Genomic DNA, 72,089 nt, shown 5'->3' on the forward strand with positions numbered 1-72,089 from the left:
GTGACCCATCCCCCGATTCCTCCGGCCCTCCCCTCCTTGTAAATACCAAAGGCTCCCTAAGTATGCCAAACGGGCAGAACGGTTTCCAATGTTATTACAAATTGGTTATCAAGTTACTATTGTCACTTTTGTGATTTATTAAACATACGAAGAATATGATTAAATATATGTTCTAAGTATTTTATCACTTGCATTGATAGAGTGGTTTCTGAAAAGCTACCTTCGTCTATTTATATTTGAGCCATTCTCTAGGATAAAAAAGAATAAGGAATACATACTTTCGGCAAATGGAGTGAAAAGGTTGATATATTAATCGATTTCTGAGTAGGTGAAGGGTTATTATCCTCGGTGTGAAATTTAAACCATCAGGTTTCCGGCCAATTAATACATTTTCACTTCGGTCGAAAACTCCTTGTAAAGGAATTAAATTCTGAAACTGCTTAGATAATCCTTTCTATTGACATATCGTCATGTTAATTTTGATCCTACAAAATGTATTCGAGATTGTTTTGCTAGATAAAGAACTGCTTGACTGAAGTCAAAAACAACATGTATCGTCCCGTGTTTCTGAATACTAGCAATTGCCAACCAATCGAAAACATGATACTTCTTATTAAAAAATATCCAGATCTTCTGGGGAATCGATGAGGTTGCTCTCTAGGCGAAGGTCATTACATGCCATTACGGTGCTTACATGGAATGCTGTTCACTCAGGGATAGGATGATGTCACGAGCATGACCAATTTATCAAAGTGAAAACTTGCGAGCACTGTGTTCAAAGGCAAAATGGCGAGATCAATGAACGTGTGATATGGGAAATCAAATAGTTTTTACAGTTATACCAAAGACAATGGAGTTCAAAAATTGTAACATTGTCACACATTTATGTTATCACATGAAATTGAAATGTTATTTGATTGGACATTTCCTTTATCACATCAGTGGTCGTGAAGACACTTTCCTATTCGTTTATTAAGCTTTGAGGCACTGATTGCCTTCTTTTGAATATTCACAGTGACGCGTCAATTGCATCAACCCCAAGTCATCAAATTGGGGTAATGGTCTATAATATATATTTAGCGAAATGACGCAACCTGTATCAGGAAACCGTAATAGTCAATGATGATTGTTGATACCTCTCAATACTGATTGGTGGATCCTTCTGAGTGCTGGTTCTAATGTATCAGCGCCGAGATGAAAAATGGTCAACACTTGTAGATATGGGCAACACATTACTAATACCAAGAGACCATTGCTGGTTATTCTAGTGAAAGGTGTCCCCAGTAAATGTAATTCCTCTAAGGGACAGTTCATGGCCAGCTCACGTAAGCCTTCATCACTTATCGTATCTTCTCCTGACTTCTCATCATGACCGTAAGGCCCATCTATCTGTAATTTCTTAAAATGGGGACAATTTAAAGGTGATTCAAAATGCTCAGATTCACTATCGCTAATTTGCTAGACGACATGTTTGTGAAATGCATTCTGGTTTTAAAACTTTTCAAAAGCGTCTGCAAACACCTTAGAATGACCTTTTTTCAGTCACTTCCCTTCGGATTTACTTCGAGAGTTTTCGGGTATTTCCGGTCCCACCTAGACCACGGGATTTTATGACGTCATAAGGGGTATACGTTAGCACTAAGACTATGACGAGCGTAGTCACTAGGTGAACAAAACTCAACAGCACTGTGAAAAAATACATTGCTAGTGGTTGTAACAGACATCAGTAAACAAAAACTACACTCTACATGTCTTATTAACCAACATTTACCGATATTTACTCACACTTTCTGACTAATTGGCAGTGTCTGTGGGTATAAATGCTAAAATATTATCTCCCCATATTATGGCAAAATAAATCAAAACTATTGTATTGTAATTCTTGATAATTCTTCTTAAACTGTAGCATAATAGAAGAGCTATGATTGAAATAGAAGGCAAAGGATCCTCACTCAATATGCTGTCATACTTAAGTATTAATGAAATCAAATTTGGGCAATACCGTGCTTTGTATTCTAAAGTGTCTTGGTGGAGTCCTGTCTGACCATCGACAACGAGCATCTTTAGATTTGCACCGATGTATTTAGCTATAAACTTGGCATCTCTCAATTCAAAATACTCCATAATGGCTTCATTCCACTTTACAGTTTGAGGTCGTTCAGGAAAAAGGACGGACTTGCCATCTTTCAAGTCTAAGTGCTAAATTGTTATTATTTTGTACTACCCTTTTCATGCCCTTTGTAAAGCTATCTAACAGCATTGTCGTATTGACACGAATCATGAATTCCACGAGATTACGACTTTTGATCTCCGAGAGGAAATTGCATGACTTCATATCAATAAACTGAATCTCAAGAACTTCCAGATCACTCTGCTTTTTTTTCAGTAATCTTTTCAATAACCTCTCACGTTTAGCTTTCCTGCATTTCGGTTTTGACTTCATATGGGGAAAAACGATTACCATTACCAATTCGAAGACTTCGTAATGTGCATGAAGTCAACAATTGTAATATTTGTATATTACAAACAAATGTGTAATAACGAGGAAAAAACAAATGTTTATTGTAAACTAGGTATCAGTAATACTCTATCGTTTCTCTCAAACGTGCTATTTTCAGAATGACATTCATACCTTACCTTACTCTTAGAATAATATTCTTATCTTGCATATACATGGTATTGTCCTTAGCTGACGAACCGGTGCATAAAAATAAAACGGGATAATAAGGCTGACCAATCATATTTCCCATATGAAATACCATCTAGTTTCTCATAAGCTTAAAGTACAGACAATTAGATGTTATTCCGCAATAATTTTCTTCGTTCAACCATGGAAAGTACGAGTGACCTAAGGGGCAATTATCACTACGAGTCACTAGACGAGTAGTTCACGAGTATTTACCGGATGAATAAAGACAAATATTGGTGAATAATATAATTATACCAGCTCCAGTAATATCAAAGAAAAATCGATGGCAATTTGATCGTTTTTACTCCAAATCTAGAAAACAGCAGAACCAGTGACGTAGACACGCGCTGTCGTGACGTGGAACGATCAGATATTCCTTTTTCTGTTCAACTTGGCTCGTGCATGGTATACAGTTAAGGGAGGTCAAAATCTCTATATTGTCTATATATTGTCTTGTATGTATTCTAGCTATTCCACATACCTCAAATCATGAACATATTTTAAATATTTTCAATTTAATATAACTATTTTCTTTGTTATTTGCCGATGATGTAGCTTTTTTTCCGATTATTATAGCGTTATATGCCTACACAGGTTGTAAGTAAGTAATTATTGTGATAAGTGACAGGTTAATTTAAATAAGATGAGATTGTAGAGCGTTTTAAAAGTTATTTATCAAATAATTGGTTGGAAGAGGTTTCAACACTTGATATCTATAGAAACGTTACACCATTACCTCAACCTGAATTGTATTTGTCAGCTGTCACTCTTGTTAGTTATAATAAAATGTCGGCACGTTTTTGATGTTCTTCATACTGTTTAAAAATTGAAACAGGAAGACGACAAGGCTTTGACGGAACCGATCGAATCTGTGTTCTTTGCCACTCCAATGAACTTGATAATGAGTATCACTTCCTATTGGAATGCAATTTTTTGCCAATGCTAGGACCAAGCATATTCCACAGTATTTGTATCCTCCGCCTACTTATGAAAAATGTAATGAGCTGTTATTATCTGACCAAATAGTTCCAAAATTTGATAGTTTCAAACAACAATCTAGAAATATTTGTAGTTATTCTTAAAATATTTGTGTCGACGGTTTGAGCAAAACGAAATGTATTCATGTATCTCTAAAACTACCAAAAAGCTCCCGCAGTCATATATATACAGATAGACAGATAGACAGACAGACAGACAGACAGACAGCCAGCCAGTCAGTCAGTCAGTCAGTCAGTCACAGACAAACAGAAGGAAAAATAGACAGATTAGACAGATATACAAACACTGACTTATACATACATTCATACTTATGCATACAGTCGCATGCATGCATACATACATACATAAATACATACATACATACATACATACATACATACATACACACACACATACATACATACATACATACATACATACATACATACATACATACATACATACATACATACATACACACATACATACATACATACATACATACATACACACATAGATACATACATACATACATACATCAATGAGGTTTTAACTTTCGGAAAACCACTGATGTATGCGCAATGATGTGGTTGGACAGTGGAATCGACATATGAATTAGTTACTCAATATACACGACGATCTGCTGTATCCCTCAACATTACCTGAAGCTTACCTAGTGAAGCGTAGTAGAGACCAAATGACGACGGATTTATATAAAAACTGAAAAGCCTGTTGTGACTTAAGTTTACAATATCTCATTGGAACACAAATTAATTGCAACTTCAATGGGAATCAGAAACATTAGAGCAAGTTGTGAGTACTATAATGTGATATTATGCGCCGTATAAGTTTAAATATTATTAGCTCATCAGATAATTCACAAATGCCAGGATGTCCTTCACTCAGTTAGATCAACTGGTACATATGTCACAAGAAGAAAACATTGTACAATGTAGTCATCCACAATTGATCATATAAATCCTACCAGGCCAATGACATTTTGGAGTCTCATCTCAAACAGTTTTATTTTGCCGCTTTATTCATTAATTTTAGTGTTTCTGTTATATATCATAGCTCCATTTTTCACAATAGCTTGTTTCATGGTGCAAATACAAAACATTTAAATCGGTTAAGATTTGTTTATTTTGCAATATTTTATAAAATATAGAAAACTGTATAATATATTCACCGCATTTATTCTGCCATGGTGAGGATTTTATAATATGGCCTGCGATCTACATGATTAATTTTTATATCATGACAGGTGTCGTAACACATTGTCATCATAAAAGTGAAAACATAATAGCAAGTTTAGTTGTATTGTTTGTTCTTTTCACATATTCCCTGAACGTTATAGTTTGATCATTTTGTGCAGTGATAGTTCAATGTGTAAGTCTAAATGGAAGAAACAGTATCTACCATTCACCTAACACGAACGAAATGTTACAGCGCATGCATAGGGTCAGTAAGCATATTGATAGTTTGTTTTACATATAAATAACCCTATGACATAAACAAATACATTAATACAGCTTATTTATGATTTGTCGTGCATATTTTACTGATACGCTTCGTGGAGAATGGGAAGTAGCGTTTCCTACTGATTTCATTCTGAAGCTGTCACTTCTATGTCAATACAAAAGTAGACAAGCAACAATTTGTTTGACATTTTATTGACAAGGGTCAAAGACCAATGATTATAATGAGACAAAGACCGAACTGATGGTTATTCATGAAATTAAATGAGAGTGTAGAAACTCAAGCATATACAGAAAAAGTGCTTGTTAGGTACACCAGATGAAAAGGACAAGTTGAATGAGCAAACTTTCATTGTCAAGATAAACATTAGAGATGTTATCTTAAGCAGTGAAATGTAATGAGGTGTTCTTTGTATATCACACGAGGGGGTTGTTGGAATGTTGTATGAAAGTACAGCTACAGGTTTTTTTAATCAAAATAAAATAAAATAAAGACAATATTGCGAGCACAGCAGACCATTAGAGAACATACGTCGTTTAGAATTACATCCTGGAAGTGTTACTCAGTGGTTTATACGTTCCAAGACACACCATTCGCTGTTGTCGGCGCATGTTGTGAGGCTGTTTTCTACGAAGCTACTAAAAAGATCTTGTAATCACAACGAGCACACCTACATGCGCGTATGTTAAGATAATAACAATCTCACTTCGAAGGTATGGGTCAAATTCAATGCATTCGTAGTCTTTGCTAAGGATGAACCATACTGGAGCCAATATAGCCTGGCATGAAGGTTCAAGTACTACACAAACTTGGCAAATTCACCACAATACAATATAATTTAATAGTCACTTGATAACACAATATCGAAAACCATTAAATGTTATTGTAATATGAAGCCATTATACTAGATTTATTTTCATTGATTCTCAGTCATATGTTAAGATAAAAAAATAAACGAAGACATGACATTTTCAAATAAATTATTTTATCACTAAAATTTGGAATTGTGCAATAACTAAATAAACAACATAAGTAACACAGATTGTGAAATTTTTGCTGAGAAAAATGTAATATTAGATTATTTTGTTATTGAACCAGCTTGTTTGATTTGTTCTTTGGTAATCGTCATTGAACTAGCTCTAATAGCTAGTTTGTTAATTATATAACTTACAATAAAACACAACTCTTCTGAAAGCAGTAAAATGTTCAGAAATCCAGAAATACAATGATGTAGTATATTTGGATTATGTAATATATGAAATATAATAACATATATTACAATAACCAAATAAGTAGATGGTTAATACCTTTGAGTAAAATAGTATTTGAAAATACTATATCCGCGATCCCTTCCTACGTCTGTCTGTCTGTCTGTCTGTCTGTCTGTCTGTCTGTCTGTCTGTCTGTCTGTCTGTCTGTCTGTCTGTCTGTCTGTCCGTCCGTCCATCCCTCCGTCCGACCGACCGACTGTGCTTGTTTGTCAATTTCTCTAGCTATCTCTCTGTATCTGTATATATGTCTCTTTCCCCGTCTACTTCGCTCTCTCTATCAATGTGTGTCTATGTGTCTGTCTGTCTGTCTGTCTGTATGTCTGTCTGTGTCTGTCTGTGTGTGTGTCTTTCTGTTTGTTTGTCTGTCTGTCTGTCTGTCTATACGTACGTACGTACGTACGTATGTATGTGTGTGTGTGTGTGTGTGCGTGCGTGCGTGCGTGTCTGTCTGTCTGTCTGTCTGTCTGTCTGTCTGTCTGTCTGTCTGTCTGACTCTGTTTGTCTGTCGTGTTTTTTTTAAATGACATTCCTAAAAACTTTGTTATATACTCTGGTTATATTTCTCGATATTTTTCTATTTCCTCTCTCTCTTATTCCACCAAGCATTATTCTGGCGATGACAGATTATGCAAAAGAAACCCTTAAAATTCGACGTAGAGAGACATGGAATATTAGTGCATGTAATGGGAGGAGTACCTATGTCTTTATGGTACTAACACATTCAATGGTGTTCATCATAAGAATGCCAAGCGGGGACAAGTATTTCCAATTTGATTTAAAATTGTTTATCAACATACTGTTGTCTCTTTTGTGAATTATCAAATAATACTCGAATAAATAGACGAATGATTTCTTAGTATTTTGTCACTTGAAAAGAGTGGTTTCTGAAAAGCTACCTTCAGGTTTTCGGACTGTTGATATATTTTCACTTTGGTCGAAAGTACTTTGTAAAGGAACGAGATTCTGAAAATGCTTACATTTATCCTTTCATTGGTAAAAATTGTCATGTCTACTTGGTTCTACAGAATGTATTCGAGAGTGTCTTGCCCGAGTACCGCTTGACTGATGTCATACTTAACATGCGTTGCCCCGTATTTCTAAGTACTAGTAACTGCGAACCGGTCGCAAATGAAATACTTGGAATAGAAACTCTCGCTTCAGGTTCTTCTAATGATCAAATAACCAATAGCTGTATCCGAGGACCAGGTAGCGATCTACTCCAAGATCAATACTGTCATTACGGTGCTAACCTGGATGCTTTTCATTCAGGGATAGGGTAACGTCACGAGTATGGCCTATTTCTCAAAGTGAAAACTGGCGATCGCTGTGTTCATGGGCAAAATGGCGAGATTTATGAACGTGTGATATGGGAAGCTCAAACCGATTCTACAGTTATACCAAAGACAAGGGAGTTCGAAAGAGTTCGAAAATGGTATAAATCAATTGTCCCATATTTATTTTACGACGACAAACTGTAATGTTATCTGATTGGACCTTGCCTTTAATCCATAAGGGGCCGTGAAGAGACACGTTCCTATTCGTTTCTTAAGATTTGAGTCACGGATTGTCTTGATTTGTATATTCACAGTGAAGCGTCGACCTAGAATAGCATCGACCTCGACGATTCAAAATGGGGTAATGGTCTATAATATGTAAATGCCGAGCAACTGTGACCATGAAGCTGTAGTCGATGACTGATTTCGATACCTCTCAATACTGATTGGCGGATCCTTTTGAGGGTTGGTTCTAATGTATCAGCGTCCCAAAGAAAAATGGTCAACACTTGTAGATATGGGCATCTCATTCCTAATACCAAGAGACCATTGCTGGTTATTCTGGTGAAGGGTGCCCCCAGTAAATGTAATTCTTCTAGGGGACAGTTTACGGCCAGTTCAAGTATGCCTTCATCACTTATCGTATCTTCACCTGACGTCTCAACTTCACCATCACACCTATCTATCTGTAATTTCTTGAACTGGGGACAATTTAAAGCGATGCTTCTGAGCAATCTATTATCAATGTAACTGTTATTTGTCGCGAATTCACGAAGCATGATACATGACGCAACTATGCCATTCAACCAGGTTTTAACCTTCTTGAAATCTTTGATATGTGGGTCGTGATTTGACTCGATATAGTGAGCGATATCTATATTACTCATTAAATTCAATCGATGAATCATGTTTGATCTCTTCTTATCCTTAAACATTTCTTGAAGCTTATGTAGCGAAGCTTCATGGAAACAACATAGGTATAAGGACGACAAATTTATACAATGATCCACGATACATGACATGACAGTTTGCTCAAGGTCAAGGCCAGGTTCTCCGCCATGACTAAGACAAGGAAAATCAAGATTCTTCAATCGTGGTCCAAGCCGAGTAAAAACAGCCTGTGCTGACTTTACCTCAAAAAAGTATATCGGAATACAAAGTTCCTGCAAACCAACTGGAATATGAGAAATGCTAAACGAGCGTTGAGTTGCAATTTCGGGAGCCCTTGCAAATAATGGCATGAGTTTAAGTGTTCTCATGTTCCTTGGCCAATGAAATATATCCGGATCATCTTCAGTCACGTGGAGGAATGTTGCTGAGAACACTAAATTCTGTAATTGTTGACAATTCTCCTTAAACGGTAGCATGGTGGACGAGTTATGAAATGCATGAGATTGGTAAGGACTCGTACTCCATATGAAGCCACACTGAACTATTATTGAAATTAGATTTGGGCAACATCGTGCTATATATCCGAAAGTGTCCTCGTGCAGTCCTGCCTTACTATCGATAACGAACACCTTTAAATTTGCACCGATGTACTTAACAATATTGATAACGGTCTCATTCCACTTTTCAAGTGTGCCTAGTTTAATGTCACGTTTCGAGCTTAAACTCTTGATGGTCAAATATTTCAAACCACCAGTATTTTGTGCTACGCTTTCCATGCCCTTCGTAAAGCTGCCATTCAGCATTGGCATATTAAAAAGAATCATGAATTCCACGAGATTACGACTTTTTATCTCTAAGAGGAAATTACATGACTCCATATCAATAAACTTTATCTCAAGAACTTCTAACTCACTCTGCTTTTCAAGTAATCTTTTCAATAAACTCTCACGTTCAGCTTTCGCCCACATCAGTGTTGCTTTATTATAGGGTAAACGATTAACATGACCGATACGAAGGCTTCGTAACTGGCATGCAGTATCAGCAAGACCTTCTATGACCTCATCAGTTACTTCTGGACGTAGTATTAAGTTGACATGTTTTAACTCTGGAACAAACAGACACTTGTCGATGACTGGAATATTTTCTTTAGTGATCAGGTCGCGATCAGACAACCTCTGCAGTACGACCTCTTTCAGCCTGGTTGGTAATTTTTCTCTGACCATATCACATAATATTGGTAGATGGTCGGTGAGAGATTTCAAAGCCAGGTCTTGAAGACTTCCTATCATTATTTCTGTAAAGGAAGTAGCATATTAAGAATTTGAAGAAAATTCTACAAATCAACATTTTTGTGCATTAATTCTACCATGTCCACCACTTCGAAGTTTTGATCTTTGATAATGCAAATATATCTTTTGGGTTCCATTCCATTTGTTTAGTTCACATTGCGTAAGGAAATATTAATAATATTAAAAACGTATTAGCTGCATTTTATTCATACCGTGCTAGGGGGTCAATTCTGCATGTGGCTTGTCATCAACTTGAATGATTATATATATATATGGGTATACCCCAACATTCTGTTTTCATGCCAGACATGACCTTGCCAGTGACATTATTATCTTTGCTACACTCCAAGGACGGCTGGTAGTTTCCAGGGTTTGTGCAGAAAGTATTCCTTTACTACATCACGCCTTTGTATGTATGTATGTATGTATGTATGTATGTATGTATGTATGTATGTGGTAATTAATTAAACAGTATTTTGCCATTGTGGCAGACGTTATTAAAATTATATTATAGCATTACCAATTCCAGTGAATTTTGTGACGTCATCGCTGTACATTATTACTGATAATGTACTCCGTTATTGAGTATAACAATACAAGCTTATTTGTTCTGTTTCTTCATACGACTAGGTATTTTTTCGAAATGAATGTTGTTACTTATGATTGTCATTTCCACTGTTTAAAAATACAACGCATTCATGAAACAAATTTGTGTTCATAGTAGTTCATTGAAGTGTATATGTGTGTGTGTACGTGTACGTACGTGTGTCGCTATGTCGCTCAAGCAAACTTTGCACTCCATAATGGGCTCGGCTAGCTGTCGCCTCGCCCATTATGTCGTCCAAAGTTTGCTTTCGTCCATTATGGGCTGGGAGGGCGTACATTATTGTTTAAATATCTCTATGACATAAATCAATACAAACTCAGAGTTTGGTTGACTTAGTTGTCACTAATATCAATACAAAAGTAGACAAGCAACATTTTGTTTGACACTTTATTGGCAAGGGTTAAAGACCAATGATTACAATTAGACAGAAATAAGACAGAAGTGACTGCTATTCGTGTGAAATAAGGTGAACTTTGAAGAAAAATCGAACACAAGGTAAAGGGTGGTTGTAAAGGTAAACGGGAACTTATTTGGATCAATATACGTTTTCATAAAGATAGATATTTGTCTGAAAATGGAAAGGTAATGTCGCACGCACTGTTCTTGTCAATATGTTTACAAGGTGAAAGATAACAAATAGAACAATCACATAAAATGCAGAAAAAGATTAGTGATTAATTGTCACGTGATATATTTCATAATTCTTATTTATCAGTCTATCATTTACAACCTTTGTTCACAACCATACCACCCGCCCAACACTCACAAAACACAGATTTGACTTCAAATCACATACTTTCGAAGTTATCATACTCAAACTGATTCCACCAAGATTAGAACTTACCAGAGTGCTAGTGGTTGTGTTGTATTGTTGGAGAAGGAGAAGATAGTATAACTTCCTCACAGTGGTGGAACTTAAGCATACGAATTGAACAGTAGTAGAGTCTTGATTCACTTGTTGATTTCTGTGTCGATTGCCCTATGACGCAGCTATATATACTATTTGTGTGATTGGGGGCGCTCTATTTTAATGTCCCTTCCCATATATGGTAATAAGATCACTACAATAAGGGATATTCCATTAGTGACGAGATCTAGCGAGACCGCCTAGCAACGGTTGCTACCCGCGTGACAAAGGCCAAGCTTTGCCCCACATACGCCATTTAACACATGTACAGAATTTGCAGGTCCACATGTCAGGAACGTCTTTTGCCCGTTTTCCGCTGTATTCACCATGGAAAACTTCGAAAACTTTAAGGTACCAGAGCTGAAGGACTTCCTACGTAAATTTGGCGTGATTTCAACGAGTTATAGGAAGAACGCTTTGATTTCCCTCGCGAAGGCAGTACGTCAACTACATTTAGAAGAAGACCCAGATTTCTTCCGTCACGATCCAAAGCAAGGCGCTACACTGTGATTTTACGGACCCTTTGAGTATTCGTGGTTATTCTGCTGACTTCAGTAACACTCCTAACTTCGGACTGTGCGATGTCTTCAACTACCTTATGTGTCATCGGTCAGATTATGACCGGAAGAAACTGAGAGCATTCGAGTCGTTCGAGGATTACCGACTGTGTTCGGAACTTCGGATGGCCACGTTCTAGATCTTCAATACTCATATATTTCAGATGATATAGTTCTCTTGGGGCTTTCAAGGCCAATGTGAAGCCAACTCAAAAGGACAAGACGTATCTGAATAAGTCCACGTACAATTTATGGTTTCTCATCGATAAAGAGCATTCAATGGCGGCATACTGTGAGTGTCCTGGCGGGTAAGTTCACAAGCGATATCGCGCTGACTGATGTACTGTCATTATTTTTTTTTTCATTTTCATGTCCAGAAACGTGTTATTGTTAATAGTTATTTGCCTGATGTTAGAAACGGCGACGATTGCCTTCACACTGTGCAAAAAGAATCGTTTGTAAGCAGAATTTCTGGCAACATACACATTTGACGTTCACAATATAAATATCAATGCACTTTATTTTTGTTATGGGTCACGTACACATGGGTCACGTATTCATTTCTGTGTAACTTTGCATGTTCTCTACCATCACAAAAAGAGAATAAGAACATTAAGTAAAGATTAACTTTTTACTAACTGCGACATTCATTTATTTTGTTGTTATGCCATCATATAGTATTCCCAATCCTGGGTGTAATTTAGAATTTATGTGTTTATTTTTTTCATTGACTAGCGTAAAACATTGCCGAGTTGGTCAATAATGATTACTATTTCAACAATATCTTTTTTGCAGTGCTGATGGGGCATGTCGTCATGTAGCAGCTGCTCTCTATGAGCTAGAAGCATTTGAGAAAACCTCAGTCACAGATGGCCCTTGTCAAATGAAGAAACGTCCCATGGGACATGATCATCCAGTTCCAGTAAAAAAACTTACAATCAAAGCAGCACGGTATGTTAGCTTACTGCATCTATATTCATTCACATTTGAAATATATAATTATATCATATATTGTATACTATCATGTGATTGATGACGAGGGGAATGTTATATGTGATATATATTTTCAGATATGGTAGGAAAGAGAGTAATGAAGTAAGCCAAGAGTTTGATCCAAGACATCTCGATGACCAAAGACCTTTATCCCAGCTTCAAGAGCAAGAGTTTGCTGCAGTACTTGCAAAGGTAGGCACTATATACAATTACCTACTGGTAACTGCACATGTACTTTGCCAGTTGAATATAGATGTAACACAATGGTGTACTGATTTAGTTTTATTAAGTGTTAAGAAATAGGAATGCAGTAATACCTAGAGTTGTGTTTTATGTTTATATCGAGTTCAAGTTATTAAAAATAACACTGAAATGTGATGTGAATAAAGTCATTGATATAAATTTGCACAGATGGTATGAAATAGAATAATATTTTTATACAGTAATACAATGAGTACCCATTAGAAACTGTTACTTGTAAAATACTGATGTAACTGTCCATTTATTGTATAGGTAATGAATGTGCAACAGCATTTTCAGTTGTTTATGTGAAGCTCCCTAAGGTAAAAGGGAAAAAGTAAAAAAACCCAAATGTTTCATCTTTGTTTTTAACATCTGACCTTTTCTTGGCAGATATCACCAAATGCAGCAGTTATCTCTTTGTTATTACCACCATCATCTAAAGTGAAAACTGCTACAACGAAAGTACCCAATGAAGAGTGCTTGAAACTATCAATGATGACAAAACCAAGTCAATGAATGCCAGTCTATCCATATTGACCACTACAACATAAAAAAGTTTTTTTTTTATAATAATTATTTTTTGTAATATTTGGAGATTGTTCTCCATTTTACAATTTGCACATTATGTGAGTGGAAAATACTATATAGTATGCTGTAGCATAAATGCAGTTGTAAAAGATGAAATTGAGTTACCTGTAGTAACTGAATACAATTCAGATTTTTCTGTTTTTAACAGTGTAAATAGGGAATATTATTTTTTTGTCTTTGCCAAGAAGATGTGTACTTAGATTTCTCTTACAAAACAAACTGGCAGTAACTTGCGTCAGGTGTGTTAGTAATAAATATAGCACAAACTACATATTTGGTGTCATGGTATCTCATTTAATAATATCACTAATGCCACTGTAGCACAACTGCATTAACTTAACAGTTCAGTTGTGCTGAAAATGACAAAAATCTAAATGTAAATCAACAGTAATTTTAAAAGCAAACAGATTATTTTACTGTGACTTTGTCCACATTACAAAGTTGTGCACAAAGCTGTACAGTCTGAGTCATGGTATTTTTTGATTTCAAGGGAAAAATACCCTGCAGAATTTTAAAGTTCTTTAGCCCTCTCCACATGTATCCTGGCACTTGCTATTCTCCTGGTCTTGGTTACAGCTGCAGTACTTAGTTGCTTGCCATGTGCGAATGGCGGAATGTTCAAGGTGGCTCCTCGAAGGGCTAATAGGTCACGAATGACAAAACCTCTATCAGCCATAATGTCATCACCAGGCTGTACTTTGTCCAAAACCCACTTTCTTGTACAACCTTACGGTCTGACACAGACCCAGACCAGTGTTCTGATACAAAAGTGAATGCACCTGTTGGTGCTATGGCAATGAGTGACTTAAAAGTGTTGTGGTGTTTGTATGATGACCAGATAATTCTTTGATATGATGAGATAGATGGTTTTTGCACAACAAATTCTGTACAATCAATGATTGCAGTTGTTCTTTTGAAATGTGAAAATGTCCGAGGTAGGTTAGGCATCATCTGTTCACGTGTTGCCCACTTAATCAAGAACGACAGCTCTTTACACAAAAATTCAATCCAGGTACTGCAATACCTGCTGACAGTACTCTGTGATATACCAAACACATCTGCTAGGTGGGCCATGTCCATGCCTCTTCTTAGTCTAACAAGGACCAGGACAAAGGCTTCAAAAGTTGACAGTGCTCTTTTTGCATCCTTAGTGATTTGATTATTCTGAAATGAAACAAAGCAATGCAGTAGTACTACAGTGTGAGATATTCAAGGAATGAAGGGATGTGTGAAGGTATATGACACCACAACACAAAAATATAAATATCACACAAGTTACGAGCATTTCCAACAAAAGAAAAAATCTGAAGATTGTAGTAAAACTAAAGATACTATCACGCTAGCAATGGGACTAAAATATTTGTCAAGTATCGTTACCACTGTCAAAATCATTTACCTCGTTGAATTCTCCTTTCCTTAACCTCAGCTTCTCTGCCTTCACTTTGATCCAATCAAAGACATACATCAATACTTGAATGGACACCAAACCTGTGGGTGGCCAACAAATATAATAAAGTAAATATTTCAATCATTGAGGATGTCCCTTTATATTTGATTTCAAGTGATTTTGTTTGTGTGGATATTATTGACAACAGTGTTATTCTGTGCTATATTTACCTGTATAAAACTTGCAGGACTCGTCATTCTCTAAAACATCTTCCATAAATAACTGTCTCTTTAAATAGTTTTTATCTATTAATGCCTTGTCTGTGTATTTCCTGATGTGTTCCATGCAAACATCAGTCTGAGTGGCAGTCTCAATCATAACTCGGTTCCGTTTTGAAGCTTTGTCGATTTCATCTACAGTGGAAAAAATAAAATGGATAAACATATACGGATGTAATATTGTGAAGTTAAATATATCATGTACTTTTTTTCTTTATCATGGCGTGATAATACTGTATAGTTAGGTTTAAGAATATTGCGAAATAAAGTTGAAAATATTACGTGAAAGATTCCCATATAAATGCCCACACATAGGATGCTATACGTAGTCATTTTGAATCAGCTGGGCAACTTCGCTAAAAATAGACGGGTTTGTTTTTTGGCTACAATGTGCTACAAATGAATCAAAGTATGAGGCGTGCGACATTTATTGCTATAAACATCTCTTAAGTCGGTCCCGCCCACTTTTACAAATAATACGATACAGTATGAGAAAAAGTTCAAATATTCCCTTTCCACTCCGAAACTACGCACCAAGTTGAACACCTCGAGTGTTATCTTTTTCAGTCGGGAACGTTTCCGTTGTTGTGGCAGTGCCGGTGATTGTACTTTAGTTAGACGGGGGAGTTGATGAACTTGAAATGCACTCGTTTGGTTTTGTCGTGCACTGAAAGGAAAGAGAAAAGGACGTTACTTGAAATCAACTACTGAATAAAACGCAAATTTCAGAAGAAAAAAAATGAATGATTGAAGGTAAAGTAGGAATGCACCGGTATCTAATAAAATGTTACATTTGATTTGGATGGTAAACATCCGCCCGGAAAATAAACAGATGTTACAAACCTCATAGGGTGTTAATGGCTTTCTTCGTTTACTCGCGTTGCCTTCCAACGTCTGAGGTGGCCGACACTTTGGAGGTGGTCTCAATTTCTTTTCTTCAAATATTCTTATTTCTATTCCTCTTGCTGTAGCTGGTATGGGATCAGGGTGTGCTAGGGTTGGTCCGTTGCCGTCGACGAAATGATGAGAACATATATAGGTGTCTTGTTTTACTCGGTGTACCCCAAAGTTGTCGCCCCGCGAACACGCTCGAACCCATCGCTCACACTTTTCAGGTTGCGTTTTTGGTTTCGGAAAACGTACGAAAAAGACCCCTTCCATATAATCTCTAGCTGCAAATCTGGAATCACTTCTACATGTGCCATAAGCACATCGTTCCACTCCCATATCGAGCGTTCAAAACTTTTCTTCGATCGATACTACTTCTGATGACGGTGTACAGTGAACGTTCTTACATACGGGAACAATGGCGTTGCTAACACTCAGACAGTTTAGCTTGACCTGCCTCCCGTTATCTTATATGGTTGCTATGGAGCGTCACGCGTGATCTCGTACGATCCCGCGTTTTGGAATATGGTCTATTATGGAGTACAGCAAGTTGTTATGTTATAATATATAAACTGAATTCACATTGTTATAATGTACTTATGCATAATATTTACCATTACTATAATTCACAAAAAAAACAGCCATAACATTGATCAGCGTAATGCACTGTAACAAAACATCATAGAGATACATATTATAAATGTGCATAGGAAACACATACACTTAGACGTCAGACAACTCATCAGTATGGATTATTCGAACTTATAATAAAATCGCTGTAGTCATAAACATGAAAAAAATACACTTATAAAAGAGTAATGCTTTTCTTTGTGCATTCAGTAGTTAACAACATAAAGAAAGCAAGCGTTTTATGATATAATATAAACTGAACTCACACTGTTTTAATGTATTGAGGAAATAGTACATTGTTACCACAATGCGCAAAACACAGTCATAACATTGATTCGTGTAATGTCCATCAACGTAATGCACTGTAACAAAACACCATATAGCTATATATTATAAATGTACGTGCATAGGAATTATTTTAACATACACTCAAACGTCGGCTGACTTTAATATCGGTATTGATTATTCAAACTTTTGATAAAATCACTTTAGACAGAAACATGTAAAAAAATATTCTTAAAAAACATTATTGCTCTTCTTTGTGCATTCTTATTAACAATGTAATACAGAAATCTTTGTTATCGCTTTTAAAATATTACATATTTGAAAGCTTGCCCTTGAAAAATTAAGCGGTCACATCTTTCACATGGAGATATATTATGTACTATGTTATCAATGTATTTCTGTCTTATTACCAATGAAATTATGCCATTTTATTTAGATGTTGCATTTTAAAAGGAGAGCTATAGGTATTCGTTCTCGGTAAGTAAGTACCTTTATGTAACATACGGTTTTTGACATAGTCACACACAGTAAATTCAAACTCTTTCACATTCTCTCTAAAACCTTAAGCACTATGTCACAGACTGAAATAGTTTATACCGTCAGTATTTGCCCCTTGACATTGCATGTTAACATTGCAAGGCTTAATAGGCCTTGAGAAAAGGGTGAAGGCAAACCATAAGCTTGAATTATTCTCTTGTGAACGAACAGCTACAAGTATTTGATCAAAGTTAATGCAAAATGAAGCAAATTCAGACATGGTAGGAGGCCTTGTACTAATTTATTGAAGTGAGTTGGCGCACTTTGTGAGCCTAGTTGCACTGCATTGACCGATCCAAAGGAACTTGAAATCGAGACTGGTCTACCCAAACGTTCTAATATTCCAATTTAACATATTGTATTTCGAAAGTTTGGGATAATATCAATTCGTTATCTAGATGAAGTATTGGCGATATTGGGGCCTGGTATAGAAGTTCTTGAATTACATACACAGCGCAATCAAAATCATTATTGTATGAATTAATTGACCCCTACATTATATAGCAGGGTGGTTAATCCTAAAAAACATATTGGAAAGTGATTACATTGTATTATATTTCTTTCCTTTAATTTAGAAATTTATGTCGGAGTAAAATTGTGCTTTAAAGAAGAGCCTTTGTAAAACAACTTAGTTGATTTAATTTCACCTCGGACTGGAAATAATTTTATTAGCAAAAGACAAACTGCAATCAACACATCACATTACACAACAAGACATTGATTTCATATCGGGTCAGGTAGTTTGTTTTAATTAATTGGTGTTCATTCTTTATATAAATGTAATAAAACTTACGAGCTCACTTTGTTAGGCATATGACGTGCAAATGTTCTGAAGACAAGTAGAAAATGAAAACTAATAAATATAATGACTTAGTATATCTTATTAATCTCTCTTAAATGAGTTCGCCAAAATACCAATAACCCTGATAAATGTAGATTCATTTGCCTAATATATATAATCAATGATTTTCAGTATTTAGGCTATATCATCAAAATACATACCTCAAATTCAAAATAACTTGGTACATACTTCAAACAAAAAGACACACCCCTATCAAATACTTTACTTTTATGTGACTGCATGAAAGGAGACATGATTTAAAAGAAAAATCGGTGGCAACAAATAGATACAAAGTATCTGATAATGTAGGAATCTGTTGAATTTCGATAATTGATCAGAGTCCAGGTTTAAACGTACCTGGCAACATGGGGCTAGACACTTGGACGTAGTTTATATGTATTAACCTTTTGGGGTTTCATGCTAAATTATGATTGTTCACTACAAATATGGTGGCAATTGCCTAAACGGTTATATGGGCACCAAAATTAGTGCATGTGCATGCTTATCTCATTCTGCATTATCTGTAGACATGAGCTAAAATACATTAGCCACACATAACTGAAACAAAGTGTCTGTAATATGTTAATACTAACTTAATTCTGATGTTCTACCTTGTAGGTCAAGGGACAGGTCAATGGTCACTCATATAAAGGAGCTTGTCTAACTAATCCTACATGTTCTGAAAATTCGTTGATGTAGTTTTTATAGTTTTAATGGGGCATTTGCGAAAAAATCCTTAATTATGCAAATGACTCATTAAAACATACAGCTAATTCAATATAATTTGGTACATACTTCAAACATAACTGATCGGAAATGTTCTTAAAAGCATAGCTTTATGGTTTAATGAATTATGTGCATAATTAACGATTTCCAGTAATTAGGCTATATATTAAAAATGCACTCTTCAAATTAAATTACGTTTGGTACATACTTTAAACATAACTAATCATATAGGTTCTGTTGCATTCCAACAACTATTGTGTGTAAGAACAAAGATCTAAAGGCTTTTCCCTTACACAAGACATTCAGTTTAAATGTGGTCCTGTTTTGATAGTTTTACACAGAATCATACTAAAATAACATCAACCGCAAGTCATCAAATTGGGGTAAAGGTCTTCTATATGCGATAGGCGAACAAACGGGACAGCACAATGAAACCGGTCGTTGATGATCAATGTTGATACCTCTCAATACCGATTTGTGGATCTTTCTGATGGCTGGTTCTAATGCATCAGAACCCTCCATCGCATAAGGGTACATATGAAATACGGTCAACTCTTGTAAATATGGGCAACTCATTCCTAACACGGAAAGTCCGTTGCTGGTTATTCTTGTGAAAGGAGATCCCAGTAAATGTAATTCTTCGAGAGGACACTTTACGGCCAGCTCACGTAAACCCTCATCACTTATCGTATCATCTCCAGGTTCTTTAAGGAAAAATAAACATTCACCATGAACCCCATCTAGAATCAGAATCAGAATCAGAATCAGAATTACTTTATCCATCCCACGAGGGGAAATTAATCTCACATCTATCTGCAATTTTGTAAAATTGGGACAATTTAAAGAGATGTTTATGAGTCGTGATTTGACTCGCTAGAGTGATCAATATCCATGTTACTCATGGAATTTAAACGGTGAACCCTGTTTGATCTGTTCTTATCCTTGAACATTTCTTGAAGCTTATCTAGCGAAGCTTCATAGAAACAACAAAGACCCAAGGACGACAGATTTGTACAATGATCCGCGATGCATGACAAGACAGACTGCTCAAGGTCGGGGTCAGGTTTTAATCCAAGACAAGGAAAATTAAGATTCTTCAATCGTGGTCCAATCTGAGTGAACACGGTCTGTAATGACTCAATTTCATAAAGGTGCACTGGAATACAAAGTTCTCTTAAACTGAATGGAAATCCAGTTCTGTTAACCAATGGTTGAGTAGAGCCAAGATAGTCGTTTCTGCACGCTATGAGTTTAAATGATCTCATATTTCTAGGCAAATGAGATGTATCCGAGTCATCTTCACTAATGTAGGGGACAGGTGTTGAAATAACTAAATTCTGTAATTGTTGACAATTCTCCTTCAACGGTAGTATGATAGAGGAGCTATGCAACGGAACAGATTGCAAAGGATCCTCACACCATACGTTGTCGAAATGAAGTATTAATGAAATCAAATTTGGGCAATATCGTGCTATGTATTTGAAAGTGTCTTCCTGGAGTCCTACCTGACCGTCGACAATGAACATCTTTAAATTTGCACCGATGTATTTAACGGCATTGACAATGACCTCATTCCACTTTGCAGCTTGCGCTCGTTCACCAAAATCAATAACATTAGTATCATTTAGGTCTAAATATTTGATGGTTAAGTTTTTCAGACTGCCGCTGCCTTTCAAGCAATATTTTCAATAACCTTTCACGTTTAGCTTTCCCGCGTTTTGACTTCATATAGGGAAAACGATTACTATTGCCAATTCGAAGACTTCGTAATGTGCATGGAGTCTCAGCAAGACGTTTTCTAACCTTATTGGTTGCTTCTGGACGTGTGCATAACTTGACATCTTTTAACTCTGGAACAAACAGAGACTTGTTGATGACAGGAACATATTCTTTAGTGATCATGTCACGCTCAGACAGCAGTAAGTCCTCTTTCAACCCGATCGGTAGTTTTTCTCTGACCACATGACATAATTATAATATCGGTAGGTGGTCAGTAAGTGAAGCAGCCACACTGTATGTATATATCCATGATAATTTGTTAAAACACATCACAATATTTACTTCATAATTGCTGATTCCAATCGTTCATTTCACAACCTGTTTTGTTTAGAGAATTGGTTGCTTGGTTTTGGATATCAGTGCTGTGAGCATCTGTCTCACCTGGCTCTCGCTCTTAATCAGGCTGTACAGAGCGGGAACTACATTGTACGAAAAGTAAATTCTGAACTATTTCACTATATAACAGTTAAATGTGTTTGTATTATATGTGTTTGCTTTTGAGAGAAATAGTTTTGCATGATGTAAATGTCAATTATTTTCTATCTATCCTTTCCTTGTCATATTGGGCAAGTTTATGCGGTCCCGTTTTCACTTGGCTGACTTATAAACTGGTTCAAATTTTCCGATATTATCTTGGTTTGACAGAGAAAGCCTATTTCGCTTATTTTTTTTATTATTCAGAATTCAAGTGACTATATATTTAATTGGATTTTCTTCTGTACGTTTGCCTAAAGGGCTCGTTCTGATTTGAAGTCAAATAATTATAGAAAAAGGTAGATCTACACTTCTGCAAATATAACATCCCAAGTAATACTTGCCATTGTTGCTATGATATAACATACATTGTTACCCTAAACCTAAAGTCGTGTTAAGATATCAACTATTTGTGGACGTCCACAAATAGTCGACGTTGACGTCAAAAAATACGTCTGTTAAACATTACGACACTACATATTTCATGACTTGCACTTTGCTTACTTTAGAAAAAAACAACATTTTAGTTACACTGTACAATCAGCTAAGGTTAGTCAATTGCTTGCTTAAGTATACAAAATAAAACCAATTCAGACAATGTAGCAGGGTCCGTGTATATACCGTCCATTTGTTTTTCGTTTGTCTATTGCAAACAAGAAAAACGTAAAACCATTGACTGCTTCGTTTTTCGTTTTTCGTTTTCTCAATCGGAAAACGAAAAACGAAAAACAATTTGTTTTTCGTTTTTCGTGTCATCGATCGGAAAACAGAACAAGGAAAACTAATTGTTTTTTCCATTGCCGTTTCGAATTATGATAATAAAAAAACGGTAAACAAACCTGTTCCTTTTTTCGTTTTTCGTTTAACACAATTAATCAATGAAAACGAAAAACCTAACCGTGTTCAGTTTTCATTTTTCGCTTTGATGGCGAGAAAAGGAACCAAGAAAAACGACTCATTCTCTATCACCGTATACTCAATCGATAGTAAACAAAACTGTCTGTGTCCGTTTTTCGTTTTTCGTTTTATAGTCGGAACAAAAGAAAACGAAAGGCGCCATCTGTGTTCATTTTCAATTACTCGCGATCGTTCTGTCGATCATATAACGATAAATCAAAACCTGTACTATTCAGCTGTTTTCCTAGGCCCTTTATCTCCTTTTTGTGACATGGTAGAATCAACAGATCATACACGTAATAAGTAAATGTCTATCATGCGCTCGCTAACTTTATATGTGTAAAAAGTGACAACACTGATAAAAATATGAATGATAGTGTCACACATTCAGCTTTTTGAAAATTTAGCATAAAAATTAACAATGATATGTGCATATAGTATCAAAGGTTTAAACCAATTTGGACCGTGTACAGTATGATATGACCATTACATGTGCGCTGGTTTTTCCTACGTTTCTAAATATTATATAGCCGGTGCAGTAGGTCGTTCATGACCCCGGCCCCGCCCGCGCGCTCCATGGATTGACTGGGAAATTTGCATATCGTTGTGTAACATTGTATCTATGGTCTGCACCCCGGCCGGCCCCACTGAAAGTTGAATGAACACCTAAATCATGCCATGTATATGATGTACGTGCAGGCGTGTGTAGCATGATGTAAATTTCAACTGTCAGTTAACAATAAACTTTATGAAATGTCAAAGAAAGCCATAACTGTGTGGTCTGGCCGGTCCTCCACTAAAATACGTGATCACTGGTGAGATACATAATAACCATGTGTGTATGCGTGTACATGAACTATGACATTATTATTCGCTACTCTGCAATTCAATGGCACCCTGAACAGCATCATCTAGCTGTCTGTCAGAGACTCTAGCTCTACCGCCGGTTTTGATGTGATAGACTGCACACAGTCTCCTCACGCTTCTTTCTGAAAAGCCTTTACTATCTCCATGTTGTGCTTTTATGCCACTTGCAAATGCGTTCTCCCCTCATTTACTATAAGGTGCTCTACCGTATTAACGTGTGCTTCTAGCGAAGCCATTCTTTTCAAATGTTTGGGTCAAGCCGGGGGGGGGGGGGGGGGTTGGGGTTGGGCAAGATTTGCAATATCACGAGTATTTAAATAAAGACAAAAGAAAAGCAGGTTTTGATTTATGAATTGGAAAATGAACACAAATGGCGCTTTTCGTTTTCTTTTGTTCCCACTATAAAACGAAAAACGAAAAACGAAAAACGGACACAGACAGTTTGTTTTCTATCGATTGAGTATACGGTGTTAGAGAATGAGTCGTTTTTCTTGATTCCTTTTCTCACCATCAAAGCGAAAAATGAAAACTGAACTGAAGGTTTTTCGTTTTCATTGATTAATTGTGTTAAATGAAAAACGAAAAAAGGAACAGGGTTTGTTTACCGTTTTTTTATTATCATAATTCGAAACGGCAATGGAAAAACAATTAGTTTTCCTTGTTGTTTTCCGATCGATGACACGAAAAACGAAAAACAAATTGTATTTCGTTTTTCGTTTTCCGATTGAGAAAACGAAAAACGAAAAACGAAGCAGTCACTGGTTTTTCGTTTTTCTTGTTTGCAAGAGACAAACGAAAAACAAATGGACGGTATATACACGGACCTAGCAGGCAATGTAAGCGTTTATTTTGTTTTAAGTGAGCCCTCAAAGCCCACAAAGTCAAGCTTTTAAATGACATGCCATTTCTTGCCGCTGTTGGCGCACCTTTTGAGGCTAGTTGCATTGTACTGACCAATCCAAATGGCCCTGTAATCGAGACTGGTCCACCCAAAGGTGCCAACATGTCAATCATCATCATCATAGAAATCTATTGGGATGTGATTACATCGTATTACATTTGCTTCATCTGTTAATTTAGAAATTTGTTTCGGATAACAACTTGGTTAATGAAGACTTTTCGTAAAATCGGAATACAGTCGTCAGGAATCAGACTTACGTCGACGCAACTTTTCATATCTTCTGGTTTAGAGTAAATTGTTGCATTACATTATCAAAAAATGCTAATATGTTATGACCAGAATTCAGTGTGTCTCGAACACCGACATTCTGGTCATAAATACTTAGCATTTCGGGGTTTTGTGCAACAATTTACTATAAAAGAGACATTAAAGGTTGCGTCAACGCGCGAGTCAATAGACCATGGTCATAAGGTTGTGTGTTTTCCCACGGTGTCGCCTCAGAATTACACTTTCCGTCGAGACCAAATTTGAGACTACTTTCCCCAATGCATAGAGGTTTATTTTTATTTTTTTGCATTTGTGATTGTGTTCATCACAATGTTTGTATCCAAAATCTCTGCCTACTCTATATGTTATACTTAACATGTAATTGAGGCGAATATACGTACCCATCGTTTTCCTTGGGCTTTCAAAACGTATCTCAATGGAAACCACTGTTACTTGCGAGCTGATATTCTATTCCAGGATGATCATAATTCAAAAGAAGTACTTTACCGTCTGGTAATATATCCATGACGGCATTTTTTGAACGTTCGTAAACCTAATTACGTCAAGGTCATTATTTTGTATTATGATCACCTTGAAATAGAATATTAGCTCACAACTAACTACCAGTGAAATAGCAACTTGTGACATAACCAAGATCGACTCAGGATGTTTATGAGACAAAGACAATCTCGGCAATCAGTAGCCTAGGGAACGTCGATATCTTGACATTATCCTCGTGCGCCTGTGAACAGCTGCGATCGGATCCCAGGAAAATGTTCCCTGCAAGCCTCTCGGCGTGTATGCGTGTATGCTTTTCCAGTTCTTCCGCCCTACACAGAATTTAAACGGTCAGTCAATGCGGCATACATTTTCAAGTCAAAGAGTTTGTGTACAAATCACCTTTTATGTCAAGTTATTTCAATAACTAATAAAGCAAACCTATTTCTGGTCTCTTTTGCTGTACCACCACGGCCAATTGCAATGCAAACTTTGTTCGTACTCGAAAATATTTCTTGCACTGGAATCTCGAATAAAACAAACTACACTATACCCTAAACACGTTTTAGTGTTAACGTTTATAACGGCGTATAAAGCATACAATCCACTAAACCTTGAGTAATTCGTGTATATTCAATTGCATCTTGTTCTAATTATGTTTAATTTTCATTTGCACGCATACGTGAAGTCTAACCCGTACCATACATACATACATACATACATGTTACATACATACATACATACATACATACATACGATCCAGAAACGTCATATTTGGAATTTTGGCATATTCTACCAACTTTAACGTATAATTTACCTTTGCACTACTTTCTTACAAACAAACAGAAGCTAACAACAGCGTGATCTACTAATATGTTGATTTATCTACTAATCCTGTATTAATTGCATTTATCTCTAGTAGCTAACAATCGCCAAGTGTAACAACATAGATAAGTACTTTTAAATGACTTGTTGATTATCGAATTCAGCTTAATACCTAATTTTCCAATAGCGTGATCAACAATTGTCTTACACATGAAAAATTTACACATGGCATGATCTTGAATCCCAATCTTAAATATTCTGGTGGAACGTTCACCATGTTTTCTAGAACAATGAATCTAGGTGAGAGATCATTTAGTTATAGCAAATTATATTTAGAATAATGACATCACCATAATTTCAAGGTGACATCTAGAACTTACATGTTTGGGACATGGAGAAATAAAGACAGATTACAATGGATTTTACAACACAACCATCTCTGCTTGGGTGTAAGAGCGTATATGTGTATGACTATACATGTGTGGCTAATTGCTAACTTAGACAAGCTCGTTATTAGATCCTGGTACCCTAGAAAAATAGTTAGAGTACAAAATCGCTTACGTTCTGCTGGTCTTCCTGCAACTACACTACTCATACACAAAAACATAACATTGACAACCCCCAGAACGCAACACTATGGAGAATCCGGGTAATTGATACATTTTCAATTCGAAAACCTCTTGTAAAGGAACTAGAATCTGAAATTGCTCACATTTATCCTTTCATTAGTGTATATTGTCATGTCTACTTGGTTCTACAGAATGTATTCGAGAGTGTCTTGCTCGGGTACCGGCAGACTGAAGTCAAACCAAATTAGGAAGAATTGCCACTTAATTGTCAAAGTGAACACTGGCGAGAACTGTGTTTAAGGGCAAGATGGCGAGATCTATGAACGTGTGATATGGAAAGCTTAAACTGGTTTTACAATTATATCAAAGACAATTCAAAAATGGTATAAATCAATTGTCACATAGCTATGTTATCATAAGAAGTTGCAATGTTATTTGATTGGAACTGTTCTTTAATACATCAGGGGTCGTTTTGAGACACGCTCCCGTTCATTTATCAATAAGCTTTGAGTCACCGATTGTCTTGTTTTGTAGATTCACAGTGAAGCGTCCTGAAATATCATCAACCTCAAGTCATCAAATTGGGGTAATGGTCTATAATATGTTACGGACAATCGCGAGAAGCTGCAACCGTAATAATTCAACTTTAGATTTTCAATTTTGATACCTCTTGATTGGTGGATCCTTCTGAGGGCTGGTTCTAATGTAGCAGGGTCCACATGAAAAATGGTCAACACTTGTAGATATGGGCAACTCATTCCTAATACCAAGAGACCATTGTTGGTTATTCTAGTGAAGGGTACCCCCAGTAAATGTAATTCTTCAAGGGGACAGTTTACGGCCAGCTCACATAAGCCTTCGTCACTTATTGTATCTTTATTGTGACCACACCCCCCATCTATCTGTATTTTCGTAAAATGGGGACAATTTAAAGCGATGCTTCTGAGCAATCTATTATCAATGTAACAGGTGTTTGTCGCGAATTCACGAAGCATGAGACATGATTTAACTATGTCAATCAACCAGGTTTTAACCATTTCAAAATCTTTGATGTGTGGGTTGTGATTTGATTCGCAAGAGGGATTAATATTTATATTACTCATTAAATTCAAACGAAGTATCATATTCGATCTGTTCTTATCCTTGAACATTCCTTGAAGCTGATCTAGTGAAGCTTCATAGAAACAACATAGGCCCAACGATGACAGATTTATACAATGATCCACGATACATGACATCACGGTTTGCTCAAGATCAGGGTTCGGTATTAATCCAATACAAGGAAAATCAAGACTCCTCAATCGTGGCCCAAGATGAGTAAAAACAGCCAGTGCTGACTCTACTTCAAAAAGGTGCACTGGGATACAAAGTTCTTGCAAACCAAGTGGAATATGAGAAATGTTAAACGATCGTTGAGTTGAGCTATAGCTTGCTGTGCGAGGCATGAGTTTAAATGTTCTCATGTTCCTAGGCAAATACAGTATGTCCGGGTCATCTTCAGTTTGGTCGAGGTTAAATGGTAAAATCACTAAATTCTGTAATTGTTGACAATTCTCCTGAAACGGTAGCATAATATAAGAGCTATGAAATGGAACAGTCTGCCAAGGATCCGCACACCATATGTCGTCACACTGAAGTATAAATGAAACCAAATTCGGGCAATATCGTGCTATGTATCCGAAAGTGTCTTGCAGGAGTCCTACCTGACCGTCGACAACGAACATCTTTAGATTTGCACCTATGTATTTAACGGTATTGATTATGGCCTCATTCCACTTTACAGCTAGAGCTCGTTCAGGAAAAAAAATAGGTTTGGAATCTTTCGAGTTTAAGTACTTGATGGCTAAGTTTTTCAAACTGCTATTATTTTGTGCTACGCTTTCCATGCCCTTTGTAAAGCTGTCTGACAGCATTGGTGTATTAACACGAATCATGAATTCCACGAGATTACGACTTTTGATCTCTGTGAGGAAATTACATGACTTCATATCAATAAACTGTATCTCAAGAACGTCTAGGTCACGCTGCTTTTCAAGTAATCTTTTCAGTAACTTCTCCCGTTTAGCTTTGCTGCAATTCAGTTTTGACTTCATATAGGGAAAACGAGTACTATTACCAATATGAAGACTTCGTAACCTGCATTGAGTCTCAGCAAGACATTTTAAAACCTCGTCGGTTACTTCTGGACGTGTGAATAGGTTGACACATTTTAACTCTGGAACAAATAGACACTTGTTGATGACGGGAACATATTCTTTAGTGATCATGTCACGCTCAGACAGCCTCTGCAGTACGACCTCTTTCAGCCTGGTTGGTAATGTTTCTCCGACCAAGTCACATAATATTGGTAGGTGGTCGGTAAGAGATTTTAGAGCCAGGTCTTGAAGACTTACCATAATGATTTCTGTAAAGGAAGTGATATATTAACATTTTGATTAAGACAATCCTAGCAGGACATCAACATTCTATTTTCTACATTAATTCTAACATGTTTAAGAGTATTCCACCGCTTCGAATTTTAGGCGTTTCTTTGTTCATGCAAATACATCCTCACATCATTTCAATTTGTTTAGTTCGCATCGCATTATGAAATATTAATAATAATAATAATACAATGTATTAGCTGCATTTTATTTATACCATGCCAATGGAGTAATCATGTGGCTGGTCATCTACGTGAATAATTTTATATTATAAAGCATACCTCGACATTCTGTTTTCATACTATACATTCCTAGCATGCCGGGTAGTTTCAACAGTTTGTGCAGAAACTATTCAACTACTACATCATGCCTATGTAACAGTTAACAATCGACGCTACGCACCTAAGCTAATCAAAACGTTATCTCGTGTGTATGTGGTGATTAATTAACAGTACTTTCACATTATGTCTAATTTTAAAATATCTCTATGACAGAAATCAATACAACCTTATTATTAGTTCACTTAGTTATCACTCATGGCAATACAAAAGTAGACAAGCAACATTTTGTTTGACAGTTTATTAACGAGGGTTAAAGACCAATGATTATAATTAGACGGAAATAAGACAGAAGTGACTCCTTTTCGTGTGATTAAATGAAATGAACGTGGAAGAAAACTAGAACACAAAGGGAAAGCGATCGGTAGCAGTAAAAGGTAACTTTGTTGGATTAGTTAGGTCTTGTCAATGAGTCCACAAGGTGAACGATAATGGAAAGAAGAATCACTTCAAATGTGGCAACGATTAGTGATTAAATGTCACATGATAATTATTTCATCGTTCTTATTCATCAGTATTTCAAGTTCATGATGCGTACTGCACCACTCGTTGCAAACCTCCCGACATTTTCGTGAGTTTCAAGCGTTTGTACTGTTGTAGAGGATGTCGACCACATTATACACATGAAAACATCGCTCTTTAATTGGAAATCATGCTGATGAACAAGACTAAATGGGTGAAAGGAATAGAGAAAAACAGTTTCTACAATGTCTAGTTCGTCAAGCGACCATAGCCCACAAGACAAGCGACCAATGATGACTTCACCAAGTGTAACACGAGGGAAAGTGAGATGACAATGCTTGAATTTTACGAAAAAGTGAGTTAAAAAAGTGACTCGGGCACTTCTGAGGTCAGAAGTGAGAATCATGAGTTGAAGAAGACTATGTCATACATGGATGAAATTGCCAGCGTTTATGACAAAAATTTTTTCGTTGGAAAGTGGGATAAGTCGTTTGAAAGAACAGGTGGAATGTGTTAATTATGCAGGAAATGGCTTGGAGCAGTACTCTCGAAGATACTGTCCCGAAATACACGGACTGTTTGTGGATATCCCTTCATTCGATAACATTGTCAACCAGGTAATCAAGATCGGACAGGCACTGGGAATATGTGCAACTACAAATGACATTGATAACTGACATACACTTTCACACAGGAATCTGGGTTTTCCTATTCCTTTGGTGAAATGGAATGAAAAGTCACAATGCATTGCACAACGGTTCATTGTCGAAAGCCGAAAGTTGAGGTACATCAAATCAACAGATATTGGCCTCCATGTATCGTCTTTAAAGATCTTTATCAAATGAAAGTTTGACAAAGCAGAATTCTAGAGTTTTCGTCGAAGCCAGAAAATTACTATCAGCGAATATCTGGTTCCGGGCATATACGAGAAATGAAATCACCTATGTAAAGAAATCAAAGGAAAGCCAAGGCATTTGTTTATGGACTGTGCGTCAATTTCACTTTTATCGACATCCCCTAACATCGGTTGGTGGATTGCTTGGTGTGTGCGAACTTTAAATAGACTCTTTTGTATTCTGTGCAAGTAGGGTGTCAGGTTTTTTTTTCTGTACATGTATGAGCCGGTTTAGCTTTATGTGCACTTGACAATGTTCAAACCTTTGTTGTGTGTTTTTCTTTCATGCTTCCAAACTCCACTGTTGCTGGTGAGAAATAGACACTGGTTAAAGTCGATAAATTTATCGTGTAATCAATTTTGTAATTTCAGAAAAAAATGAATTGTAATGGAGAATGGTTAGATTATTTCTTTAAATGTTAACGGCCTAAACTCAAAGGCTAAACGAAATGAAATTTGAGTACGAAGTTGAAAGTCGTAAGGCTATTATGGTTACAAGTATAGTGTTACAAACCTCTTATTGAACTATAAACAAACTTATCAAAGATAAGACAATACGAGGTCAAATTGATTAGTGAGAGAGCGCAACAAGTGGGGTCATGTTTTTCTATGTCATTAAATAGAGGTCAGGAGTATCACAATAAGTGATAAATTACGACTAAAGAGATATCAGCTGCTGTGTAAAAAAATGGGTGTTTGAGACTCTTATTTTAGTTTTTTTTCTGATTTAACTGTACTTTCATTCTTCTAAATAAGGGAAGAACGTGAGTGCTTGTTTTGAAAGTTTAAAAAAAAAACATATTTGTATTATGGAATGAAGTTTTATATTTGAATAAAATGTGAAATGTATGTTTACACTGGAACTAGGCAAGGTTCTCGGGCAGACGAGAGATAGATGGGATGACCTTAATAGATTACCATTGAGGACGGCTGTTTAGACACTGTTCGTGGTTACAGATTCACGGGGACAAATTCTCATACAAGAGTACTGGCGTTCGGCCGTAAGTAAATTGAGAGTTATTAAATTGAAATCTCTCTTGAGTTAGGCTGTGTATACATTACTTTAACCAAACGTATTTGGACAATTCGACACAACATCAAGGCTAGTCCTGCTTGCAGATGGTGCACGTTTCTAGATTACTGACATGACCCTCAACACCGGATGCAAAGAGCAATGTACCAATCCTATCTCGAGTGCGGGAGCAAAATGCACCCACACCAATTACCAATGAATTGCATACCCACCGATCAAATATGAGCAATCGATCGAATATGTACTAATGTTACATCTCTTTAACGATAGTAGTCGCTCGTAAGATCAAAAAAAGTGTCGAAATCGGAACTTTTCCAGTACCGGTTCTAATTTCAAACCTTACACACGCCTCCATATTTGATCAGAGTGTCCACTACGTCATCGTACGTAATGAAGAACATTAGCATTGCGGTTGAACTTGGGATTTCGGGATTTTTGGTCCTCCAAACTTGGACTTTAGTAGCCACAGTGAGGTAAAATTACTAAATAGTCGATTTATTGCTAATATTTGACCACATGGTGCGTTAATAATTTAGTTACCAGCATTTCTGGTAAGCCCGGTTTCACGGCTGGCTCTTTGCAGGACAGAGAAGGAAGGGATGACACCAAAACCAATTGCAAGTCGGTATCATTATCACGAACACTGCTGATAATTTTCAGAGGAGTTGGATTTGTATTGTACCTTAAATTTCCTGTGATATATTTACTTCCTATATGTTGTTATTCCTGTTGGTCTGTACTGTATGATATAGTAAATTTAAAAAAAGAAAAAAGAAAAAAAAAGCATTTCATTTATGCCCTGTGTTAACACCCATATCACCAACCCAATATTCACAAAACACAGATTTGCCTACACAAATAACATAGTTTCAAAGTTATCATACAAATCACATAATCTAAATGATTCCACCAAGATTAGAACTTACCGGAGTGGTTGTGTTGTATTGTCGGTCAAGATGAAGATAATATAACTTCAGGACTGGGCTGGAAATTAAGCCTACGAATTGAGCAGTGGTAGAGTCTTGATTGGTCCTTGACGAGGTCCGTCCACGACTACACATCTTTTTTTTATGATTGGGGGCGCTTTGCCTTACCATATATGGTGACAAGATAACCGTCAGATCTATCTTTTATTTTATTTCTGATAAATATAACCATTGCTCTTTAACCCTTGTCCATAAACTGTCAAAGAAGTTACTTGTCTACGATTTTATTGACATGAGTGACAACTAAGTGAACCACATTCTAAGTTTGTATTGATTTATGTTATATAAATATTTTAATAAAATGTTTTGTCAACATTTCAAAATACTACTTAATTAATCAACATGTACACGCGAGATGACATTTTATAGTTTAGACTAATTACCCACCACACTAATTACTCACACTACAAAATTGTGCCGTTATATTCATGTAGACATGTTACACCCAATCTGAGAAATTGCTATATGAGATTGGTAAAGGAAAAATACCCACTGTATAAAATAGCCAACTGTTATAATACACTTACAAACGTGATTAATATTGATGCTGTAGAAATAATCATTAAGTTTTAATATCATAAACGTTGAAAGGTTGTGTTACAATAGTAAATCTTGGTGAAGTAATCAGCGTCATTACTGTATTTTACAATTTATGGAAATTCAATATTATAGTTTTGAAAAAGGCTATTTTTGGCATCCATTTTCTATTTTATTTATGCAAATTAAAGCACATTCATAACAGACTAGATGATGTAACAAATGATGTTGTAATCTTTACCTACTCCTCAATTCAAACTACATGGGTTAGCATCTTTACACACTTGAGTATGGTTGATAAAAATGGGATATAGATATTATAATATTCAAAATAGTTATTTTGGTGGCCATTTTGGATTTATGCTAATTTCACTATGACACCAACGTGAAGATAATGCCGCAAATGCAAATCATGTTGCAATTAGTGATGGGTCATTCTATAGTTTGACTGGACTATATGCACATTTATAACATATCACTATTTTGTTACAGTACATTACGGTGATGGACAACTCACTAATCAACGTTACTGCTGCTTTTGGTGAATTATGCTAACGATAAGTATTATGCATCAGTACATTATAACAATGTGAATTCAGTTTATATTATATCATAACACATTTGCTTTACTCCATAATTGTAATACAATAATATATTACGTAATGTGATAATCCTAAAACAAGGAATGTAGAACAATCATCAAACACAAAGTTCTTTGGAGTTGAAAAAAGTAAAAAACCTCGAGAACTTAATTGGATGAACGTATGTTTAACATAAAAGCATGTATTTTATTAAGAAAGGTAATGTCACAGAACGTGTTCTAGTCATATATACAACATATTAGTTATCATGAGTTCACAGGGAAACGAAAAGATGTAGTGAAGATTATTGAATAAATTATGTTACATCATATATGTTGTCATTTCAGTTACAGCTTCCCTTTTTATCAACCAACCAACCAACCAACCAACCAACCAACCAACCAACCAACCAGCCTAAAATTCACATGGCACATGTACATTTGAATTGAAATAATGTTGAATTCATCATATTTTCTAAATGTTTCTATCAAGACTAGAACATACGAGAGTAGTTGAGGTACATTGTCTATCACGGAGGGGATAGTGTGACTTCCACACAGTGGTGGGAATTAGCACTGCATATTGAGCAGAGGTGGATTGTTGATTCACCTGTTGATTTCTGTACCGATTGCCAAGTTACGCAGGCTCAGTTTATACAATATCTGTACGATTGGGGCGGTCTATTTGACTGTCAATTACCAAATATGGCAACAAAAAACAAATTACCTGGTATGTGATTGTATTATAATTGTGTAATACAACAATCATGTAGGTTTATAATTCAAAACTCAAATGTTTAAACTTAATCATGCATAATACTTGTTACAGCTATTTGTTTCAAAGAAAGTAAAGCATCTCTCAAAATGCTTTCCCTTGTTTTAATGTTGAACTTTTATAACAGGTATAATTTTAACATAAAAAGACGTATTTATTGAACTTCTGAATTATGGTTACAGCAATCTGTAAAAGCAGTAATTATGTTGATATTTTCACCGTAATTTACTCCTGTAACACACATCATAGAGCTAGATATTGTAAATATCCATAGGACATGTTTAAATAAACACTCAAATTTTAGACGTCTCAATACTTAGGCTCAGGCAGATGTTTATTCACTCTCTGTATGCAGAGCCATAGACAATTACACTTATGTTATTTCTTTGTCCGTTCTCCATTTTCAAAAAATAAATTTGAAATATTGCCAACTTTAAACAAGTATTAGGGAAATGTTGTATGTATTTACTATCCAAATCAAATTCTTCATAATTTGGAACTTACCACAATTTGCTATGGTTTCAAACGCTATTACTGTGATCTTAATGCTGATTTGGGACATTGATTTTTTGGTGTTGATATTATTTGTGGGTATTTATTTTGCGATTTTTTTCAAATCAGATATTGAATTCACCAACAACGATGTTAATGAAAATTTTCAATGAAATTAAGTTTTTAATACAAGTCTACACAATAAAACATGCATACATACATACATACATACATACATACATACATACATACATACATACATACATACATACATACAATCAAGTAAAGTCTAATCTCTTTGAAAAACAATAGCAAGTAACTTCTTTATAACTATGCAAAAAGGGGACAAGAATGTAAGATGTTTATTAGAATTTGGTCGTGAACATATAGTCACCTAATGAAGTGATAGACAATACTCAATGGTATGGATGAAGAAGTTTGTTAATAATTTCAGTTTTGAATGAGTGTTACGTCATTAGCTTCTTTCGTGCAATCACTTTTGAGTCACCCATTATCTAAATGTTTGAATCATCGACCTTAAGTTATCAATTGTGGCAATGGTCATCTATTTAATACTGAGAGGGAAAGAGATCATGTCACTATATCCATAATTTGTGAATACTAAATATTGATACCTCTCAATATTGATTTGTGATTCATTTTGATGATTAGTTTTAATGTATCACGGTCCGAATGAATTATTGTCAGTACCTGTAGATATTGGCAACTTAACCCTATTTCTGAAAGGCCGTTCCCAGTTATTCTTGTGGAAGGGGTCGCATAATGAAATTCTTAGAGGGGAGAACTCACACAAGCCGTCATTAGTAATTATATCTCCTCTAGCTTATCCAATTCCACACCTAGCTGTAATTTCGGTAAATATGGATTATTCACTGCAATTAATTATCAGTATACTGATTACGTGTAGTCAGGTAACGAAGCATATTACATGACCCAACTATGCCACTCAATGTAAACGATGATTTGTTTTATCCCTCAACATTACTTGAAGCTTACCCAGCGATGCCTCATAGATGTACAAGGACGAATGAATTATAAGAAATAACCAGACTGTAGTACCTTATGTTTACAATATCTCATTGGAACTCAAATTATCTGCAACGTCAATGCGACATCCGAAACAAGAAAGTGGTTTGTGAGTAATGTAATTTGATATTATGCTACGTATATGTTTAAATTGTATCAGCTCATCAGATAATTGACAAATGTCAGCAAGAAAACGTTACATATGTAAGAAGATGTAGATACTGTAATCGTTCACAATTCAGGCCAAAAACATTTTGAGATCTCACCTAAAAATGTGTTATTTTGCCGCTCAATTTTACAGTGTTTCTTTTATATATCATCGCTTTAATTTTCACCGTTTGTTTCATGGTGCAAATACAACAAATTTAACACGATTACGATTTATTTGTTGTTTTCAATACGGTATAAAATATAGATAACTGTATAATGTATTCGCCGCATTTTTTCTGCCATGCTAGGGGGTCAATAATATGACTGTCCCTCTACCTGATTAATTTTATATCAGGACAGGTATCGTAACACAGTCATCATAAAAATGAAAATATAGTAGCAATTTTGGTTGAATTTTTGACGATTTTGTGCAGAGATTATCCAATATTTAAGTCTAAGGGACTGGACATAAACTACAGGTGGGAGGGGGTGTTTTAAAAAGACCGAGGCATGACAAATATAGACCCCACCCCTCGTTGCACATAAAATCCTCACCCACACCTCGTGACCTTTCCCCCCTCGACAAATCTAATGAGTTCACAAATACAATTCAACACACTAACTTTTCCTGAAACTGCATTTTTACTGTAACACATAGTACTGTCAGAAGTAATAAAGGGAAGGAAACTCCAAACACCATCAATATTAAATAGGTGTATGACTTTAATTTGTGTTTACCATCAAGTGTGATGATAAAGCAATTTCCAAAGCTAGTTCAAATTTGATTATTTTGTTTGGTATAATAAATTGGTTTAAAGGGCACTCAGAGGTTTATCACGGTTATTGCAGGGAAGACATTGGCGATACGTCCCTGGGTCAATACTTAGTTAACTCTTGTTTTAAGACTTTCGGATCGGCTGTTGGGTCCTTTATCAGTCGCAGTTCTGTCTAATGAGACAGTTTTCTTGCATATGTTAAGCTTCAATTGTAATTTTCTTCATCAAACAAGGATGCTAGTATTTGGACCATAATAAGACCTGACGTTAGTTTTCAACAGAAAATGTTTTTATTTCATTTCAATTCACTCGAGAACATTATTTTATTACTAAAATGCGACATGATGCAATAACTACATCAATAAATAAATAAATAACACAGATTACGTAATTGTTGCTGAGAAATAGATGTAATACACTATTTGTTATCGAGTCAGCTGGTTTGATTTAGTTCTTTGATGATCGTCACTAATATAGCTTTAGTATGTAGAGATTGTTGTGACTTTTCTTACTTATATAATTTACAATTTAACACAATTCTTCTGAATGCAAAATCCAGAAATATAATAACGTAGTATATGTTTGTTTCTATAATTAATGAAATATGATAACATATATTACAATAACAAAATACGTTCTATGGTTAATACCTTTGAGAAAAGTACTATTTCAAACCACGGTCTCCTCGATCCCTTCTTATATCTGTCTGTCTGTCTGTCTGTCTGTCTGTCTGTCTGTCTGTCTGTCTGTCTGTCTGTCTGTCTGTGCATGTCTGTCCGACCGACCGACCAACTGTCTGCTTGTTTGTCAATTTCTCTGGCTTTGTCTCTTTCCCTGTCTTCTTCACTCTCTCTATCATTCTGTTTGTTTGTTTGTTTGTTTGTTTGTTTGTTTGTGTGAGTGTGCGTCTGTCTGTCTGTCTCTCTCTCTGTCTGTCTGTCTTGTATGTATGTATGTATGTATGTATGTATGTATGTATGTATGTATGTACATGTATGTATGTATGTATGTATGTATGTATGTATGTATATGTGTATATGTATGTATATGTATGTATGTATGTATGTATGTATGTATGTATGTATGTATGTCGCGTGTTTTTGTTATTTTGTTATTTTCTTAAATGACATTCTTCAATAGCTATATGTTATATACTCTGGATATACTTCCCGACAGTTTGCTATTTCCTTTCTTATTCCACCAAGCATTGTCCTGGCGATGACAGATGCGGAAGAAAACCTTATTCAAATTTGACGTAGTGAGACATGGGAATATTAGTGCATGTAATGGGACCAGTAGCTATGTCTTTATGGTATTAACATATTTGATTAAATTCGTCATAGGTACGCCATCCGTGGGACAATACTTTCCAATTTTATTACAAATTGATTGTCAACATACTGTTGTCCCTTTCCTGATTTATTAAACAATACTCGATTAAATAGACGAAGGAGTTTCTTATTTTGTCACTTGAAAGAGTGGTTTCTGAAAAGCTACCTTCGTTTAGTAACATGTAAGTCATTCTCTAGGATATAAAAGCTCAATATATACTGGAGTGAAAAGGCTTACATATTAATCGATTGCTGAGTAGGTGAAGGGATATTATTCTCCGTGTGAAATTTAATGCCATCAGCTTTTCGGGCAATTGATACATTTTCACCTCGGTCGAAAACTCCCTGTAAAGGAATTAGATTCTGAAATTACTTACATTTATCATTTCATGGTGTATATTGTCATGTCTACTTCGTTCTACAGAATGTATTCGAGAGTGTCTTGCTCGAATACTGCTTGACTGAAATAAAACAAAAACGTGTTGTCTCATATTTCTGAACACTAGTAAATGCCAACTGATCGAAAACATGATACTTCGAGTGGAAACTCTCGTTTCAGGTTCTGTAATTCTCATGATCAAATAAGTAATAGATGCATCCGAGGATAAGGTAGCTGTTTAGTCCAAGGTCATTACACGTCATTACAATACTTGTACGGAATGCTTTTCACTCAGGACAGGATGACGTCACGAGAATGGCCAATTTGTCAAAGTGGACACTGGGAAGCACTGTGTCCAAGGGCGAAATGGTGAGATCTATGAACGTGATATTGGAAGCCAACCCGATTTTACAGTTATACCAAACACATTTTTAAAAATGGTATAAATCAATTGTCATATTTATGTTATCATTAGAAATTGCTATGCTGTTTGATTGGCCCTTTCCTTTAATACGCCAGGGGTCGTGAAGAGACACGTTCGTATTCGCTTTGAGTCACCGAGTGTCTTGTTTTGTAGATTCACAGTGAAGCATCCTGGAATAGCATCAATCTCAAATCACCAAATTGGGGTAATGGTCTGCAATATGCAACTGGCGACACGAAGCAACCGTGACGAACCTTTAGTTGATGATCAATTTTGATACCTCTCAATACTGATTGGTGGATCCTTCTGAGGGTTGGTTCTAATGTATCAGCGTCCCAAAGAAAAATGGTCAACACTTGTAGATATGGGCAACTTATTCCTAATACCAAGAGACCCTTGCTGGTTATTCTAGTGAAGGGTGCCCCCAGTAAATGTAATTCTTCTAGGGGACAGTTTACAGCCAGCTCACGTAAACCTTCGTCACTTATCGTATCTTCTCCTGATTGCTCATCATGACCATAGGCCCCATCTATCTGTAATTTCTTAAAATGTGAACAATTTAAAGCGAAACTTCTGAGCAATCTCTTATCAATGTAACTGTTATTTGTCGCGAATTCACGAAGCATGATGCATGACTCAACTATGTCTATCAACCAGTTTTTAACCATCTCAGAGTCTTTGATGTGTGGGTCGTGATTTGACTCGCAAGAGGGATTAATATTTATATTACACATTAAATTCAAACGATGTATCATATTTGATCTGTTCTTATCTTTGAACATTCCTTGAAGCTTATCTAGTGAAGTTTCATAGAAACAACAAAGGGTCAAGGATGACAGATTTATACAATGATCCACGATACATGACATCACAGTTTGCTCCAGTTCAGGTTCTTCGTCATCAAGACAAGGAAAATTAAGATTCTTTAATCGTGGTCCAAGCTGAGTAAAAACAGCCTGTGCTGACTCTACTTCAAAAAGGTGCATTGGAATACAAAGTTCTTGAGGGTTGAGGGTCCTATGCGCGGCATGAGTTTAAATGTTCTCATGTTCCTAGGCAAATACAATATATCCCGGTCATCTTCAGTCTGGTCGAGTAAACATGGTAAAATCACTAAATTCTGTAATTGTTGACAATTCTCCTTAAACTGTAGTATGATAGAAGAACTATGGAATGGAACAGCCTGCCAAGGATCCTCACCCCAAATGTCGTCACACTGAAGTATTAATGAAATTATATTTGGGCAATATCGTGCTATGTATCCGAAAGTATCTTGGTGAAGTTGTACTTGACCGTCGACAACGAACATCTTTAGTTTTACACCGATGTATTTAACAGTGTTGATAATGGCCCCATTCCACTTTACAACTTGAACTCGTTCAGGAAAAAAAATAGAATTGGCATCTTTCATGTCTAAATATTTCATTGTTAAATTGTTCAAACTGCTATTATGTTGTACTACGCTTTCCATGCCCTTTGTAAAGCTGTCAAACAGCATTGTCGTATTAACACGAATCATGAATTCCACGAGATTACGACTTTTGATCTCTGAGAGGAAATTACATGACTTCATATCAATAAACTGTATCTCAAGAACTTCTAGATCACGCTGCTTTTCAAGTAATCTTTTCAATAACCTCTCCCGTTTAGCTTTCCCGCAATTCGGTTTTGACTTCATATAGGGAAAACGATTACTATTGCCAATTCGAAGACTTCGTAATGTGCATGGAGTCTCAGCAAGACGTTTTCTAACCTTATTAGTTGCTTCTGGACGTGTGCATAACTTCACATTTTTTAACTCTGGAACAAACAGAGATTTGTTGATGACTGGAACATATTCTTTAGTGATCATGTCACGCCCAGACTGCGTCTGCAGTACGACCTCTTTCAGCCTGGTTGGTAATCGTTCCCTGACCACATGGCATAATATTGGTAGGTGGTCAGTGAGAGATTTCAGAGCCAGATCTTGTAGACTTCCTATAATCATTTCTGTAAGGGAAGTAGTATCTTAAGATTTTGATCAAGACATACAATCGTAGCAAGCAATGAGCATATTGATGCCTCTCGAAAAAATTTTTATTTTCGACATTAATTCTACCAGGTTTAAAAGTAGTCCACTGCTTAGAATTTTAGATGTTTCTTTGTTCATGCAAATATGTCATTACATCATTTCCATTTGTTTAGTTAACATTGCATTATGGAATATGTGCAGCATAAGAAGAAGAAGAAGAAGAAGAAGAAGAAGAAGAAGAAGAAGAAGAAGATTTTTGATTTTTAAATAAAACGTTTATTGCTGATCCCTACTGCTAAAATTACATTACAATGGAAATAGGGTGTCATACGAATAAACGGAAAGGTTTCACGATCTATCAAATTTTATATGGAGTTAATACATTTAATATTTTGCATTCAAACGTCGATTTATCTTCAGTCGATTAACTTCATTCAATATTTTGTTTTCCACCAGTTTTATCTTCATTCAATATTTTGTTTTCAATTTCTGTTCTATCTTCAGTTGAACATACGTTGTAATTGATGTTGAGATTTCTGAAAGAAAGCAGAATTCGTTAGGTGTATGTATGTATGTATGTATGTATGTATGTATGTATGTATGTATGTACATCTTAAAACTATGTCACAAAGCACTGATCTGTGGATGCCAGTATGATTTGACTTCATCTGTCATGTCACACCTACATCCACAGACCCCATAAGGAGTACGGTGCCCAGAGTGAATTGTGACAGGGACGGGAGCTTAGATTAAGATTTTCAGTTCTCCGTCGCATGATACACTACAAAGAGTTTCATTATGTTCCCACATCAGTTTAAAGTAATCGGTATGGTTTGCTGATGTGTTAAGTTGGTATTCTGTCTTAATCTTTCTTTGTACACGGGAACGAAAAATGTCAATAGGATTAGTTTGAGTTTTGTTCTTTAATTTATTCCAGCGACTTAAATGAATAGATAATTTGACAGTGCAGGTGAGAAAAAGATATATTCTATATACTTGTTTATTAACAAAATGTGGAGAGTTTTTTGAGTATCTAGGGATCAGTATGTACCACCATAATGGAAGCGTGTTTTCTCTTTCTAGAAGTTTCATTACCACATTATTGTAGAGTTGCAGGACAGGTTGGATATGCTTGCATTCTAAAAAGACGTGTAACAGTGTGTCTTTTTCATCGCAAAAGGGACAGTTTGAATGGTTCTGAAGTTTGCAATGTAGTAAGAAGGAGCCTGTTGGATATGCTGCATGGAAGAGGCGCCACATGAAATCGCCTTCACGTTTTGATATCGGTCTTCTGTAGCAAGCTTTGAAGTTAGGCTTAAGACTATTTGGTATGCTGAGTATATCTCGCCATACTGTATCTAGGGCTTGAGGGTTTCTGCGATGGTGCATGCAAACAGTGAGGAATTTGTAAATTGAGCCTTTCTCTATTTTGTAGAGAGGGAGGTTAAGGTCATCAGATTCATAAAGGTCAAAACTATAGTATGTAGGCAATGGATCTACAGAAGGCTGTGTTACATCAATATGTTGATTAATTTTGTCTTTCCATTCTTTGGGTATAGCTTTGTGGATAATTTCAATTGTAAGGTCGAGAATTCTTTTTGAATGTATATTGATGTTTCTGTGTAGTCTCTCGTTGGTATACCATTGTTTTGTTTCATTATCAATCAAATCTTTGATGTGTGTAATACCTCCTTCTACCAAGTGGTGTAAGTAGAAGGGTTCACGGCGTATTGGGTGTAAGATCAACGGATTATGAAACAGGGGTTCATCTAAAATGTCATTAATCGTTTCTGGATTTCCTTTTCTCTTAAAGTTGAATTGTTCCCAACAAGAGAGAATGTCTTGATAAAAGGGGGGAATGTGTTGAAGTGGATATTTAAATTTGGTGACAAGTAGCTGTTTACAGTAATTTAAGTTGCCTACTTTACTGAAATAGAAGTCAGTGAAATCGAAATTAGGGTGTTTACTATTAGTGTATAAATACCTCTGTAAATACTGTAATCTGAATGCCTGTATTCTAGAGGGAATGTGGGTTAATCCCAGTCCTCCCCTTTCAATAGGAAGATGTAGAACATCTGCTGTCACCCAGTGGTGACCTTGCCATGTAAAATCTAGGAAGGTTTTTTGGAGATATTCAACGAGTTCTTTGGGGGGACACAGACACCTGAATTTATGATTGAGTTTTGAAGCTATTAATTGGTTTATGACATGTATACGTCCATGATAAGACATGATTTCGGCAAATCTGGCCCACCATTCCAGTTTTGTTTGGACGCTGTGACCGAGTTCACTCCAGTTTTTATTTACGTAATCATCGGAATTTCCAAGGTAGATTCCCAGTAATTTTAACCCCTCATTATTCCATTTTAGCCACATGGGGGCGTCTTTACGACATTGCCAGTTGCCGCACCACAATCCTTCAGATTTACCAACATTCACTTTAGCATTAGTAGCTTTTTCATAGATATCAATCCATTTGTTAAGTTTTGTAAAGTCGTCCTCTTGTGTTACAAGAAGTTCGACATCGTCGGCGTAGGCCGATAAAAGGACATTACGTTGTGTGTGGGGTAGACTGAGACCTTTCATTTCACTTTTTGTGCGTATTTTGTGCAAAAAGGGTTCTAATGCGAGGATGTATAATTGACCAGATAGGGAGCATCCTTGACGGATACCCCTTTTGAATTCGATTGGTGCTGTTAACATGTTGTTTACACGGACAAGACATTGTGCATTAGAGTAGATGAGTTGGATACAACGGGTAAAGTGTTCACCAAATCCGAAGGATTTCAATGTGTTCATTAAATATTTGTGGTTTACTCGATCAAATGCTTTTTCTTGGTCGATTGCGACAATTCCAAGAGTTAATTGCGTTTGATTCGCGTAGCATATACTGTCTCTAAGAACATTTATGTTGTCTTCTATACTACGAGTTGGTATGCTACACGTTTGATCGATATTGATAATACTCCCAAGTACATTGCGTAGTCGAAAAGATAGACATTTTGTGAATATCTTGTAATCACTGCATAATAAACTTATTGGACGCCAGTTTTTCAGTAATGTGTTATCACCTTTCTTTGGGATCATACTTATTACTGCGCGACGGCAGGATTGTGGAAGTTCGCCATCTTTTATAGAAGTGGAAAAGACATCAAGAAAGTCATGTTTAAAAGTTGACCAGAATGTTTTGTAGAATTCATTAGGAATGCCATCAATGCCAGGAGAGCGGTTATTTGAAAGGTGTTTGACTGCGGTTGTTAGTTCATCAAGTGTAATATCTGAGTCGCAGTAGTCTGAATCATCTTTACTTAGTTGAGGAAGGTTTTCTAGTAGTTTTTCTTGGTCTGTAGTGGAGGTGGGATCAGGTAGAAAGAGTTCTTGATAGAAGGAATGTGTGATTTTGCACATTTCATTTTGTTCATTAGTAATAGTCTGGTCGCTTCTGCGGAGCTGGGTTATGGTTTTACGACTGTTTTTACGTTTTTCAAGCCTCGAGAAAAAATCACCAGACATATCATTTTCATGCAAAAGTTGTTGATGTGTTCGCACGGCTGCGCCTTTACTTTCAGATTGAATGTATGTTTTCAAAAGTTCTTTTTTGTCATTGTATATATTAACCAAATCGGGGTTTGTATTCATATTGTGTTCCATTTCTTTTAGTTCATGTTCAAGTTTATGTTTTGAATCTTTAAAGAGTTGACGTTTGTGAGTTGCGTATTGCTGTGTCAGCAGTTTTATTTTGTGTTTGCCAATGTCCCACCAGTGTTGTATTTTCGTAAATTCTGTTTTTGTATTCTGCCACTGTGTCCAAAAGTCACGGATGAGGTCGCAGTAGTAAGCGTCGTCAAGTAGGTCGGTATTCATATACCAGACGGGAGAAGTGTTTTGAACTTTTGTGAGAGAGATTTTGATTTTCCCAATGGAGTGGTCTGAGAAGGCTTGTGCTCCAGTGAAAATGTCAGCGGTGTGTATGCGGGTAGAGAGATGTTTTGATATGTATCAATTCTTGCAGCTGTTGTGTTATCGCTTTTATGCCAAGTGTACTGTCTTGTGTTGCCTTGGTGATATCGCCACGCATCCACTAATTTAAATATGTGTGTTAATTTATCAAGGCAAAGAGAAGTGCGAGTATCCGGCTCTTTCTTACTCGAGCGGTCTATTCCAGGGTTTACGGTGCAGTTAAAGTCACCTCCAAGGATGATGGGGTCGTTATTTAACTCATTTAAAAGTTGTTTTAATTTTTGAAGGACATATAACCTTTCATTTCCGTCATTTGGTGCATATAGGTTAATAATGTGAAAAGAATTATCATTGACTTTGACATGAGCATGTAGAAGTCTTCCATTGACGATATTTTTTGTTGACAGAATATTTATATTTCTTTTGGGAGAGAAAAGAATTGCAACGCCAGCAGTATTAGTATTTGCGTGAGAAAAAACACACTGTCCTCTCCATGCAATACGCCAAGACGGTTCGTCGACAGGTATAGTGTGAGTTTCCTGTAGGAAGTGAAAATCGATCTCATGGTTATTCTTGAGGTAGGCAAAGATCTGATATCGTTTGAGTGAGTCGCGGCCTCCTCATAGATTGAATGTTGTGCAAGTTAGACTAACCATGATTGTGATGAGAAATGTGATGATGTGGTGTATAACCATGATATGTATAGAAGTGGTAAGAGAGCTCAGGAGGATGAACCTTTTGTAGTGAAACTAGTCACTTTCAGATGTTTGATTAACTTTGCTTTTATTTTATAGATTCTAGCTTTCTGTGATTTGGATATTTGTTCGTTATTACGGTAGTTTTTCAGACTGTGGATTAATTTTTTTAGATCTGGACAGAAGTCCACACTTCTCTCAACGATTTTTTTTGAGTACATTACATCGTTGAGGAATTCTCTGATTGAATCTGCTGGTAAAGTGTATTGTTGGCTTTGATCGCCTATTTGGGAGAATTCAGACATGTCAGACATAACTGATTCTGTATCATCTTCTTCTTGTGCATTTTCTTCGTTTATTGGGTTGGTACATGATTGAATAGGAGAAAACAGGTCTTGTGAGTCGCCTATTGTAATGTCAGTATTGGGGAAAAGCTCTGACGCTCCAGGAATCGAAGAATCAGATAGTCCAAGGGAGAGGGGTTGAGACTGAGAGGATGAGGAAGTTGAAGATTCACAGAAGGAGGAAGGGAGAGAGGGTGGAGAGGGGAAGGGGGAAGGAGGGGTTCGTACCCTCTCTTCAACGGATGAAACAGAGTCGTCTGTTTTTTGTGCGTCACTTTTATTACAGTCTTTAATGGTGTGTGTATCATTTGATATGTTGTCGTTGCCATTGGTTACTTTGTCTGTGTTTTCTGTTGGTGTATTGATATTTTCATTTGTATCGTTACCACGAACGTCGATTGTTCGTGTTGTGTTGTTGTCCTCCATCATGGTTACATCTGTGTTTTCTTGAGTGTCTGTATCAGTATTTACACGTTGCAATTGATCACCTGTGTGTACCTGTTTATCGGGATTGTCATTGGTAGTTTTGTTATTGTTGTTCGATCGAGTGTCATCTGTGTTGTCTTGTATATCGGTATTTGTGGTCACGTCGTTGGTATGTGTGTTGCTTGTGTCATTTGTTGTCTCTGTTTGATTATTCATGGTATCATTACGTGTGCTTTGGGTTTCATTCTGCTGTGTGTTGTCTTCGTTGACAGGTGTTTCTGTATTTTGACGGCAGTTTCGTTGTATGTGACCTGGCAACCCACATTTGTAACACCGAAAGTCGCCAGTTGTCATGTAGATTCGATATGCCCTGTTTTCATGTCTGACGTGGAAATGACCTTCCACTTCGTCTTTGTTGTGTAATAGCATGTATATTTGTCTGCGAAAAGATTGTATGTGTTTCAAGTTGTCTTTTCTACACCCCAACGGTATAGGTTTTAGGTCGCTGACCATTTTCCCATAAATAGAGAGTCCCCCCTTTAAAGTATCATTTGGGATAAAGGGTGGTACGCCCGAAAGAATTACTTTCGTTGCTGGTTTGACGACGGGTTCAACGTTGACCCACGAACCGTCAATGGTTAGTCCATGCATACATACGGTGTCGACCCAAGTAACTGATTTGAAATAAACTATGATACTCCCGTTTGCACGAGAAGCAGCGATAATATTGCTTGCACCAACAATTTCGGCGATTTTCTCTACATAAGACTCGACTCTGAATCCGTCAATTGTTGCACACCTAATACCATGTTTGCTGGTTAGACCTGCAAATGTATCACGTGTCTGGCTTGATGGCCAGGTAGCCATCTTTGCTACACTGGCTAAAGCCGAAAACCAACCAAAGAAAAAGACCCAAAATAGAAAGAACGGGGGAAGTAGTGTCAAAAATAAACTTACAGGAAGGTAATAAACGGTCCTACCGGTATCCACAGGATGCTAAAAACACAGGATGAACAACAGCAAGCTAGATTTCGTTGGATTGTACGGAGCTCCACTTCAACACGTCCGTTCAAGATGGCGGAAGAAGAAGAAGAAGAAGAAGAAGAAGGAGGAGGAGGAGGAGGAGGAGGAGGAGAAGGAGGAGGAGGAGGAGGAGGAGATAATGATGATGATGATGATGATGATACAATGTATGAGCTGCACTTTATTCATACAATGTTATAGGGTAGCATTAGCAGCATTTTATCCATACCATGCTAGGGTTAATCCTGTGGCTGCTCATCTGCGTGAATAAATTTATATTATGAAGCATACCCCAACAATCTGTTTTCATATTAAGCATGTCCTTGCCAGTTTGTTTTTGTTACACTCCTAGGACGCTGGGTAGTTTCACAATTTTGTTCAGAAACTATTCAATTACTACACCATGCCCATATAACAGTTAACGATCGACGCTACTAACCTAACCTAAGCTAAACAAAATGTTATCTCGTGTGTATGTGGTGATTAATTAAACTGTATTTTGACATTGTAATATGTGTCAATCTTGAAAACATCCGTATGACATAAACCAACAGAACCTCAGAGTTTGGTTGACTTAGTTGTCACTAATGTCAAAACAAACTTAGACAAGCAACATTTTGTTCGACAGTTTATTAACGAGGGTTAAAGACCAATGGATATAATTAGACGGAAATAAGTCAGAAGTGACTGATATTCGTGTGAAATGAAATGAACGTTGAACAAAATTCGAACACGAAGGGAACGTGATTGGTAGTAGTAAAAGGTAAACAGGAACTTAGATGGATTGATATACTGTTTCATAAAGGTACTATGTCTGAAAATGGAAATGTAATGTTGCACGCACTGTTCTTGTCAATGAGTCCACGAGACGAACGATAACGGAAAGAAGAATCACATACAATGTAGAAAAAAGTATTGATTAAATATCACATGATATATTTCACCATTCATAAATTTTATCAGTATTTCATTTACGTCATGTGTTAACACCCATATCACCAACCCAACATTCACAAAACACAGATTACACTTCAAATCACATGATAGTTTTCAAATCACATAATCTAACTGATTCCACCAATATTAGAACTTACCAGAGTGGTTGTGTCGTAAGTGTCGGTCAAGGAGAAGAAATTATAACTTCCCCACAGTGGTGGAAGTTAAGACAACGTATTTGGCAGTGTTAGAGTCTTGATTCACCTGTTGATCTCTATGTGGATTGGCCTGTGATGCAGTTCAAGACTATACATTATTTGTTTATGATTGGGGGCGCTCTATGTTAATGCCCCTTACCATGTATGGTAATGAGATCACATTACGTAGTATATTATTGCACTACAAATATGTAGTACAGCAAACGTTTTGATTTATAATATACACTGAATTCACATTTTATAATTTACTGATGCATAGTTCTTATCGTCACCACAATTCATAAAAAGCAGCCATACCGTAGGTTAGTGAGATGTATATAAGTAATTCTTGAGGGTACATTATTAAAAATGTTAGTACATCATCGGTAAAGTGTTGGGTTGATACATTATCAGTTAGTTATGACATTATCAGTTGTAGCAGGGGTAACAATTACAAGAAACAGGTTTACCTAAGTACAAGTATACTAAAACAGTGTTTGTTATTTAAGATGATATCTGACATTCCCCTTTTTATTGACATGTTTTGGTATTTATGTTCATAATTTGTATTCTTTCTGAAATATGTTATCAGTTAGATATTTATGCATTATGTGTGAAATCTGTCACTATTCTCGGTAAACGTTCGTTCTTTTTGTATGTTTTAGTATTGTTCAGAATAAGTACAATAAACTTGTCTATCACTTCGCCATATATTACGTATCCCAGACTACTCAGTACGTATGTGCACAGATGGCGACTACACAAAACGGAAATCAATTTAATTCTGAGATGTATGTACAAAATGACATGCGGACGATAGCGTGATCTTTTTGTCCTACATGTCAAAACAATTACAGCTATAGGGACGGGGCGGTATTTTACCATGCTATAATATCCTTTTTGTAGTTGAACATTTAAAGATCTTGAGGAACCATTCAGTCATTTGTTTGAATAGAACGAGTTTCTAAAGTCTAAAGTATATTTCCTAAGAAATGTGCAGTGTAAAGAATTCTCTATTCAAAATAAGTTGTAGTTTGAATAACAAATGAGAGCATATCAATTCACTAAATACATTAGGCTCTAGATCATCGACAAATAATATCCCCTCTTAATTTTATAAAAGAATTGTCAATCTGATCGATAAAACATTTCAAGCTTCATGGCAATGAGTGAATTCTTACTGTCGGTATTATCGGTTTTAATTGCTTTCTCAAATTTAAATGTATCTACAATTCATTTCCTCAAATTGAAAGCCGACTTAAAATGTGAATATTTTGCTAACATAGGATAAAGTAAATGCGTTGCAGCAACGTTGTCTTTTTTATCTTGGCTGGTGTGATTTAGTTGTTTGCGTCATTTAAACAATAGGGGAATCGAATCCAACAGGTCGACCAGAAGTTACATCAGAGTAAACGCCCTCTACGGCTAACTCTAATGCAACGAATCAACAGCTTATTACATTAGTTAATGTCAGTTATTTAACCAACCCTTCATGACGATACCTGGGATTTATTTGACATAATGAGCCATGCATGAAAACAATACTTGAGAATTTATGGTGTCTTTCGATGTGTTCAGTTCCCGATAAAACTGTTTGGACCGCACTTCGTTGACCATGTGAACGAAATTGTACCTCACAACTACCAAACCGATTCTTTCAAGTGCAACTGACCAAAACCATGGTGAGTTTCTGCAGTAAAAACCAACAAACATATAATAGAGTATAATGTTGGCTACAATAAATGTATAGGTAGAATTATACATTGTAATATTTAAAGGGAGTATGGAATAATTCGGTCTCATGTATACTAAATTGTATACATGACTATACTGTAACAAATAATTTATTTTTAAAGACAAACAAACTATATGCAAAAGACAAGCTAACCGGCGTGCATGCTGTACTCTGGGACTACATGTACATCAACTTCGCCTTATATAGTGTCATAGGAAAGATTGCAAATCGAATATAATGGTATGTAAACTAACCAATACCACTGTGACGTTTGGGAGAAATCCCTCACAACTCATGAGCGAAAGACGACAGTAAAAAAAACAACGGACCGTCACTTATAACTTACGGTTCTATCGTTATAGCTATTACAAACCGTCCAATAACATCAGCAATGACAGCTCTGAATGAACATTTAACAAATTTAGATGAATCAGAAATTATCGCAACATATGCCAACAGAATACTAACACTGCCCCCCCCCCCCCCGTCCAAACATATAGGCATATGCTATAAGCAAACTTTGACACCGAAGCTGCGGCATAACACTTATAGAGGGCGTTTGCAGTAATTCAGGAAAACTGGCATATGAGATGTAATGTATAGTGTTTTGAACTGGTGATAATGTTGTAATAATGTATTAGGTAGCAACATTGATTTTCTCACAATGTTAACTTGAATAGACATTATTTTATTTATCATAGGCCAGGAAAATATTAGATATTTCATCTTCTTTTAAGACAAGCACAAAGCTTTTCCAAACTTCCAAACAAACCATCAAACAAACTAACTAACTAACTAACAAACAAACAACACAGTAATACTATTGGGCTTCTCACAATACGGGATTATTTAACAGGAACAAATCTAGATTTTGATGAATCTTGCCTTCGCTTATTATATTTAAAATGGTTTGTTTATTATGTTACTGGTATTTATATTTCCTGCTAAGTATCAATAATGCATGCTAGATAATATAACAAATGTATATTCGACCAAAGCCAAGTTCAGTTTGTTTGCTTGTTTGTCTGTTTGTTTATGTTCCCTGCATATTTGTACTACAATATCTAGTAATATGGTGTCGTGTGTAAGAATGAAATACTGATTATTAAAGAATTACACAAATCTTCAAGAATCAATTCCATTATTATAGTAACTTGGAACTTAAGTTATATTTATCTTTCAAGCTTGACATCGTTTATGTGTATGTTCGTGTTAAACTCTACAAGAACAAAGTTTGAATATATTGATTTAAATGATAGCATGTAGTAACTATGATTTGTGAAATCGTTGATATCAATTACTGTACAGGTCGTATCTTCATCTCAACGCCTTTCAGAGACTCACTGACTTTCCAAGTGTACCATCGAATGCCCTTGAAAGTTGACTGTCCAGGTAGGTATTGACCATTGAGATTAGAATGATGACAATTACTGTACCACCATGCTCCAGTGTACTTCCATGCACAGCTAGGGTCACGACCTTTCTCATCATTGTCTCTGTCCTTTGTAGAGAAGAACCTTCCATTATGAGAAAACGTCAAAGAATCGCCTATCGAGTAAAATAATAAACAAAATTACGAACAACCGTCTTTGTACAGATTATTTACTTTCATAAACATAATATTCTTTAACAATGGAAAACAATATTACACAAAATATCTCCCACTTTATTATCATCACTTTATTGTTATCATGATTATATAAGACATTGCAGGTAAGAATACTTTCAAACTGATTATCATTTACTAACAACGGAGATTGAATTGATCTGTAGGAGCGGCTAATGGTTGGCTAAATAAAAGAAATGTATGTTTCCGGTCCGCCGACCGACTCTCAACCCTAAACAATTCAAAATGGTAAAATTCTGAGAATACACAATACATTGAAACTAATTAACTGCCTAATAAATACATGAATGGCGTACATAGAAGTTTGTGTAACACAGTTTGTTGAGACTGTATACAATGAGTTAATTGTGATAAAGTATTACCCTCACCTGCTGTACCGGAGTAACCACCAATGTGTAGTTTGTATTTGTTGGCTTCATCTTCTATAGAGAAACTGTCATACTTCGCATATATCTTGTCACCATTAACGCCCTCCATATCAATTCTGAGTTCATACCGACGACTAGTGGTTATTTGATGGATCCTGTCATTTCCCAACCAGAATTCCCTACTCACATCTCCAAAACCACGTTTATAGTCATCCCACAAACGAAAGAAATCAATGCAGCCATCTTCTCGTCGCTGGAAAACCTACACAAAACAGTAATTAATATCACATTATTTGAACATGTTTTAGTTTTTCACATTTGTATGTAGCAAGTTATATTGAATTTGAAACGTGCGTTCAGCATAATTACTTAAAATAATTAATTTATAATATGCAAATGAGTTATTAAAAGTACAAGCTGCACTATCAGACTTAATATGGCACATACATGCACTTTGTCACCATCAATGTATGTACCAAATCATTTTTTTTAAATTTGCAGCTTGCATTCTCATATATAGCCTAATTACTGAAAATCATTAATTATGCAAATGACTCATCAAAACTTTAAGCTACATCAGCAAGCTTTTTAGGACATGTACCCTGTCAAGTGTTTGAAGTATGTATGAAATTACATTAATTTTGAATGTGCATTTTTAAGATATAGCATACTTACTGAAAATCTTTAATTATGCAAAGGAGGAATTAAAACTACAAGCTAAGTTATCAAACTTTATATGACACAGGCACTTTGGTATCACCAATGTATGTACCACATTGTATTGAATTTGAAGCATGCATTACTAAACTATAACTTAATTACTTTACTGAAAATCATCAATTACACAAATAGCTCATTAATATACATGGAATGCCCTCTAAAACCTAAAAGATCTAGCCATTTTACCCTAAAACATGTGCACCAAATTTCGTTTGAATTGAGCCGGCCATCTTTGACAAAATGATGAGACAGACAGACATACACATACATACACACACACACACATACATACATACATACATACATACATACATACATACATACATACATACATACATGTTACATACAGGCAGACAGACAGACAGACAGAAACAAAGACACAGACAGACACACAGACAGACACAGACTGACAGACACGTAGAGACACAGACACACATACACATACACACAACATTCAGAGATATCCATCACCTTTAAATTGTTACGACTTACGAGAGACTTGTGAGAGACAGTCAAAAGCGAACTAGAATATTGACAATATTTAGTTTCGTTTAGTTGAATTACTTTTATTGAAATTCACAATTATTACAGTATACTCACTGTCCATCCTCCACCATCTGTGTCCATGTCACAGTAAACCTCAAAACTCTGATTGTTTTCTACTGGCTTTATGCTGTAAACTCCACTGTTTGGCACCTGTTTGAATATTTCTGAGCAATCTCTCTCATCACCGGTTAAGTTCATATCTAAACAAATGTACATAAGATGTTGTATACACTGGCATGTGTGTGCGTGAGTGCGTAGGAGTACATATGTGATGTATTTCTTGGTTGTCGTCTATTGAGTTTGTTTCACAAAGTTATTCATTATCTCACTTTGCTGCAACATGCCATTTAAATGAATCGAAATGTGGTTTTCCAGACTCTTTGTGTATCGATTTTGTTATTGTTATAATGATATTTGGTGTGCTTTGTTTGAAAACTTAGTCCAAGCTCTTTCAACCCAAAGCAGAATTCGATCTTTATTCCACCAGAAAGTGAACAAAAATGCTATCTTTGACAGTAATGTTAACTGAAAAAGCTTCATGTAAGGACCATGCAAGTAGTTCCTTAGGAACTAGTCAAAGGACTAGACGGACACTTTTCTGGTAGGAGTTACACAACAACATAAACAATAACAACAAATTAATGTACATCTATTATAAATATATGTAGAGAGTTATACATATGGCACTATTTATGTACAGAGGGTCTTTAATTTGAGTCAAGTATCAAAATTGGAAGGAAATATATACATACATACATGAATAAATAACCAGATTTAATTAACTAAATGCATAACTTCTTAGTTATAGCTTTCATGCATGACATCCCTTAAATGGGGCAAATAATTTAGGCAAACTAGAAGAAATCTGAAGTCCGTATAATTAATTGCAAGAAATCATTAAATACGCAGTGAATGACCTATCTTTACAGGACACATGGAATTTCTTATCTTAAACGTGTGCACCAAAGTATATGGAATTAGAAGCTTGTATTCTCAAATCAAATGACTGATTATAATTAAACACCACATCAGTAAACAAGATCAGTGCATATACCAAAGTATACGAAATGTGAAGCCTAATTACTGAAAATCATTAATTATACAAATTACTCAGTACTACTAAAAGCTACACTACCATACTTTACAGGGCACATACACTTTGTTATCATCAATGAATATACCAAATTATTTGAACCTTGCATTATTAGTTTATGGCTTCATTAAAGACAATCATTCATTTATGCAAATTGATTATTAATATCGATATATATTCTTTCCAAAACCTACATACTAAAAAAGTATGTGCATCAAATTTTTGTTTGAATTGAGCCAGTCGGTTTTGAGAAAACAATGACACAGGCACATAGGCAAACACAAACACAGACTCAGACATCAGAACCCTAAAACATTGCCTTCCCTTACGGAACGTAATACTTAGGTACATTGTAATAATGTTACAGAGTAACGTATCATTTGGAATAACATAATATACATTACCTTTGTAATGTTTTTCTAACAGGACCTTCAGCTTCTTATCATGTTCATCATCCTTATTTTGCTGTGCATCTATCTTCTCAGCCAAGTTGTCTACCTTCAAGGGTAAGTCGTCTATAACTGATATAAGAAAGTTATGAATCAAATTGACGTATAAGGTTACATTAAATTAACCATATATACTAGAGGTACGATGATTCACAAACCAGGTTTCGTCTGATGATCTTGGAGGAATGTCATATGTGAGTAATTGTTGTACAGATATAACAATCATTTCATATATTCAATACATAAACGGCAAACCAGAAATGTATCAAAAATAACAGGAATATTGATATTAATATTTACCACGTTTTACCCTAAACCGGTAAATGGCAATGCATATTGTGACAGAAAGAGCAGCATATGAACTACAAACGTTATTATCTGACTCGGATTTAAAAATGTAAGGAAACTGTCAGACATTTGAAAACTAAATCAAATTGTATTATTGTAATAAGTGAGTAGCTTTCCTTGGAAACTTAGTCCATAATCGTTCAACTCTAATTACAATGAAATTCAAATGACCAGCGTGGAAGGAACAGACAAAACTATGATTTTCAGGTAAACTCAATTAATAAGACCCCTGTATATAAACAATTACATGTACACTCTTTGGAAAGTTCAATTCAAACAATCAACGCCAAGAGTGGCATCTGAAAATAGATGTCTTGTGTTCAATCTTGTATTGCAAGATTGTCTATACAAATCATATATGTCCCAAATTATATTAGAATTGCATTTCCTAAGGTAAAGCATTATTAACGATCAAATGACTCATTACAACTAAAAGCTATATTATCAAACTTTATACGACGTACATGGACTTCATCATCAATGAATATACACAATTATATTGAACTTGACGTTTGAATTGTCGAGTCTGTCTTTGGATCAATTACCACAACATACCATAAATAAATAAATAAATAAATAAATAAATAAATAAATAAATAAATAAATAAATAAATAAATAAATAAATAAATAAATAAATAAATAAATAAATAAATAAATAAATAAATGAATACATACATACATACATACATACATACATACATACATACATACATACATACATAAACGAACGAACGAACGAACAAATGAATGAATGAATAAATAAATAAATAAATAAATAAATAAATAAATAAATAAATAAATAAATAAATAAATAAATAAATAAATAAATAAAACAGCATACTTGCGTGACACAATGTTACAGAGTAAAATTATCAACCGTGGGAAATAGCAATATCAAGTACCTTCATGTTTTTCTGAGAGATTCTGCAGTTTGTTATCTTGTTCACCATCCTTATTCTGCTGTGCCACAGCTAGATTGTCTATCTCTACTCTTATGTCGTCAATCTTCAGCGCTAGGTCTTCCATACGTTCTTCGATTTTTTCCTGCCAACGTGTTTTCCCATTTACCTGCACAAGGCAGGAATAGGAAATCAGATATGCCAAAAATAAAACAAACAATGCCATCTTTCCAAGTTACGGTCTGTAATTTGAATAAAAACCAACACAAGTTTAGAAAACACTTAAACCTGTTTTTTTTGTATATATCAATATTTGATATTGAATAAAGTCAGCCCTGCCTTGTGCCTTGAGTCATCGTGTGCTGATGTTTTAGGTTAGTAGTTGGGGTTTAATATGTTTGAACCAATTTGTCATTAATTGATACATTGCTAAAATCAAGTTGGCATTGATATTGACAAAACAGGCGTGCTACTATACTAGTAGGGATCGCCATGATTCAATTTGTCATTTTTTCCCCGACAAGTGTCGAAATGATGAAATTAAGGGGGTGGGGGGGGGGGGTTCTCACTCTACATGTATGTTCCATTTTATTCATTATCAAAATAACAAATATTTTTGAGGTAATATTTAGCTTTTTAGTTATGGCAGTGGACATTACTATACGTTTTACTGATGAATGTCTTTTTATCTTCATAAATTTAGGACCAGTTACTAATGTTTTCCGAATTTATAATAAGACAAAGAAATTGTAATAATAATAAACGTTCATTACGATTTGAATTTCAACAAAACATTCAAACAGCAACTCGTTGTTCACTTTAGGATTATTTAGTTAAAGGCGCAACTATATTAGCTGATGACGTAATTCTCATTACTTGATCAAGTCAACTTATTTTATATTTCCAAATGTAAATTCTGTGATCTGTCGGGAAATGACAATACAGCAACCAGGATTGGTGTGTAGTAAATAGCACGGTGTGTTGATATAGAACTAGTTTTAGTGATGCTGTGTAAGCTTGCATGGCATACTTATATTGTAACGAAAAACGCGTTCTGTTTACCAACTGGAGCTGTTAAATATACAGTTACAGTACCATAACAATTTAGATAATTGCCCATTTAATACCAGAAATACATATGTGTAGAAATATTTCTTTTCATAGTTTCAAAAATGATATCATTATAAATTTTATTTAAATACTCAACACCTCCTCACCCATCACCAAAATCTACCACATGTTAACAAAAGCAAACAAATGTCTAACTCCATTTTATCATGATTTCATGAGCGATAGCTTCAAATGAAATGAGATTTCGACTACACATTCTAATTCATATATCTACCAAATACCATATACCATATAACACTACTGAACCTTAGTTCAGTTGTGCTAATAATGAACTTCAATGGATGCCCTAAGGGTTAAAAACGTTAGAAATGTACCTTCTTACCTGTTGGCTATTTCAGAAGTGCTCTTAGCAGCACCCAATAGGTACTGTATTGGATTGGCTATGTCTACTATGGAGTTTGATCATGCTTAGGTACCCTTACAATTCTAAAGCTGTCCCAAAAAAATAAGTATCGTTTTTCCCACTGACAATTGTATTTAATGTCTACTGTGGAGTTTTATCATGCTTAAGTACCCTTACAATTCTAAAGCTGTCCCAAAAAATAAGTATCGTATTTCCCACTCACAATTGTATTTTTAAATTTGTTCTGTTGACATATATTTACGTGTTGGGAATATAATAAAGGGAGACATAACAAATTAGGGGAAGTTAGGTGATGTTGTAGATATAACAAGACACAGTCCCCTTCAAATATCTATTTCTATGTGAATTTATTTATGTTGTTTTTTTTGTTGCTGTTGTTTTTTGTTTGTTTGTTTGTTTGTTTTTTGTTGTTGATGTCTTTGTTGTTGTTGTTGTTGTTGTTTTTTGGGGGGGTTATTTTCTCTTTTCCTTTTCTTTAGGGGGGGTAAATCATTTTTTGTTGCTTGGATGATTGATTAATCATGACTACAGATGTATAGGATACACCCCATGCACTCACAACTGTATATCTAAATTTGTTTTGCTGACTGATGTTTACATTTTGGGATATAATAAAGGGAAACAGAGCAAATAGGGGGACTTTAGGGGATGTTGTGGATCGAACAAGTCTTCGTAGAACATAAAATCTCTCTGAAATAATTTACTTCTATGCAACTGCATGATAATATGATTTAGGAGAAAATACATTAAATGACAGGTAGGCGTCTGTGATATGAGGAAACTGACTGGATTTCACTATATTGATACTGAAGGTAGCATCATATTGAGCGTCAGATAGCATCAGATCCGACTACATCTGATGGCAGTGAAGAAGAATGCTTCCCTGTAGTCTCAACAGTAATATTTCAGGTTTGAGTCTGTCGGGTGTCTTCGGATCTGAGGCTATCTGACGCTCAATATAATGTTCATAAGATAACGCTACCTGAATCTGAATCTGAATCTGACACCAACTTTATACTCCTTTGATCGTTTGATTACACAAATTGGTCATTGATATTCACCAGATTATTACCAAAACCTACTCAGTTCTTGCAATTACCTACGGAACATGTCTATCAATTTTATTTGAATTGATGCAGCCATTTTTTCAGAAATGGTGATACAGAAACACGCACACACACACACACACGCGCGCGCACGCACGCACAGACATAGACTTCATCACTATTATAAAACCTTCCTCACTGAAGGTAAAAACTACAAAGTGTATGTGATAGGCAATAATACGTGTGTTTGATTTTGATAGTTGCCCTGAATGTCAAACAGACCCAATTGTACTGTTGTCAATAAACGTTAGATAGCCTCAGATCCAAATACACCCAACGGCAGTGAAGAAGAATCATTCCCTGTAGTCTCAACAGTAATATTTCATGTTTGAGTCTGTCGGGTGTCTCCGGATCTGAGGCTATCTGATGCTCAATATAATGTTCATAAGATAATGCTACCTGAATCTGAATCTGAATCTAACGCCAACTTTATACTCGTTCGATCGATTAATTACTCAAATTGGTCATTGATATTCACCAGATTATTACCAAAACCTACTCAGTTCTTGCAATTACCTACGGAGATTGTCTATCAATTTTCATTTGAATTGATGCAGCCGATTTTTCAGAAATGGTGATACAGACACACACACACACACACACATACGCACACGTGCGCACAGACACACAGACTTCATCGCTATTATAAAACCTTCCTTACTGAAGGTAAAAACTACAAAGTGTATGACTGTGATAGGCAATAAACTGTTTTATTTTGATTGTTCACCCTGAATGTCAAATAGACCCAATTTTACTTTTATCAATAAACGTTCGATAGTGTAATATTAATTTATGAGCTGCTGGTTGCCACCAATTCCTTGATTCAGAGTGTCAATCCCAGCTATGGGTACACCATTGATCAACATTGTGGACTTACTGTCTATATAGATACAGTCCTATGCAATCATTTAACAGTTTTATGTTTCTCTTGATGTTATAAATGTATGCTAAAAAGCTCTATGTTGTAACTGTATACATCATTCGATCTGCGAGAAGCGAAGGGCTGCCTCCGTCTTTTCATCACATCATCAGATCCCAAAGGAGATAGCACAGCTTTTGCTCAGCCTTTGGTGAGTGAGTGCCCCCCCCCCCCATATATCATAAATCCACCAAATATCAAGGCAATCAGCCTGGCGTTTTTGACTCTAAGTCGTTTACACACACACACACACACACACATTCCACCATGGTTATAGCACTATTGAACCTTAGTTCAGTTGTGCTAATAATAAACTTCTACGGATGCCCTAAGGGTAAAATACGTTAGAATTGTACCTTCTTACCTGTTTGCGATTTCAGAAGTGTTCTCAACAGGACCCAATAGGTACTGTATTGGATTGGCTATGTCTACTATGGAGTTTTATCATGCTTAGGTACCCTTACAATTCTAAAGCTGTCCCCAAAAAGTATTATATTTCCCACTCACAATTGTATTTTTAAATTTGTTCTGTTGACATATATTTACGTGTTTGGAATATAATAAAGGGAGACATAACACATTAGGGGAAGTTAGGTGATGTTGTAGATATAACAAGACACAGTCCCCTTCAAATATATATTTCTATGTGAATTTATTCATGTGTTTTGTTGTTATTGGTTGTTGTTGTTGTTGTTGTTTTTTGGGGGGTTGTTTGTTGTTGTTGTTTATTTGGTTGTTTATTTGTTGTTTTGTTTGTTTTTGTTTTGTTCTTAGGGGGTATTTTCTCTTTACTTTTTCTTAAGGAGGGGGGTTTAAATCATTTTTTGTTGCTTGGATGATTGATTAATAATGACTACAGATGTATAGGATACACCCCATGCACTCAGAACTGTATATCTAAATTTGTTTTGCCGACTGATGTTTACATTTTGGGATATAATAAAGGGAAACAGAGCAAATTGGGGACTTTAGGGAATGTTGTGGATCGAACAAGTCATCGTAGAACATAAAATCCCTCTCAAATAATTTACTTCTATGCGACTGCATGATAATAATACGTGGTATTGTCGTGGTTCAGCAACCATAGTAGGCGGTCTGACTGGAATCAGCATCTCTAATGGTTCCTGACTTATTATATTCAGTATGTTTACCGCGGAAATCAGGTGGCCAACTGTCACCAGTTAACCATGTGTCCAACCATGTGGATGAGACCTTGATGGTTTGGGACGGTATGATTATACCAGGGTAGGCAGAACCCTCCGGCATTTCACTGATGTAACTCCTCTCTGGATTCGGACCTTTTGATTTTTCAAGGATGACTTAAATCCACCTTCGCTGTACAGCCTTGAGAGCCTGCCCTTAAAAGCCATCTTCGATACATCCTGGATCCAGTCTGCCTTTGCTGACCCTCTCCCATTTGCTTCCATTAATTTCAGAATATTGTTATTGTAAAAGGATAGCCATTGTTTAAAGGGCCACTGCAATTCTATTTCTTTCTTTACACTAATATGTTCATACTGCCCCCTAATGAAAGGAATGTATGATTAAATGTTAATTTACTGCATGCGTCATATAGAAATGGGAGGGGGGAAATCTGTACCTCCCAGCCTGCTTCCTTCGACTTTTTTCGTGTTTCCGGAATATGCCGAGCATTCACGTGTTAGCAAAGCCAAAGGTGTTGTTTACATTTGTAATATTACGTCATAGCGGTTCACTATGGCAGTACCGTTAATCGACAATGGTTCGACGTTATGTTTTTGGAGGCTGCAGTAACACGAAGAGTGATTCGATCACCTTACATTTGGCACACATAATGGATATAAACTGAAATTTTAGTCTTCAAAATTTTGTGTTGTTTCGAGCATTATGAACCTATTTTGTCAGCCACTGTGACGGTAAATTCAACACAGACGTACGTATGTACCCACAATCATTAACTTGAGAACTTGCAAGGTCAGATTGAAATATGTACGAAATATAGACCACATAAGGTAGAGACACCAAATTTGGCACAGATAATGAATATAACTAAAATTTTAGTCCTGAAAATGTTGTGTTGTTTCAAGCATCGCAACGCACCTTGGATTGTCGGCAGGACAAAGTTCGACACAGACACAGCACAGCTACAATCATTACCATCGACCGTAATTTGACAACTTGCAAATTTCCTGCTATAACATTTATTCAATATAAATACGCATTGTATGGGTTGTTTAATACATAATAAAAAATTTACCGTGGAAATTTAGTGAAAACATGATTTACGGGGTTGTAAGCCACGGAAACTTCCGTGTAGTCCTCACACGATGTTGACAAGGCCGCCATCGTGAAAGCGCACGTTAGAACGAAGTTCTACAGCAGGCCATTTCGTAAATTTCTACCCAGTCTTTATTCTGCTAGCTATGAGTATGATGTACATGAATGATGAATCGGCAAATGTTCAGATACATACACGACAAATAGAGCACAGGCAACCAGCGAGTTTTTATCGGGTTCAGAGTAGACTTTACCGCTTACCCAAGTCTCTGAGCTAATTATTTACACTTTTTTCTGAAAAACATTCAGTCATGTATTGCGAGAGCCTAGACTTCGCTACATTGTAAGTATGGAAAAGGCAAAAAAAAATTTGGGAAAAGAATGGGAAAAGAAATAGTATCAACACATAACAAACGCAAAAAAAAATCGATCAAGGAACTTGTCCCAGTCTAAATTCAGAGGTACAAAGTCCACTACGTAAAATTCAAAACGCTCACCACAACTAATCTACTCTGCATGGAAAATATAAAAAATCATGATGCAATCATAGACAATGGAGGGGAGACGGCTCATTGTTACATTGTATCCTGGGGATAAATCACTGATCTATCCATGGTTCAATCGAGTAGAGTTGACGCGACTACTATACTAGAAATCACCACGATCAATGATTGCCGATTGAGGGAATTTTATCGCGTTCTTTGTGAAACGATGAGCTGTCTTCAGATTACATAATATTATGCCGTCGATCAAGCGTGGGTTTCTGATCATGTTTTTTTTTTCGATTTGAAGACAGAAGTGACAGGTTTTGAGGCAGACAAAATAGATTAAATTATAACTTTAGATCTACACTGACAGCAGTAGTCTACCCATACCACCTTTGACATGTGCTCTCATTTCATTGCTGAGCGTTTTCTTATCGTTGACGTGTGTATTTTAGCATAGACATAACGCGATGGACCAGTGTCGTCAGAAAGCAACCGCAACACATTCCCTACATCTCAAAACACGAGAAATTTTACACTACTAACCCATACTTAATTCAGAAAAGTCCCAAACCTGAATGTCAATATCGCGTCCGAGGTGCTAGATGCTCGATGTGGACCCGGGTTGTTGACCTTCGCCAAAGTGCATCAAGCATGTACGAGTTGCATTCACTACAGTGTAGGCCTATTACAATTCCGGGAACATAATGTAGGCTACCACGTCATGTGAAAACACACTCCAATACATGCAGATCACAGTCACAGCACGTGAATTTATGAGTATTTAGGTAGAAAGTGACAGAACAGTGATGTGCAACATGACGAACCAGACATGACCCTTACCAAACTGAAAGCTCAGACCCAAGCTGGCAAAGAGCTTTTTCAGAGCTTTTCAGCTCTGTGGCACACTACCAACAGCTCTATTGCACACATTCAAAAATGTGTTGAGCTGCTGAATGTCTGCAACAGACTTCTAGGGTTTATGTCTGTTAGGAAAAAAATTCTTAAGCTTACTGACAGCTGTTTGCATCTCACTGACAGCTGTCTGCAGTTCACCAACAGCTACTTGCAGTTTACTGGCAGCTGTCTTCAGCCACAGGAGTTAATTTCTAAATAATGTCTGTCAGGAGTGTTTACACTTTGCTCTGTCATGGGCAAAACGACTAGCAGCAGACTTTTAGCAGCTTTTGTGGTAGTTTCCAGAATATTTTAAAGTTACCTGGACAGTGGCAATGTGGAAGGGCATACCAATCCAAGGGTTCTCTGTTAATATGCTTCTGTGTCATAATAAATATTGCTTGGAATTAAACTTGCCTAAATACTTATTCACTAAAACATACATCAAATGTATGCAGGTGAATGTAGGTAATATTTATAAGAATGCCTGCAACACCATCAAATGACCAATAACTACAGTACATATACATGTTAAAATATATTTATTAAGTTTCATTGTTAAGTATAAACACCGGAATCTGTTCTTGTTAAAACATAAACCAGCTGCATGATCAACAAAATCAATCCTTACAGAATACCTCTAATATAAAATGTACATGTATTGTTGTATGCATTTATTATTTGCATCGTTCACACTCACAACTTACCGAGATTTAATGTAACTGTTTTCTCAAATTATTTGTAATATGTCACCTACATAACAAACATCCATTTTAAAATCATTTGCCAGATTTAGTATTCTGGGTTTGTGATAGCCATGCACGTATATTAGTGTGGAATTTGTTTACTATGCTTCAACTTGGGACTAGCAATTACATATGCAGAAACACGGCCCATTTTCAAGGGTACTACAGGAAATGTCCCCTGCAGTATATTTCTTGACTTGGGCCGGTCGTGTAGCGTATAGGCATTGAAAAGAGTGGTTCATTTTGGGCCGCATATGATCGGCCTCGCCAATATCTGAGTTTTCAGTTTCACTATAGTCAGTCATATTCAGGGTTGTCATACCCATCATCAACGCCGTCTGATAAATCTCGACAGTCGGATGTCAACAAGGGATTTTGACTCCCCTCTTCATTGTCAAATAACTCACAGTTGTCTTCATTTCCTCCGTTATGTTATAACATGAATAAATATGATGCTCGCCATCTCCTTCCTGTCGATCATCTCATTAGTCTACCAAACTCGCTTGAAACGGTATCGGTATTGTCTGTGTACGGGTTCGTGTGTTGTTGATGTCGAGGGACATCACCCGGAAGTGATGGGAGTCCATCGTTTGTGGGCCAATGATCGCAAAGTTGTCCTCAGAACTGGAATGGCCACTTTTCGCTTCCATCTCTCATAGATTGCCATTTTGCTTCAACTTTTGGAGATTACAAGTATACTGCTCTGTTTTGAGTCGATACGTAACGTGAACGTACGGTGTAAACAAACCCCTCGATCGTCGATCGCTGGCTAAGGTTATATCCACAATATGGCGTCACAGGCTCTTTCAAAGCTCGTGGAAAAACTGCTAGGAACAAACATTTTGTTTATGGCTAATAACAGCGCAAACATGGATAATATGAAAGAAACAAAATAATAAACAAAAATATATTTTTTCAAAATTGAATCAACGACTGCTGTAAAGTTTACAACGCATTGAAGTTTTGAAATTATTGTGAACGAGGCTATGACGTATCAGCCAATCAAATCAACGCGCGCAATCTCCCCAGTACTTCAAATGTGAAACGGAAGATGGCGGCCATGATTCACAAAGGCAAAGAAAATCGTTTTCGACAACTGATCATGAGAAGAGGTATACATCAAGACCTACTCATTTTGGTGATGAAGGTATGTTAATTTAACTGACGCTTTCAGAGCACATTATAGGCTCTGGTATTTTTTTTAAACGATAGAATCCAGGTCGTCTATGTGTAGACGTTATATCTTATTTATATTATAGTACTTGTGGCCGTACGATCGGAGCCTTTTCAGACATAGACCTAGACCTCGGTCCACGGTTGCATACATAGACTTCTACAACTGTTTGAAACTTCCGAAAGTTGTTTTTAAAGTACATCTGATATACATGTAATATTCAAGTTGGAGTGTCCACTTTGTCGATTGAAAGTAGGAAAGAATGCACTGCTTGCCGTGTGTAAACTGGAATTAGATTACACCCCCCCCATGATTTATCGTGTAAAAAATATTAGTTTCTCGTCGAAAGAGTTCCTATGTACCGCACTGAGTCTTGTTAGAAAACAGTGGCAAATTAATTTATTCAATTAAGATATGGAATGGAACAATGTTGGAGTGTTTTGTAGAAACCAGTGTGTCACAAATCATTTAGTAGTAGTACTAGTACACCCCATGGTCACAGCCACATTTACACAGTGCTCTGTCATGTACATGCAGAACACTTTTCACCATGAACTTGATGTATGTCATTGAGGTCTGTCTGTCTGTATGTATGTATGTATGTATGTATGTATGTATGTATGTATGTATGTATGTATGTATGTATGTATGTATGTATGTGTGTGTGTGTGTGTGTGTGTGTGTGTGTGTGTATATATATATACGTACATGTATGTATGTATTTATTTAATAAGGGTATGGACTTTCATTTTAATCAAAGATTGTCATGTTTAAAATGCTTCATATTGATGTATTTGTGTATTCATTAATACGTTATAGTGCAAATTATAGAACACAACACCTATTTAGTTGTAAGGAGAGAGTAAGAATATGGAACTCTTGTTGAGGCATTGTGGCCATCAGACAAGCAATATTAATTATCCTTGTCTTATTCTAAGTAGAAATGTTAAGTGTTAAGTGAGACAATGTGGGAAGACTGCGAGTTCATTATTTTTTTATAAAGTTTTTATAAAGCTGTTCCTTAATTATGGCTGCTCAGCCTCTGATGTACTTTTGGGAAGTCTGATAAAATGTATTCACCTAGGGTGTACCACTGTTAACACACTACAAGAATATACATTTTGTAGATTCTATTTACCAGTTGATAATTTTTGTTTTGCCAAAATTAGTGTTACTTACATGCATGTTTTTATTTGTTGCATCTTAGAGTAGAAACTCAAGATGACTTTAGAAAAAGCAGTGTCAACATAAAAGTACAAAAAACAGAAAGTGGACAAAGAAAGCAAACTCCAGCAGGACAAAAAATGGAACACATGCAGCACAGCAAAGCAATAAAGCAAAGACTGAAAAAGATAGAGAAATTGCTGAAGAGAAGCAAGCCAAACGCCTAGCAAAGTTGTATGGCAACTTTAAAAAGGATGAAGGAACAGGCCTACTTTCAAAGGTACTAGTAACTTTTTTAATCTGTTAGTGTATAAAATCAAAACAGAGCAATATAATTGCCCAAGAGGAGCAAATATTAAAAAGACACAAGACAGTTGGCATTTCTATAGGGACAAACAATAGATTCTTTGTTTGTAGCATGTAACTGTTTATTAGAAACAAAAGATAAAATGAACTGTGTACCTCTCCCTTCACATTCATAACAAACATTTCTTTTGTTAATTGATTGCTCTTGGTTCTTTCTTTGCAGTGACTTTCAGGAACCAATGGATATTGATTGATCTGATTCTGATCCTGATTCTGCCAAAGTGATGATGTAAACTGCCAAAGTGATGATGTAAACTGCCGAAGTGATGATGCTAATGATGAACACAATGGCTTTAGCTTATATAATGACTGAAAGTGAAATAATGTCAGACTCTGAAACTCCAGCAACTGTTGAAAGCCAAACTCAAATTGCCAGAGCTCTTTCACATGTATGATGTAGGTAATTCTTTAGATTTGATTTGAAGAACCCCATCATTAAGGGACATATATTTTTTGTCTTCTAATCAATGGATGAATACAGGTACTATTGTTAAACTCAGGTATGTTGGTACTGTCATTTCACTACAGACATGTCTCAAGCCTTTTAGTTATTTTGGAAAAAAGCAATAAAGTTGCTTCTTGTTTTCATTTAATTCTTCTTCTGCATGATTTACTGGTTGCAAAAGTATGTGCCCGTGTGTGTAGTATGTACATACATACATATATGTGTATCCCCTAAAACATGTAAGTGAACAAACTTTGTGAGTTTGTGAAACTGACATTTTTTAAATATGTTTCAGTGGGAACAAGCATTCAAATCAAATATGGTCAGTCCTGATATACATTTGTATGTCAAATATATTTCCCCAACGTGTATAAGCATGTTTTAAGTGTCAAAATTAATATGGTTTAAAACATGCTTAAAACTAGTTTCAAATGAGTTGACTAAGGACTTCTGACAAGTTTAAAACATGAATGAAACACTCAAAACTGATCAGACTTGTTTTGAATTAGTATAGAACACTTTTTAAACTAGTGGATTTTTAGTAAGGAATTCCCCTTTTGCAGTGTGCCAATGATACCTGTCAGAAGTCTGCTTATAGTCTTTCAGCAGTTTGTCACAATGCTGTCAGAAGGCTGTTGTTAGTCTGTCAGGTCTGTTACTGGTCTTTCAAATGTCTGACGATAGTCTTACATAAGTCTGTTATAAAGCAGTTGAATGTCTGTCAGGTATTTACCTGAGCTGTTGAGAGCTGTTCTCTGCAGCTCAAATCTAATTATGTATGCACAAAAATCAGCCTTCCGGCAGCTAACTGTCAGAAGTCTTTTTGAGAGCTGCTGCAGCTCAAAAACAGCTGTCTCATTTCGGTAAGGGGATATTATACGAGCATTTGCGTTGGTGCATTGCCGCCCGCAATACTATATAGATAACACATCGAAATGTATGTACAAGATACACGGATAATATACTGCATGTAAACTCTATCATGCTAAATATTGCCTTTTAGTGTGACGAACTGTTTCCATTTACAACAAAGTCAGCCTCCACAAAGTGAAGAAGCCAAAGCTAGCAAAGGTCAACATAAAGGACGCGTCGCGTCGCCGTCGCTCAAACATTCTTTTTCGATGTGCCACTTTGCTTAGAAAGCACTGGAGTGAATTGAATACCACTGAACACGACTACACAACAACACATTGTAAAGACATACTAGTACCAGACAGGACACGACACTATAGAACACAACTTTAATACCAATTCTTGTTTAAAAGTCTGTCTTGATCTTGTGTAGGTGACCTGATCATCATCGCCGTAACCACCCGTCGAACTTTCACTTGTACCGTCCGGTTCGAAGGAATAGGGTTCAATAACACCATCAAAGATGAAAGCTAGGCTGTGATCCTCTTCACTTGAAAAATCTGACGAACATTCGCCGTCCCGTTCGAAAGATACAGTTTCTAGAACTTGTTGTTGTGACTAAGCCTCCATAGAAAAGCATGTTAGGAAGGTGAAGTTCAAGGTTATGTGTTCCTACTATGACGACATAACAGGAATTCCGGAATGCTTTCATATGCAAATATAAATACTCGCTCAGCAGAGGGTGTCATGATTGTGGAACCAGCATGATTTCTAACGAGATTTTCACTATTCGTGGTCACTTTTTTTCTCCTCAACGCTATAGAAATGTGTTAAGTGGCTATTTTGTATTGATTTGATGAAAAGTGAAAAATAGAATTGCAGTGGCCCTTTAAAGAAAGTGCTTTATTTCATTCAGAAGTCACTTGAACATTATTATATCACTAAAAAGAAACAAGTGTAATGGGCATACTGATCACATACACAGATAATTCTTGGAGAGAATGTACAGCTAAATTTTGTCTGTTTGTCTGGACTAGTTGTCCATTATTTAGATAGCTCTAATAGAAATACTTGACTTTGTTAGTCATATAATATGCAATAAAATATAAATCGTCTGAGGGCAAGTAGAAAGTTAAAATTCAGAAGTACAATATCGTAGTAGGTTTGTTTCTGTTATAAATGAAATAATATGAAAACACACATTACAATAACCAGGTAAATGGGGTTGATACACTCTAATAGGAAATACAATATTCGTAAAGAGAGAGACTCTACTTATCTGCAAATATAACAACTAATATTTATTTGAGACTATATGGTATCACATCATCCTATTAACTTATCTTACACTTTAGACATTTGTTCACTGGGTGTTGATATTCCATGCGGGTATTTGTTTTTGAAATCAATACAATACGTTTTACATTTAATACAAGTCTTTGAAATGTGACAGCATAGTAGATAGATTGCTTCCCTTTTCAGATGTACAAACCAAAAATATATGGTTAATTGTTTGCTTGTATACAAAACTACACATCTTCAAATATCACATCTAAAAATAATATCCTTCATGTGTGTTATTGCATCACACATTATTAGCATGAACGAAGTGTTAAGACAGGAATTCGTTGTGTAAATTTAATTTTTTGTGAGTATTTGCTTGACTGATTAATAATGTAATTATAGTGAAATATATCAGTGACATATGTTTTCAACGGAAGCCCAACCAGCAAACGCGGCAACGTCTATTGATTAAATACATATATTGATAAACTGTTCTTGTAAATAAATATATTATCAATCAGCATATACCTTTTAGTATAATGTTGATCACGTATTTCACCATATTAGTCTAATAAAAGAGTACCACAATATCCATTTGTAGACATTCATACACGGAATGGGTCTCTGCAAAATGACTAGATTTGTTATCTTTATAATCATTTAATTTGGTGTCCTTTTATGAAACATGTTACAAAACACTGTTATAATTTATTGAGCCTCTTAACAGTATTTAATGAGTGGCTTGTAATTAATTATATAAATAGACACCTTCGTTTATAAATCTCTACGATATCTAGTGTTGTATTTTGTCCCACAACGAAGTCTTTGATTTCTGGAACCTTAAGACATCAAATAGGGGTAATGGTGCCTTACATAATGTATGTCCACAGGACTAGGCAAACAGTAAGAACACATACAGAAAATCAGGATGCAAACAACAGAACTACAGAACAATACACATATCTCGGTGTAACATTCAAGACAAATGGCTCTATGAGCTCCACAGCAACCAGATTGTCAGACAAAGCCAGCAAAGCTGCAAGAATCCAGTCACAGATATATTCGACAAAGATAAACAGTACTAAGATAAAGGAAAAACTCATGAATACAACACAGCTACCTATCCTGACATATGCTGGCGAAATATGGGGTGTTCTCCAAAATCAAACAACTTGGGACAAAACAGAGACAGAAAAATTCCATCTACGTTTTTGTCGCCAAATATTAAATGTCAGCAACAGAGTGAGCAAAATAGGATGCAGAATGGAACTTGGGAGAGAACCACTGATTAGTAGAATATACTACTCAGCAATAAACTATTACAAATACCTCAAGACATTAGACAATAACAACTTAGCCTATTATGCAATGAATGACATGGAGAACAATGATTACACAGGTTCATGGCTAACTACCTTTGAACACAATATACAATTATATAACAGCAAGAATATCAACAATTTAACAAAACAAGAACTATACAACTCAATTAGACAATATTATATCAATCAATGGAATGAAAATAACAAAAGGGAAAACTCTAAGTTACGTACATACAACAACTTCAAAAATTCCCTGGAACAAGAAGAATACATTAAAGTAATGAACAATAAACAACACATCAAAACAATAGCCAAATTTAGATTAAGTTGCCATCAACTTGCCATTGAGAAGGGTAGATATACAAAACCAAAAACACCAGTAGAAGACAGACTATGTACACATTGTAAAGAAATAGAAGATGAAAGACATCATCTAATTCATTGTAAATTATATACAAAACAAAGAGAAAAAATGTTTAGTATTATCACTACCCTCAACTCAAACTTTATAAACTTAGATAGAGGAGAGCAATTTAGATATATACTACAATCAAAACATAAGGATATTATAACCGCTCTCTACATATACCTGGATGACACATGTAGTCAATAGACACACACTAGAACTACTGTATACTTTAATATTTATATTTCATAGATCATTATTAACTTTATTTTGTTTAAATACCAAATTAGAAATGTAAAATTTTCTAAACGGCTAAAATAAAGTGTTATCTTATCTTATCTTATCTTACAGCAGACTGATGTATCAGAGTCATCTGATGTATCATAGTCCTCTAATGTAAATAGACGATGTGATACATCAAACTTCAATTGACAAATAGTCAACACTTGTAGATATGGACAACTCGTACCCAACATGTAAAGACATTTGCCGGTTATTCTTGTGAACGGTGATCCTGGTAAATGCAATTCTTCTAGATGACATTTAAGGGCCAGTTCTTGCAAACCATCATCACTTATCGTGTCTTCTCCGGGCTCTTCATTACGAAGGAAAATTGGGCCATGAAGCCCAGATATCTTTAGCTTTGTGAAATAGGGACGATGTAATGCGATGCTTGCGAGCAATCGGTTATCGATATAACTGTTATTTGTTGTGAGTTCACGGAGATTAGCACATGATTCGACTATGTCAA

At 35.9% G+C, this 72,089-nt stretch overlaps 5 protein-coding genes across 6 annotated transcripts in view; all 5 read right to left on the reverse strand.

The window, feature by feature from the left end:
• Positions 1-8,017: 8,017 nt before the first annotated feature.
• Positions 8,018-9,871, reverse strand: LOC144436506 (uncharacterized). The gene has a single exon (XM_078125312.1). The coding sequence runs from the start codon at positions 9,869-9,871 to the stop codon at positions 8,018-8,020; it is 1,854 nt and encodes a 617-aa protein (XP_077981438.1).
• Positions 9,872-14,277: 4,406 nt separating this feature from the next.
• Positions 14,278-16,658, reverse strand: LOC144436508 (uncharacterized). Its single transcript, XM_078125314.1, has 5 exons — positions 16,307-16,658; positions 15,384-15,566; positions 15,163-15,254; positions 14,791-14,930; positions 14,278-14,482 (listed from the first exon to the last, which is right to left on the reverse strand). The coding sequence occupies exons 1-5, from the start codon at positions 16,656-16,658 to the stop codon at positions 14,278-14,280; spliced, it is 972 nt and encodes a 323-aa protein (XP_077981440.1).
• Positions 16,659-26,951: 10,293 nt separating this feature from the next.
• Positions 26,952-28,811, reverse strand: LOC144436509 (uncharacterized). The gene has a single exon (XM_078125315.1). It carries the CDS (start codon positions 28,809-28,811, stop codon positions 26,952-26,954), a length of 1,860 nt encoding a protein of 619 aa, XP_077981441.1.
• Positions 28,812-50,876: 22,065 nt separating this feature from the next.
• Positions 50,877-60,372, reverse strand: LOC144436542 (ficolin-2-like). 2 transcript variants are annotated; one of them, XM_078125354.1, is made up of 6 exons: positions 60,306-60,372; positions 56,425-56,663; positions 55,129-55,245; positions 53,686-53,831; positions 52,366-52,627; positions 50,877-51,918 (listed from the first exon to the last, which is right to left on the reverse strand). In XM_078125354.1, exons 2-6 carry the CDS (start codon positions 56,645-56,647, stop codon positions 51,668-51,670), a joined length of 999 nt encoding a protein of 332 aa, XP_077981480.1. In that variant the 5' UTR covers positions 56,648-56,663; positions 60,306-60,372; the 3' UTR covers positions 50,877-51,667. The 2 variants fall into 2 exon arrangements, with proteins under 2 accessions (XP_077981480.1, XP_077981481.1); XM_078125355.1 differs by lacking the exon at positions 60,306-60,372 and adding an exon at positions 57,875-57,935.
• An 8,847-nt stretch (positions 60,373-69,219) lies between these two features.
• The window catches only part of LOC144436176 (uncharacterized), a 5,420-nt gene continuing 2,550 nt past the window's right edge, over positions 69,220-72,089 (reverse strand). Inside the window, exon 2 of the mRNA XM_078124887.1 lies at positions 69,220-72,089. This exon is cut by the window's right edge and continues 1,383 nt beyond it. Coding sequence (XP_077981013.1) covers positions 71,674-72,089 — 416 coding nt within the window. The 3' untranslated portion in view covers positions 69,220-71,673.

This window comes from Glandiceps talaboti, chromosome 6 (genome assembly GCF_964340395.1).
Source record: "Glandiceps talaboti chromosome 6, keGlaTala1.1, whole genome shotgun sequence".
Taxonomy (NCBI): domain Eukaryota; kingdom Metazoa; phylum Hemichordata; class Enteropneusta; family Spengelidae; genus Glandiceps; species Glandiceps talaboti.

Excerpts from the sequence above, each read along its gene's own strand:
- LOC144436542 (XM_078125354.1), bottom strand. The coding sequence starts at position 56,647 with ATGGCATTGTTTGTTTTATTTTTGGCATATCTGATTTCCTATTCCTGC. Across the intron at positions 55,246-56,424 it reads TCTCTCAGAAAAACATGAAG|TTATAGACGACTTACCCTTG; the intron begins GTACTTGATATT and ends TTCTTATATCAG. Across the intron at positions 53,832-55,128 it reads GTTAGAAAAACATTACAAAG|ATATGAACTTAACCGGTGAT; the intron begins GTAATGTATATT and ends ACATTTGTTTAG.
- LOC144436508 (XM_078125314.1), bottom strand. The coding sequence starts at position 16,658 with ATGGGAGTGGAACGATGTGCTTATGGCACATGTAGAAGTGATTCCAGA. Across the intron at positions 15,567-16,306 it reads GACGTTGGAAGGCAACGCGA|ATGAAATCGACAAAGCTTCA; the intron begins GTAAACGAAGAA and ends TTTCCACTGTAG. Across the intron at positions 15,255-15,383 it reads GTCCTGCAAGTTTTATACAG|GTTTGGTGTCCATTCAAGTA; the intron begins GTAAATATAGCA and ends GGCCACCCACAG.
- LOC144436506 (XM_078125312.1), bottom strand. The coding sequence starts at position 9,871 with ATGATAGGAAGTCTTCAAGACCTGGCTTTGAAATCTCTCACCGACCAT.
- LOC144436509 (XM_078125315.1), bottom strand. The coding sequence starts at position 28,811 with ATGGTAAGTCTTCAAGACCTGGCTCTAAAATCTCTTACCGACCACCTA.